Consider the following 71,315-nt stretch of genomic DNA (forward strand, 5'->3'; position numbering starts at 1 on the left):
CCAAAATAAACCTTATATTGGTCTAAGGGCTTTTAAGAGTAGCCTGATCATTAGTAAATGACAAATATATCAAACAAAAGTCAGTGGTTAGACTTTGGGATTTATAGATGAGTGGTGTGACGTCTAAGTCGATCCACTTACATAAGCAGAGAGGCACATGGCATTATGGAAAATGACATTTAACCTCAACCATTACACATATATATAGTATGGCAGTACCACTGAAATGAAAATATTCATACCTTTTTAAACTTTTGGACGACACATGTATATCGAATAGTAATACTATTATGTGATAACTCCAAATTTCCAGTCCATTTAAGTGACTAATTCAACCTTTCAAAAAAAAAGTGACTAATTCAATTGAGACGCACATGCATGTTATTTTCCACTAAAGGATACTCGGGAAGGTTCTCGGAGATTGTACGTGTTAGATCACTTATTATCATATATATATATATATATATACACACCTTCATCAAATGGGAGAAAATGATTAAGGAGATATGTTATATATATACATTCAAACTTAAAATTAAGATCGATGGACAAGAAAATGAGCATGTTGATCAAGAATCAAGTTAGGTAACAACATCGAACTGGAAACAAAAATCAACTAGGATTAAAAAACATAACTATATAACATTAACTAGCTCGCAACATGCATGCAGGAACCCTAATATTTCCCAGAACTTCAAGAAGTAGTAAGTTGAGGGAGTACTCGAATTCGTCGGATTTTTGATACTAATATTGAGCTATTCTTTTAAGATAAAAGCCATGTAGTGGAGGCAAATGGGGAAACAAGTAGATCAACTAGATGTTTTTCTGAGACTTGTGTGTTGCATGCTATATATTTAGTGCAGCATGCACCCAGAAAGAAGCACATTGTTAATTTGACGCGGCATATTGATATTGTCAAATGGACACGAACTTCATGCTCCAGAACTCGATCCGCTACTACTTCCTCTACAATAGCTAGCTGCTAGATCATTATTATACAATTCTACTCCACCATAACTAGTTATTGCATGTGATGCGATCACTTAATATTTTGGTGTCTGTGGCTCGGTTTGCATCATGATAGCGATATGATTATCGAACTTTAAGTTTTAACAAGTCCTTTTCCAGGCTTTGAAGAAGCACTACTGTAGTGATGTTAACGCCAAACAGGTTTGAAAAGATTGTAAACAGAAACACTTTTTAAAGGTTAGTCATTGATAACCCTAGTTAATTAAACAGATCAACTGCTAGCTAGCTTAAAGAGCATTATCTACAACGAGACTGAAAAGCATGCACCGGGATAAATTGGAACACTAGCTTGGTTGTAGAAAGAAAGATGATCAAGCTTAGAGGTTGCGTGAGCTCCGTAATTTTGCTTATTTAGGGACTAGCTAGTTGGATTAGATAATTTTTTTTTTTTTTGATAGATAGATTAGATACTATTTAACTGTGCGTGACTCAACAATACTGTAGTATTTGCATTGTGCGCCTCATAGCATGTTTGAATCTAAAAATCGCGCGTACACGCTAGGTTGACTAGTGACTTACAACATAATCTCTAGAAAAGTAATCAAATTACAAATTCTTGCTACAAATGGTCTAATTTGGTGTGACTTGGTAACACCATTTATTTTTTACTTTTGTAATTATAGAGATTACTTGGATCTCCGGTTTTCACTTTTGTTAGGTGATGTTTAGAGGAGTTTTGATTTGGTCCTTCTCTTTGTATCACTTCTTTTATTTTTGTTGAATAAACTTCCTTTTTGAAGGTTAACCAAAGCCCACGTCATGTTTGAAAAAAAAAAATGGGACATGAGTTTAAGAAAAAAAAAATTACACGCCATTTGAAAAAAAATCAAACACAACTTTGGAGTCAACCTCAAACCAAAAGTGTTTATCTTCACCAACATTTAGTGACACCCATGCACTACCACATGCAAAGACTTCAAAATTAGAAGAAAAGTCATAGGAACATGACCATAATCTAATCACATCTTAATAACGCGTTCAGCCTCATACTTCATACATATAATAAAAGGAGATAGAGAAGAAATGAGAACGCCTGTTAACCTCAAATTTTTTGAACGCCTGTTTGTAATAAACACCAAAGCAATTATGATATGAAAACCAATAAGACCATATACATATACAAATATAAAAGAAGAAAATAAAACATATGAAAGCAAATTAAGGTGTTCCTTGGGCATGCAAGAATTAAACTTAATTCCTTTCTCTAAATTCCTTGATTATACAATTTGTGGGGAGGAGACGAAGACGAAGACCAAGCAGACTGCATCATTCTCTACAGTCTTGGTCGTCTATGGAGGCACGACCAGCTTATACCAAAAGGTCACGGAATTACCAAACCCACCTTTAGATTTGAGCCAAGCTTTGTCCAAAAAAATAATTTGCAGTTGGGTTTGGATACTAAACGACGACGTCAAAGTCGTTATTTGCAAAATATTAAACGACGACGACACACGGTACAGATCTTCTGTCCTTTGCCAACTCGCGCGTATGACAAACGCGTAGACTGGGCTCACATGATGGCAGTGTCAGATGCATCGTCACCTTCACTATCCGAGGCGCATGGGAGGCGCGTAATTTACCACACCTTTCAGATTAGACTACAGTAACTCAAAAATCAACAAATAAATTAAACCACACAAATATATATAAAAGGAGAAATTATTAAGAAATCTACAAATATCAGTAGCACTGAGATTCTAGATCTTGTAGACCCTTTGGATTATTCTTCTGATCGAGTCCTGCTAATTATAGAATAAATTAAAGCTTTTTAAATGGCTGATCATTTTTTTTTTTTTTGAAACGTCTTATGTCAAAGAATTTTAGTACCACCTTTGGTGGCTTGAATACATAATATTGATTTCTGAAATCTCATGCATAAATCCAAAGGGTCTGTGATAAACTAGAATGTAGGTATGCACTTTGGATTTGAAGAACAAATTACCAAATCAGAAAATGTCCCAATTCTATTTGCAAGTATGCAAAGTGTCATTTTGTTATTTAAATAAAAAAAACGTACAATTTAACAAGAGTTTGACAAGTTCTTTTTGTCCAACTACGATAAATAAAGATAACTTAGTTTTTAGACCGATCTGTTGTATTATTTGATATATATATATATATATATATATATATATATATATATATATATTTTTATCGAGATCACATAGTTCCTCAAAGGATTCCTAGTCCCGTAGACTAATCTGTGCTAAAGGGATCATGTCAGAACGCTTCCTCCTTCCTGGCCACCAAGAATAAATTGGGATTTAACTTCAATTAGCGTCGGTGAGATTTGAACCCGGGTGTGGGGGTTCCACACTTGGAGGCTCTTACCAACTATCATGATCAAGTTGATTTGTGTGAGCAATTTTTACGTTAAGATTCTAACTAGTTTAACATAAAATACCTTAATTCAAGTAATGAAAAAACAATTATCAAATTGGTGATACATTGCATCACAATTTTTTTTTCTCTGAGAATAAGAATTATTTACTGAAAATAACCAAAATTACATAATACAGGAATGACCAGTGGGGGACATGAACTCCCCACTCTCCTCCCTAAAAACCGAACTAGTTACGGGTCCATCATCAAGAATGACTTCTATGAGCCAAAAGAGCCTAACCCCCTAACAAACTATGTCGCTTAACCTCATAAGCTACAGATAATCCCGAACTAATAGAGCCCAAATTGAACCGTTTCACTTTCACTACAACAATTTGATTTGGTCTGGGTGAAAGTGAAACGGTTCAATTTGATTCATAGGGTATTTTTATTTTTCAGAACCAAGCCGAACTATGAGTTGTGTGTGGTGAAGAATCCAATAGAGATAAAATCATTCTATTTTTAGTTTGAAGGTATTTATACTTTCAAAATCAAACCACACTATGTACTATACTTGGTAAAATAATGTTAGTGCTGAGACATGTTTGAGAATCACCTTTTCTCTCAAAGACTCCTACTTAGCAAACCATGGAATTTTTTACTTTCAGCCATTGGTAACCAATGAGGCCACATTAGAATGGAATTTGGTCAAAATCTCCAGAGTTCTTTTACCTGAGTTGTAGCAAGTCTTCTCATTCATTTTGAATGGTACCGAACATCTAAGTGCTTATATAACCTCTTTCATCCTTGTAGTACGTAACAAATTCAAGCATCTAAAAAGCCTACTTAAATTAGTCCCGGCCTCCGCTACTACTGGCACGTTTACTTACTGGGAATGGAAAATAATCATGAATCGGAAACAACTGGAATGGGAGAATAAAGGAATCGGTATTGATTCCGGAGGAGTTGATTCCTAAACTCATCTCCCCCCTTCGTAATCAAATTCCTGAATATTCAGGAATCGATTCCTTATAAGGATGTGGGACTTACACCCACTCCAATTCCTTCATGTGTTAGTAAACGCGGAAATACTTTTACCCGGAATCATTCCGATTCCTTTATGTGTTAGTAAATGCAGGAATAAATTTACCCCATAATCATTCCCTCCCATTCCAAGTAAGTAAACATGCACATGTAGACCGAAAATGAATATCAAGTGCAGAGTTCTGTCTGATTTAAGCTCATTTATCCTTGCAAACCGTACTAGCACATATGTAAGCGCTCATTTACAAAAGTCTTGGCCTTCGGCAACAAATATAGGCCGAGATTCCATGTCCAGGACAACATTAATTTCTCGGAAATAGACAAATAGTAAACAAATTACACAACGAACTTTATTTCACAAGCTATGTGAATCAACTTGGATTAAACACGAGTGTAGGTCGATGTTGATTCATTTTAACACACTCAGAAACAAAATAAATTGAAACCGACCAAACACCGTTCGTCACAGATACAAAATGACACGAGATAAGCACTCCAATCATTATTATTATTAGGCCAACAAACACGTTGATTAACACATAATACAGTATGGTCAATTTTTATCTTCAAAATTTGTACCGGCCATATTTATCAATGATGCCGTACGTTCACTGCACCATCCCCCACCTGTACGACTACATCCGGTATCCTTTTGCCGTGGATTCGCAAATTTGCAACACACCCTGATCTAAAGTCTAAACCACGTGAATCACACCCCCCCCCCCCCCCTTTCTTCCCCACATTCCCTGTATAAATCGATGAGACACATCCCCTGTTTCCTCTCAGTCTTCCACAGACTTCACAGTGACGTGAGTAGCCAAACCGAATCTGTGCACCAAGGCGCGTGCCGCACACTCTCCCACCCTCCAATATTAAAAACCATTAAAAGCTGACAGGTAGGTTTCCCGGTAAAACCACCCCCACAATATTTATACCTCAGCTCCTCAACTCTCTCGCACTCCCAACTCTTCTTCTCTTCTCTTCTCCACCGTGGACTTTCTGTTCAAAAACCCAGAGACCATTTTGAGGCCTAGCAATTCTTCTTCCTCATCACGAATGGAGGTTCAGACCCAGAGCCTCTCGGGTTTCGACCATCTCCAGTCGAAGCCATTCTCCTACTCCCCCAACGGCGTCCTCGATTCCCGCGACTTTCCCAGCTCCGAAATGTCTCCCAAATGCGAGGCCGCGAGTCCCAAGGCGAGTGAGGTGGACGCCAAAGCGGCGGTGAAGCTGCAGAAGGTGTACAGGAGTTACCGGACCCGGCGCAGGTTGGCTGACTCCGCCGTCGTGGCTGAAGAGCTCTGGTCAGTGCTTCTTGAATCATCATGGTTTTAGCCAATTTTTGGATCTTGGATTTTATTTAATTTACTGAGAAGTGAGGGGTTTTTACTACTACAGGTGGCAAGCGATAGACTATGCGAGACTGAATCACAGTACCATTTCTTTCTTTAATTTCTTGAAGCCCGAATCTGCGGCTTCACGCTGGAAACGTTATAGCTTGAATGCTTCTAAGGTATGCTTTTCTCTCTTGCTCTATTTGATAAAGAACTAATTTTTAATTTCTGGGTTAAATTTGCTCGTAAAAATCTGAAAAGACTGTTTGGGGTTAAATTATGAGGTAAAAGTTTTGGTCTTTTTGGCAGGTGGGCAAGGGACTGTCTAAAGACGCCAAAGCTCAGAAACTGGCTTTTCAGCACTGGATTGAAGCGGTAATTTTTTTGTCTATTTGTTTCATTTTTATTTTCAGTTTTTTTCCACTATCATTTGGTTTTTCTATGTATTTTTCTGAATGAGATTTTGGGTTTTGTAGATTGATCCAAGGCACAGGTATGGGCATAGCTTGCATGTGTATTATGAAGAATGGTGTAAAGCAGACGCTGGTCAGCCATTTTTTTACTGGTAAGCAAAAATTACCATTTCTTTTTTCTGCCTGTGAGCTAAATTTAGCCAAAGCCCTTGAAGTTGCTTTTGAAAGTTATAGCCTATATAGAGGCTCTTCTTAATTATTTATTTTGGAATAAGAAGCTTTCACTCTATGCATAATAACCTTTAGCTGAAGATTTAAAGCACTGAATGAACAAAAAAGTTAAAGACTTCAAGTACATATATAAAGGAAGAAAGTAGCTTTATCTGTTTCTTGGATTGTTAATAGTGGCTTGTTATTTAGTCATAGAACTTTAAAGAAGGAAAAGAAATAGGTCGAGGCAATTGCTGAATGTTCCTTCCTTTATTTGCAGGTTGGATATAGGAGATGGCAAAGAGCTTGATCTCAAGAAGTGCCCAAGATCAGAGCTTCGACAGCAATGCATTAGATATCTTGGACCTGTAGGTGCTTTTGTGATCAGTTCGTCATAGTTTTTGATTGTTGAGTTTTCCATGCAATGCATTTGTTTTCTTTCATGACTTCAAAATTTTACCCCATTTATGCTTATCCTGCTATGCATCTTTTTCTTTTTTTATTTCTTTATTTGAATTTCCTTTTGGCTGCTTGTGTCTGTGGTTGCTGAGTTTAGCACGAGAGAATACATTACGAGTATGTTGTTGCTGATGGGCAAATTATTCACTCACAAACTGGAGAGCTACTTGATACAAATGAGGGATCGAAAGCTAAGTGGATCTTTGTTATGAGCACCACTAAGAAACTCTATGCTGGTGAAGTAAGTGTTACATTAGGAATATTTCCTTTTTTTTTATGACCATATTTAAACAAGTCCTTAGTTTCTTCCAAAACAACTGATACATATTTTATTATTTCCAGAAAAAGAAAGGAGTTTTCCATCATTCTAGCTTCTTGGCTGGAGGAGCAACAATAGCTGCCGGAAGGCTAGCAGCAACGCATGGAATTCTGAAGGTACAGTATTTCAGCAGCTATCTTCCATCTCTATACAAACAGAAGAAAGTTAGCATGCACAAGTAATATTTTGGTCTATAGTATCTGATCCTTGTGGCATTGTATTCGCAGTCCATTTCTGCGTATAGTGGACACTATCGACCAACTGATGACCGTCTTGATAGCTTCTTATCCTTTCTCAAGGAAAATGGTGTGAACCTTGATGAAGTTGAGGTAAAATGAGTTGTTCTAAAACCCTATTCTGCTAATTTGTCAACCTGGGTGAATATGGAGAATGTTGTTTTATTTTTCATACTCATTAACCTGCATTTGGCTGATGGTATCTTTCAACTTTCTTTTACAAGATACGCAAGGCAAATGAAGATTCAGATAAGTATGATGATGGCAAGTCTATTAAAAGGGGGACTACATTTGAATTTCCAACCAACTCTGAAGCTCCTAGTGAACCTGCGATACCAGAAGAAGTTGAGAAAACCGAAGTCTTAGAATCCACTGAAGTCCCCAAGACAGACACCAAAACTAATTACCAAAGGACTTTATCTGGCGGTCTTCAGAGTCCAAGAGCTGAAGTGCCTCAGAACAAGATACTGCAGAGGATCAACTCCAAGAAGCAAGCCAAATCATACCAACTTGGGCATCAACTCTCCCTCAAGTGGTCAACGGGAGCTGGACCAAGAATTGGTTGTGTTGCTGATTATCCAGTAGAACTGAGAACGCAGGCCTTGGAGTTCGTCAATCTATCTCCAAGATCACCCCAAACACCATCCTATAGGAGGTTTGCTGGTCTTGCTTCACCTACATCTGGTCTCGCATCACCTACATCTGGTCTCGCACCTACATCTAGTCCCGCATCGCCTACATCCATTTCCACCTCAGATATCAACCATGGTGATTTGACCTCTGGTGATTGAACATATCATCACTAGTTTTGTGCACTTTGCCTAATGAATGTTTCAGCGAATGTAGAATAATGATATATCTCATCAGTTTACTGTCACTTTTAGAAAATGGTATTTGCGTTATGTTGGTTACATCTTGTCGTCAATATCATGTTTCATGGTCACTACTGGTTCTGGTTCTGTTTGGTCCACTATGGTGAAAAGTCAGCCTTGGTGAAGTATGACACCTGTTGGCTTCACAAATGTCAGCATCGACACCAGTTCTTAAGATGTCATGGGTGTATACATTCTTGTGTCTATCTCTTGTTACATCTCATTCCTAGTCGGGAATGTGAAACAAAAGCGACTAATAAAACTATTCATTAAATTTTGCTGATTGCATGTTAAACATAATGTTGTGGAAACGATTATTTGGTTAAACCAGATGTGTCTTTAATGGTGAAATGGTAACTAGGGCTCTAAAGCTTCATCCTGTCATCCTGCTCTCCTTGCATCGATGAAACCATATCTGGAGTAGGAATTATTGGACTCAGGTATTTGGTGTAATAGATGGATACTCTCAAAGACTCAAACCATGAGAGCTACAAACCTCCATCACCAACAAGTCAATATTTAACAAGAAGAGCAACTAGATCATTCAGTCAGATACTCAGATTCCAGAAAAACTTTTAAAAACATGAAATTGGTTTGGTAGTATCACTTGGCCCATTTTAAGAAAAGAAACAAAGAAAAAAGAAAAAAGGAAGCAAATGTCTCGCATGCATGTCTTTAGAAATTATGCAACCAGTGATCCTGTGAGAGTCGAGACCAATGAATGATAATGAAATGGATAATCTCATAAAGGATGGAGATGGATAATTAGAAATTAGAAATTATATGTGCCTCATAAAGGAGATAAATAATTAGATATGTAAAAATGTAGTCACATCTCATATGAGATCTTTGCTGTATACATCTAGTCTAATCTAGAAAGAACTCTCACCATTCAGAACAATAGAAAACTTCATCTGGAAAATTGAATACTGGATACAGTTCTTCATATATCTTTTGTATATGAAGGCCCTGCTGCACAATTTCCATCATGTAATAGTGGTTTGGATTCAATATCATACATCTTGTTCTCCAGCTGCACCACCCAAAAGTTCAAGAACAAGTCATTAATGGCTTATAGTGTATGTATCTCAAGCAAGAACACCCAACAGAATGCAAGCATTTTATAATTCTGCTTAGCTAAACTTTGAGAGCAATTGCTACAAGATTAAGGAAATAAATCAATCTTTTCGTACCATTTAGTAAAGTATAATGTATTACCTGAATAATGGTCTGCAATTTGTACTGTATTCTCAGGTACTCATGTGTGACTTTCTTCAAGGCCTCCAAGGACCTGTAAGGATACAAACCAATCTATTGAAGTAGCACTTATTGTTCATATATGAAAAGGAGAGCATGAAAGTAGAAGAAACATAAATTAAGAAAATTTAGTCCATATTACAAAGGCAGAGAATGAGAAATGCTCATTTCGAGTTCTCACCTTTCCTTGTCCTTTTCATCAACAGCTTTAACAAGGTCAACAGTAGCAAGACGCATTTGATATGCTCCAATGCTGGAGAACCAAATAGAGAAAAATTGAGTAATCCTCCTAGAGTTACATAATGCGCTCAAATTTCTAAGAACATTTATACGATATAAAATGGGAAATGGGGTTTTAATGTTTAATCTGATATCAGCTCAAAGAACACTACTAGAGAATCTAGCAATCTCGGGATTTCGTGTAAGAAAATAAAGGATCATAACTTACCTTGAGCTACTTCCTTTTAAAAGATGGATACTGGTATCTAACTTGTCAAATTCAACTTGTTCTTCACCTCTGCAAGAAGTTGACAACTGAAACAATGAGTAAAGTTCAAGTTGGATAGGGGATAGAGTTCTGCACAAATGGATAACCATATGAAAAAAATAGCATCTGGAGGTTGAGTGATTACAGAAACTTATTCAAATTAGTTATACTTGTCTCTGCGCCATCACAGAAATCGTTGAGGATTTGGGAAACAAAATTAGGATTGTCTGAAGTTTTCAACTCTTGCACTTGAGCAAACTGCTGTTCAACTAAGATACCCTGCATATAGAATTTGAGAAGTCCCTTAAAAGGCTATGTGATTTTTAGTATCTCAGTAGAACCTACACATGCTCTTTCCTATATATCTAATCTAAATAATCTGTATTCTACTGGTGAACATCAAAACTGAATACTACTGCAGTAGAGGATCGATCGTGTAGCTATGTATATAAAAATTTACACAACTAATTTATTTCGTTAATGTTAAACCAGTGGAATCAAAATCGAGACCTACCAAGCCGTCATGTGCAGCCTCATTAATATTATTTAATTCAAAATAGCCCAAAAAATTTAAGTCATCACCCGCGGGGAAAATTCTACGGTATCTATCTATATGTTATACACACATTTATAGATATGACGATAAATTACAACAAGTTTGTTGTCATTGTGGTAACGTACGTGAGTCATTTTTTTTGTGTAGTCTTAGTTCTATTTGAGGTAATTACTTCATTTAGAACATATATTGTTACAAGTTTGAGAACAATTTGTTGTTGATGTTGGAATTTTGGTTCAATTATATGTTTAGAGTGTAAAATGAATGTGGTAACTTTGTCGTCAATGAAGTAATTTTAGTTTAATTAAATTGTTATTTTAGTTCAATTAAATGTAAAACAAATGTACAACAAATATCACAGTACCATAGACAGATGTGAAGACATAAACAAAGATATACTATAAACGATAACTTATGCACTAATTCGAGATTCATAAACTTAATCTCTCATGTGAAAAATTATTTCAGTAAGTAACAAAATTATAGATTATAGATAGGGAACTGTACTACCGACCTACCTAATTTTATTGTAGAAAGGATAAATGATTGAACCATGCAAACTAAGAATACCTTTTTGTCGATAAAGAAAGAGGTTACTCGATCCATTTTCCTATCGCTCATGATATATATAATAACCCAAGCACCTATTTCAAATGCCTATCCCATTTTTGCACAGGAGAGTTATGAAAATCCATGAGAAGCGACGGCTGTGTACTTCCGGATACTGTATTTGAAGCAGTTGTTCGAATTTCCTACGATCTGCAAGTGAAACAAGTTCATGCTAATGGTAAAAAGGCGCTTTGAATGTGGGGGCTGTTCTTATTTTACCTAAGGTGTTTGAACTAGCCTCATTCTTCTTTAGTTGGGGGAAGAATCCGTACGAATCAGATTTTTGAGGAACATATCGAGAGAGAATTGGTTAGACAACGTGTGGTTGGTAAACAAGGATCAGTTTTTAGCAAGGTATGGAATGTATCATCAAATATTCAATATGATTCCACAAGATCTAGTTTTGTTCAGGTAACGGATTCTAGCCAATTGAAAGGATCCTCTGATCAATCTAGAAATCGTTTTGATTCCATTAGTAATGAGGATTCAGAATATCAGACATTGATCAGTCAAAGAGAGATTCAACAACTAAAAGAAAGATCAATTATTTGGATCATTCTTTTCTTCAAACGGAACGAACAGAGATAGAATCAGACCGATTCCTTAAATGCCTTTCTAGATAATATTCCTCAATGTCCCAACTATTCATGAAATGTGAGAAGCAGATGAATAAGCATTTGCTTTCGGAAGAAATCGAAGAATTTCTTGGGAATCCTACAAGATCCCTTTGTTCTTTTTTCTTTGACAGATGGTTAGAACTTCATTTGGGTCCGAATCCTACTGAGAGGTCCACTAGGGATAAGAAATTGTTAAAGAAAGAACAAGATGTTTCTTTTGTCCCTTCCAGCTGGCGATGGGAAAAAAAAAAGGTTAATATATTCAGGATATTTCTTTGACAAAATACCGTCTCAATTCATCCTATTTCATCAGATCCAAGATGTCTCAATTGGCACGTGAAATCATAAACAAAGATATATTTAAATGATGAGACATACTATCATCAATAATTTATTTCTTCAATCTAAACTCACAAACTTATATCTTACGTTATGCAATCTCATTTTACACGTGGAGACATAATTAGAGACATCTATAAATGATTGAGATTTCATACGAATGATAATCAATTCATCCAAATCTCTACCCAAAAACTTAAATCGTCAATATGATCTCATCATCCACGTAGAAACATAAACAAATTAAAATGTTTATAAATGATAATCAATAATGATAAGTTAAATTTTTAGATGATGTTGGAGATTTTCAGATTAAGAGTTTTTGAAACCAGAGCTCTCATGATCATATTAGACAACCAAAAACATATCATGCATGCTTGACAACTGAAAAGTTGACAGAGCTTAAGCAGCTTAATATATATCAATTCAAATCAATGGCATGTTCTGGTCAATTACTCAGATAAGAATAAGAAGGGTTGTTTACCTCGTTCACCATGGATTCGATTAGGTGCTGGAGCTGCTGCTTAAGTCCAGGTAAAGCCATTGTTAATTATCTCAACTAATCTTACAATTGCAGAGAAGGAAACCAAAATCAAATCCTATATATTCTATAGATGGAGAAAGGGGCTGTCCAAGAAGACGACCATTAACTTGTTACTTTGTTAAGCATTTCTTACTTTGTCAAGTCCAAGGCAAATAAGGTTGCTTTTGTACGTGTCAGTGTTTTGGTGCTCAATTCTACCGCCACATATTAATCACCAGGTTGGCTGAGGTTATTGTGTCAGTGAGTAACAGTACTGTGGAATTGATTGAACCTAATAAATACAGAAAATTAAAAACTTTTTCCTAATTTTATCATTTTATGGTTATTAATTTGGTTGGGTACATTGGATTTAATTAAACTAACTCTATTTTTGTATTTTCAGTTATTTTTCTCAAGATTAAGTCATTTTCCTAATAGAGCGTAGTAAACTTACTCTCAATGATAAGTAAGGAAAATTATTAAGAACAGATTGCAAATTATTCAGTATTTTTTAATTTCATCATTATGATGATAATTACAATGATTGACATTATTAATTACTTTTTTTTTTTTTTGGAAGAATGAGAGAATTTTCGTTTAGTCAATTGAAAAACATACATTGAGGGAGACATAAGACCCATCCCAAAACAGTTATAGATATCATGAGCCAAATGAGCAAACCATACTAATTGCCTCTTTCCACATGCTACTCATTATAGATAATCCTGAGAGTCTTGATAACACCTCATAGATACAAACCAAAAAGATAAACTTCATTTGTTTACTGCATTTCAGAAGTTATGTGAATATGGAATAAATTTAACACATCTATTTCTCAAATAATGTGACACTTGTTAGTCATGATGTATTATTTTCACAATCGACCACAATGTTGCGACGTCACACCAAATGCGTAATTCACAATATGAAATGAGAAATTTAACACATCTAAAAGGACCTAATATAATTTCCCAGATAATGAAACACTTGTTACTTCATGATATATTATTTTTTTCGAATCACAATTGTTTTGGCTTTACTTTTAGGCAATAAACACGAATTCCGAATTTGAGATTTACGTTTGGGCTTTGACCAGAGTTGGGCTATTGAATCCCCAAATGACTGTTTACCAAAATTGACCGAAGGAAGAAAAACTAAAACGAGAGAAAGGTGGGTTAAACAAGGACAAAAGTACAGGGCAGGCAAAACAGTGATATAAAGTACCAAGTGGTAACAGCTGTAACCCAGCTTTCACTTCAGTTGTCAAAGTACTCAGGTCCCACCCTTTTTTCACCCGTACAGTAAAAAAAAAACACTCACCTCCCCGCTCCACTGCCCTCCACGTATCCACCCAGGCACACCACCCGAAGCCCAAAAGTATACCCAGATCCACCTGGTCACCCCGTACCTCGCCACGTGTCCTCCGCCTCAATTCCCCTCCCCTCGCACGCGTGAACCCCCTCGCACGCTCGCAACCGGCTAAGCGAAACGTGGCGAGCGGAGATATAGGGGTTCGATTCCGCGAAGACGTCGTGGCCTGAGGTGGCTTGACAAGTGGCACGCTCTCACATTCTGTGGGCTTTGCCTGCGAGCCAGTAATAAACCCCTCTCTCTCTCTCTCTCTCTGCTTCACTTAGCTTACCGCGTCCTGAAGAAACAGCACACAACAACTCCATAAGCTTCTTATTCTCTCTCGATCTCTTTTGGTGAAATGGTTTGTTCCGAGACGACGACGCGGTCTTTTGCGAGCTCTTCTTCCGAGGCCGGAGCGGCGGAGGCGGCGTCGTCAGCGTCGTCGTCGGTTTCGGCGGGCGGCGGAGGGGAGGCGGATCCGATGATGGTGAAGGAGGAGCTGGAGGCGGCGGAGGCGCTGGCGGATTTGGCGCATTTGGCGATGAGGGAGAATAGCGGCGCTGAATCCGCTGGAAATTGGGGGCTGAAGGGGAAGAGAGCCAAGAAGCGAGTCAAGAGCGAGTCTCCGCCTACGCTGTCCGGTTCGAACCCGGTTCCCGCCTGCCCGGATCTTCCTCAGGTTCGTTTGTGTTAAGCTTTCACTCGTTGTTATCCATTATATTATATTGTGTGTATTCGTTTCTAACTTTCTATTTCTATTTTTTTTTTTTTTTTTAAGAGAAGAAAAGGAAAATGGCTGTTTGTCCAGAATTAGTAAATTCCAAGATTCTGGAGTAAGTAATTGTACGAAAAGGGAACAATTTTGTTCCTAAATTAAGCTTAGATTTTAAGAAAAACCCATGGCTGGACAAAAATGGTGAGTATTTGGTAATTCTGACCAATGAGCCTAGAAACCAGACAATAAAATTTTAACATTAATATGAACCTACGCCTTTTGAGTGTAATTGATCAGATAAGAGGCCAAAATTTAGTGATATTAGCTCTGAAAATGGAGCGAATGATGTACATTGTATTGGGGTTTTGTCCATTGTCAATTTGGAAACATTCATTTTCACGTATGCGGACTACACCATCGTCTGGATTTTCCTACTTGTGATTAGTCAGTATGATAATGGAATGAAACTATGTGAAAATTGTACTACCCGAATCTATATGGCTCTATCACCAAATTGCATTATTTTCTGCAGGACTTGAGAAATATTTTTGTCTATAGCAGGATCAAGCAGTAATAGGTCCAGCGCAATGTGAAAGGGTGTGCACAAATGTGGTTGGAGAACCGGTGAAGACTGAGCTGGTTATGAACAAAAAGATTGCAAAGTCCGAGCACGATGTAGAATTGACCACTTCAACTCCTATCTGCACTACAAGTTATCCATCATTTAGCTGCACTAAGTCAAGGCGAAATCTCACTGAGGTACAACAAACTTTTGATCCTTCATTTCCAGTGAGATTATGTGACTACCTTTTCTTTTATAGGTTTAATTAATCTTTTCATATGTTCAGGAGGAAAAAGAAGAACGGAGAATACGCAGAATCTTGGCTAACAGAGAGTCAGCTAGGCAGACAATTCGCCGAAGGCAGGTAAGCTGTTGGTACTCTGCTATTTCCATATCTTAAGCACATCTTTTTGGATCATTTCTGTTCAGACCTCCGAGTAACAAAAGAAAGCTTATAATAAATTAGTTTCCTCTACACAATATTAAACTTGTGCTGATGATAAAATAACAAGTGACTATTTTTTATTTTTATTTTTTTTTTTACAATTGGGATATGTTGAAGATGTTCCTAAGTGTAGCCTTGCTGGCAGCTGACATTTGTGTACCAAAATTGTCAACTGTATTCTTATAAATTAGTAAAATTACAACTGCAGCAATCAACCAAATAGCCATTTGAGTTTAGGTTGAAGTATCTACAGAAGTACGAAAGTTGAGGAAACCTTTGCGTCATAATTGGTGTCTTTTTTAGTATCCAATACGAGTACTTTGATAATATTTTTTTCATTTTATGCATGGAGAATTCTAAGCGTATGTAAACCCTTGGTAAGACAGGAGTATAGGTGCTGGACAAATTATATTCTTGATACAAATTTCTGAAGAGTTTTTTTAATCTGTCCCTTTGTATGCACTGTTTTTTCAAGTTTAGTGTTCCTCAGTATTTAGGTTCCACAACTTCTGCTACACAGAACTATTAAACTATGAGGTGGCTATGAAGTAATATCAAAGATACCTGTGGTCCTGGCGTAAGATCTAGCAATTATAATTGGTCTGTTTGGGCTTAGCAATGATAAGTAATTTTCTGTTGGTAAATCCCAAAATTTTGTGGTTTTTCTTCCCTCTGGTTAAACAATCATATATTACAAATAAAAAATACAGGCTGCATTTATTAGTCTCAGGTATAACTGCATGATATGGATGCATTTATATGTGGCTGTGTTGGAAAGTTTGGATTTCATTGCTGTTCAAGTAATGTCTCTGCTAATTGTAATATGACAGTACACCATGTGCCACTTATCTAAATTAAATGAGTCACAAAAAAACATGTATATTGTCACCTTTTTTCTTTTCCTTTGTTTGTTAATCAAATTCCGCTATATATCTAAAGCAGATTGCTTTCTTTGCTATTATTGATACTTTTACAAATAGTGCATCTTTGCTTGTCCACAGGCTTTATGTGAGGATTTGACTAAAAAGGCTGCAGATTTAGCATTGGAGAATGAAAGTCTAAAAAGGGTATGTCTTGGTCCCACATAACTATATTTATCCTCTCACTATTATTTATAACCACCAGTTACTATCTTCATTTTCCGAATATGATTTTCTTGAGCTTATCTAACATCATTTTACTAACTTTATGCACATTTTTGGTGACTTCTTTTACTGAGAAGAAAAAGGATTTGGCCTTAAAACAATATCAGTCTTTGGAAGAAACAAATAGGCTCTTAAAAGTTCAGGTAAGTATGTCTGACTCGGAAGAGATTTATAAAATTAATAAACTTCACATGCTTGACATGCTCTTCCATTTGGCAGATGGCTAAGGCGAGAAAAGCAGAGGCTGAGGAAACTCCGGATGAAAATATGTCGGCCTATGTCCAGATACCTTCGTCTTCACCTACGAATCCCCCTTTGTTCTTGTTTAACCGTCCACCATTTGCACCTGTTTTCTGGCCTTCTATCATTCAATCTTCAAATTCCATTCAGTTGCAACAGGTACCACAAAACCCGATGGCCACTCCATCAAACATCTCTTTACCCAGTAATGGTACAGCTGATTCTTCTCATGAACTAGGAAACCCCATAAATGTTAATGGATCAAGAACCCCCTTATATGTATTTCCGTGTCCTTGGTTCTTTCCTCATTTTGATAATGGGAATGGACTCCAACCTCAGTCATCATGCCTGGAAAATAAAAAAGAAGGAGCTTTCTTTAATAATCAGTGCAGTGCTAGTTCATCTTCAAGAACTGCTGCACAGTTGGACAACAACCAGTCCACTTTCCCTGTTAGATTAGACACAGAAGCTTCTGGCTCAATGGAAGCCGGACCAAGAACTGATCTGAATGAAAACCCAGCTCAGTTTCCTCTCGATGGAGGTGATCAACATACAGGCTTTCACCCTAAAGAAAATGGATCTAGAGAGATATTTCTTTCTCCTTTGCTGAACCATGGAGGAGTTGCATCCACTATTATAAAGCATGAGAATGGACTGGAGTCAGATTTCAGTGCAAATACTGAAAAGTCTTTGACAGCGTGCCATCCGTTTTCTTCCTTGCCTGAGAAGAATAGTGAGCCAATCATCTACCCCAGTAGGAAAATAGCGGATGCCATTGCAGCCGCTGAGGCACGAAAGAGGAGGAAGAAACTTACAAAGCTAAAGAACCTTCATGGCCGTCAGTGTCGAATGCAATGTTAAGCTTTAAGACCAGATGTTGGGCAAGTGAAGTCTCCTGATTTTCATGCGAGTCTTTTTATTTTTTAAGGGCTCCTTGGAGATGGAGAGCAGATCACGTAACCTTAATTATAGAAAGCTTTTGAGTCAATGGAAGAAAAGATGTCAGCCTGTAACTTGGGTACATCTTTGAGGCTTTTGCTTTTACTTCATATGTTGTTTCAGAGATGTTGAAGAACACTGGAAATTTTGGTAACCCATCCAATATGTATGGGTAACTTTTCATTATCAAATCATTTAGAACCAAGCAATAGAGGTGGTTTAATGTTGCGATTTTTTTTTCAAAGAGGTTTTATTCCCCGGACTTCAGTGAGTGTGCCTTGACAAAGCAGTGCGTTAGTTTGTAAACATAGATTGATCTTGACATGATTGATTACTGTTGTTTTGGAAGCTAGGCTTGAATTGAATCCAGGAGCTAAAACCCTAGACTGTAACCCATATTAAAAGACACTGAGAAAATCAGCTGGATGTAGTCAGCATGATTGGCCAATCAATAAGGGATTCCACAGGTGAACTGACTCTCTCTAAGCTCCTGAGAAACAATTTTTGATGATGAAATGCTTATTTACAGGATCAAATGGTAAAACTAACCGAAAAATGGCTTAGGCTTGTCTAGTGAAGTTTATCAAATGATTGTGCTAGTAGCAAAGGTTATGATGTGGTATGCCTGTAGACTACGATGGGGCTCCTAACCCTATGCCTACCATCATCCCACTCTAGTAGAGCAGACAGACTCTCTGCCTTTCCTTTCATCGTGCCACCCTTCACCACAACCGTGAAGGATCGCTTCTGATGCTTCTTAGTGAATGTCAAGGTACTCGGGGTGACTCTAATGGAAAGGCCCTTTGGCGAAGTCACCTTTGCCTTGTACACCGACTTACCGTACCCTACATGCTTCACCGATCTAAGGAAAACAGCTGAAATGCTAGAATTCGGATTTCGCACCAGGTAGGACATTGAAGGATAGTTGAGGCCATCGGTGCCGGGTGCGGGTTTAAAAGCTGAGCAGTTGTACTTCTTTTTACCACCAATAAGCTTTCCAATGCTGGTGCTGTTGTAGCCTTCCTTGCACAAGAAGCTGATGTAGTCGTTCATGGAAATGTCGTAGACTAGGCCAGGATGCACTGCCTTTATTGGCTGTATTTGTCCTGCTCCGAAGGCTAACTCGCCTTCCAGGGGTTTGATTTTCAATGGTGTGGCTGAAGAAAGGAGTTAAAAAATACTGGTCAGAGAACTTGGTTATGATAAAATTTACTCAGTTGTCTCATGATGTGGTTTGGGAATCTAACCGGTTGTCATGAGAGCCGACTTGATGGCAGCCGGGGACCAGTCTGGGTGGAAGGACTTGACATAGGCTGCTGAGGCAGTTGCATGAGGGCAAGACATGGATGTACCTGAGAGTATGTTGAACGAATAGTGGCGCATATCTTCTAGGCTACCTGTTAAAGATGGCAGCTTCGAATATGCAGCTAGTATGTTTATCCCTGGTGCAGCAAGATCAGGCTGTACATGGAAATTTATTAATTGAAGACTTAATGCTTGAGAAACACCGGGAGAGTTTCGTTACAATCATTTCATACCTTGAGGATGTTGGGGGTTATGAGTTGAGGTCCTCTCGAAGAGAAAGAAGCAATGAAGGGGGCATCCATATGAACAGTTCTTGTCCGCTGTATTACAGCCGTAGGGTTCCTGGAATTGGTTCATCCCAACACATAAAGCCAAGTGCTCAAATATTTAAGAGGAGACAGCATAAAGTACAATTGAGCTGCAAAAAGATGTGAATGATATGTATGGAGCCTGAAAATCTTACTTGGTAGTGTTTATATACCGCTCAATCTTAATTCCATCATTAACAAGCACATAGGTAGCTGGGATGATAGGGGTGTAACCGTAATCAAGCATTTCATCTTCTGTCATTATAGTTCCTGCCCCATTTAAGTCTTTAATAGTTGGATCCTGATTACTTTGCCCTTTGCACAACACAATCCTTCCCTTCACCTTCTGAGGGTTTAAAGTCCCAATGTCACAAGCACTGCCATCATTTTGCATATTAGTTCATCATTAGGATCATTGTTGAAATGGCCCTGTTAAAAGAAAACAATTTGTAGAATTCTTATCTAGTTTGACTTGTATGACTCATCTCTCACAACATGTTTACGGATGTCAGTGCAAAACAGTGAGCCTTACATGCATGTTGTGAGAGAAAAGTTATACATGTCGGGTTCATTAAAATCTTTCTTCCAGAATTTCAGACCTTGCATTTCCGTAGAGGTCTGAAGTAACGTTGGAAGCACGGGCTCCACTTGTAAGGGGATACATCTGTTTCTTGGGGGTGAAGGTATTGATTGAATTTCCCTACCAATAAATGAACAATTAATCAATTAGCTCAGAATCCATGGTGCTTCACTTGTCTGTGAAAGATAAGAGAGACTTACAGAAATTTTCTTGCCATTGCCCAACTTAACTAGAGTCTTTAACCGCCTATCAAGGCCAGTAGCAGCCACAGTCATTATCCATGGTGCAACATTCTGAACAGAGGATGCATAAGGTCCATCATTCCCAGCTGAGGCTGAAACCAAAATCCCTCTCTTCATGGCATGAAACGATCCGAGAGCAATGGAATCCTGGAGGAAATTCCGTGAAGGACCGCCAACGGAGATTGATATCAAGTCCACACCATCAGCAATGGCTTCATCAAACGCGGCCAAGATGTTCATGTCACCGCAGCCACCAGTCCAGCATGCTTTGTACGTGGCTATACGTGACGATGGCACTCCCCCACGAGCAGTCCCTTTTGCAATGCCATATAGGCTAGCGCCTCGGACGGGTACACCACCAACAATGGAGGCTGTGTGAGTGCCATGGCCATCAGTGTCAACTGGACTAGCGTTGTCCTCGTAACCAGGGCCGGGCATGTCGTCCACCATGAAGTATTTGGCACCAATTACCTTGCTGCTCAAGTTAGAGATTGTACAGAATAGAAAGATTCGTCAACACATTTCAATGGACTGTTAATTTTGCAACATATTTGGTCAAGAGACTTCATATTCATTTTTGACTCATTCTTTTAGAGTTACTGGAACAATGACAATCCAACGAGCTCTGTTGTAATGCCGAAGCAGATATCATTAGTGTGAATGCATGCATGTTAGGTTTTTTTACGGAATCATAGCCAAATATTACTTGTTTGCTAGTGGTCGTCTAATTTAATATTTACGGTATTGTAGATATCAAACTTTTACCCTCAATTTTATATAGTCCAGCTGATTAGGCGAACCAGGCTTAGTTTGAGCTTCTAGGGTTCATTGATTGTCTAATAAGGTACAAAATCGAAACTTACAATGAAATGATCTGGTGTGAGAGAGAGAAATATACTTGTTACAGCCGGTGAAGTTACCGCCCTTCATACATTTTCCTTTCCATTTTCTTGGGGGTGGTCCGAAGCCTGAATCGTTCATACTGGGACAAGCCGGCCAAATTCCTAACTCTCAGAATAAATAAATGAAGTTCATACAGCGAAACAAAACTGTCACATAATTTGCGATCTGAAAAGTTATTGCAAGTCTGTGGACCAACCTGTATCTATCACACCCACTACGATCTTGCTCTCTATTGGCAAGTTTCGTTTCTTCGTATTTCCTGGCAATCCTAGGAAATCCCATGACCTTGTTGTATGTAATTTGAGCTTGGTGTTTGGAAACACTGAAACAACCCGATCATCATCTACAAAGGACAGAAAGAGTTTAAAATTCTCAGCCTTGAAGTGTTCAGAGTATTATGAACTACTAGCATATATCAGATAGTTCAGTAATATTACACCTGATAGTTTCTTTGCTTCATGCGGCAACAATCTGGCTACGAAGCCGTTGAAGCTCCTTCCATAAGTATAAATTTTGGATACTCTGGCTAAGTCGGCACTGAGATTTTAGAGAAAAGGGTTTGTCAACTACAATAAGATTTGTATCACTGGAATGTACTGTTTGTTAACTGCATTCGCTGAAATATTGATAGATACTGGTAGGAAGAAACCGGTCATTACTCTCCAATTGCTGTCTTGAGCAAGTTATCATGGCCGGCTGTGGTCATGACCATGGTGGAGGATCCGGGTTCCGGCAGTTCTCCCATGTACACAATGTAAGGCTGTAGTTGTACAATGTCATATCACTCTTGTCAATAACAATTAACATAGTGTAAGATGGATAACAACAATCTATTGCAAACTAATCTAACATATTATATTGTTAGACCGTCAATTAAAACTACTTGAATGTCATATGATCTCAATCGACAGTCTTGACAATAGAACATTATCTTATTTGCACAAAAAAATGGTGAACGTGCGAAAGGAACATAAAATTTATGGTATTGAGCATCGGACGTACCTTCCTAACGCCAGAACCATCCTCGTTTGTTCCTTGAGCCAATGTAGCTACAACACAAGTACTGGATACCAATACTAGCACTAGATATTGTAAGATCCACATTGTATTGCAATATACAAAAAACAGAAGTGAATGGCTTGTTGCACTGATATAAATAAAGGAAAGAGCTAGCTACGCATATAACCGATAGTGATGATACTTTCTTCGACTGTTTTAAGTCTTTAGTCCAAGTCAAGGCTGAGAGTCTGGTGGCCAAGATTTTGGATCTTCCAATCTATTACGTAACTAGCGACCCGTTCATAACTGCTGCCGTGTTTTCAAAATGACTCATAACTTTCAAAATAAATCATAAGTTTTTGTTATTTCAATATCCAAGTTGAATATTGAAATGACTAAAACTTATGATTTGAATGACTAAAACTTATGATTTATGTGTGGGAAGCTTATTTTAAAGACCACAACGTGACACGTTTCTTTGTAATATTGTAGGTCCGAAATAATGTAGTGTTCTCGTTTTTGCTGTAAAAAAAAAAAATTTAATTAATTAAAAAAAAAACCCCGAGTTGAATATGTCGATAGTACTAACTTAGAGACAAGAGAAGACGTGTATTAGAATCGTTTCTTTTATTTCTATTTTGGAAACAAAAAGAAGATCAAAGAGTCATGAAGTGATAAAACTACCTTACCTTTAGTTTCATACCGCCAGTGGTAGGCCTTTGATATCACATGTGGCCGCTAAAATCCTAAAAATGAGCATAGCTTTCCAACAAGACAGAATTACAAATCTACATTCATTTACAGACATGCAGGAAGTTAATATCAACCCACAATTCTAATCTATATACATCCCCAATTAACTCTGTCGTCGTGGTGTCATCTCCTTCTGCAAAACAGGCTCAGAAGAATCAAGAAGCTACAGAAAACATGGTTTCTCATTTCTTCCTTGCCCATTTCATATCAATGTCAGACAAAACAATCTCTTGACAACGTACTATTCCAGCTGCCCCTCCATAGCATAACCATCTCTCACTACCCTTGTTCATGTTCCATCTCACTCGGTGCATTGCTACTTGCTTGGAAGGAAAAACTTCATACTCAGTCCCAGTTTTTTGTCTCTGCGTATTAATCAGCTCTTCATCTCTGCCTTCCAGTTCTTGTTCATCCTCTGTATTTTTCTTACTAGACTTGGATTTCTGTTTTACAATGCCTTTAAGAGATGTACCCTTTTCTCCAATTTCTTCGTCTTGGGTATTAAATGGCTCTTGATCCATGCATACTAATGCTTGGTCATCCCCAGATTTGAGCGTTTTGCTTCTAAGAGATGCTGCTTCTTTCCCAGATTCTAATTCAATACCCGGATCATCACCATAACAAAGAGCTGCAACAAGAGACAATTTAATGAACATTGTTAAAGAAAGATAAGAAAGAACATATGGCGGCTAAAGGAAATGTCTGGGCTCAGCTCACTAACAAAGCTTTACCTAAAACTTGATCTTGTGATGTAGTTGTCATCTTATCATGTTCTCTCTTCACTTTGTTTGGCTCAGCTTTACGAGATGTTTTCAATGGGAAAGGATTATGTGGTACTGGGGTATTGATGGTCACAACAGAGTCCTCTTCAGTTAGTGACACGCACAGAAAATGTGGGGCCCGGTTTCGTGTAGCATCTTTCTCCACAGCATTGGACGTAAGCTGAGTATCAACGCATCAAAATTAAAACATAAACAGCATGCAGTTCTTGTGTATCATATCCAAATGAGTCTCATTTATAAAGGAGGCCTCAAGTTATGAATGCCTGCTTAATTCATTGTTAATGTGACTCACTAGTAAGATCCAAGGAAATATCATGACCACATCAATGGAAAAGCTCCATTCATATATTCCAAAAATATCCCCACTCTCCACAACAAAATTTTAGTAAACCTTTTGGTTGAAAAACCTAGAAAAATTGCTTGATGGCCCTATCCTCCAACCATAATGCCTATTGGTGTTACTATATATCTAGAAATCAAAATTTCTTACTGGGCAATGAAAAGTAACTTTAAAAGTGTATCAACAACCAATATGAAAAGAAGAAATCTGATATAGTGATATCAGTAAATGAAGTTAAAAACTCACTTGGAAGCGCAGAACAGTTCCATCTGCACCACAATATGCAACCATACCTACAATTTGATGGTGGAGTTTTTCATTTAGTGTATATTGAAAATGTGGTCTGAGATGTTATACAGGTATATCACCCAAGTACAGAAATTTAAGGTCATAATTTATAATTCTTCGTTGACAGGTGGCTGGATTATCAATTGAAAGAGGAAACTTCATAATACCCAATTTCAGAAACAAAGTAACAATTTGCATTCCTATACAGTTTAAAGCACAAGATGAATAAGTCAAAGCAAGGAGATGCAGAACAAAGGACCACACAGTACCTCATAAGACCAATGAGGGGGATTAGCAGGTAGCGTTTCCATGTGGTTTACGGTTCAGACCCCTCATAGAACCTACCTAGCTATTTGCTAGAGTTTCCTGACTCCTAAAGATTGTAGGGTTTGGCAAGAGGCCAATTAATTGAGGAAATTTTTAGGTATTCAAAAATAGAACCACACTACTCCATATATACAGCTATGTTATGTGAAACAGCAGTCAAGAGACTGAAGCCCTTAAATACTATAACCTATTCAGATACTATTCTATCTCATTTTTCTTTTCTTTTTTTTTGGAAAAAAAAAAAGGAGGTAGTATGTTTCGAGATGGAAAAGCCAAGTCTACTAGGTAGTGTTTCATAGTCGCCTCTTTCAACTGATCTTAGCACCAGGTATGAGATGGTAAAGCCATTTGCCATTAGGCTAGAATGATATTTACACTCAAATGTTAACTCTGATTTAAGCCAATATATGTGCACACATGTTTGATTAGCTGAATTACCACAGCACATAACTAAGCAGAAGTAAGACCTGTTAGTCTTGATACTTGAACACTCCAGATAGCAAAAGGCAAACAACCAAGATTGTGCAGGCCCTGTTGTTTTGTTCCAGCAAAGAGTTTTCCTATTACAGGGGCATCAGAGGCAGCCTTTGTCAAGCTGAGAAGTCTCATTGTTCCATCATCAAAGGAGAGAAGAACACACCTGAAGAAAACACAAACTTTCACTAAGTTGACACTTGACACACACACAAAACCAACAAGATTTATGCCAACAACACTAAGATCACGGAGTACCTTGGATCTGGAATCCAATCCAGACTATATATGAACCTTGGTATATGATCGATGTCCCACAAGGGACGGAATGGATCACTGCAACACCAAGAGTTATAGTTCTTAGTATGAAATGCAATTTTAATGGCCTATTGTTTGAAAATATCAAAACAAATGAGGAATGCCTTATTTTTATGATGCTTCTCACGAGGGGGAAAAAAAAGCGCACACACACACACACACACACTAAGAAACTGAGGTACTTTTCTCTCCTCAACTGTCAATTGAACCCCATTAAGCAGTTTGCATAACCTAATGATTCAAGCTTTTTCTTTTGGTAGAAATATTCAGACATTTTAGTGTGGAACATCTTCCAACTTTAATTATGTGTTTACTCAAACCCTAGTAAGCCAAAAGTAAAGGAGCAGAATGTAGAAAATAATGGAAGCAAAAACAAACCATAATACTTACCGTAGGTCCCAAAATTTTAGGCCTCCATGTCCAGCAGTAGCTATAACATTTGCATTGTCTGAATTGCTGAAAGTTACAGATAGTTGCTTTAAATGAATCAGAAAATTAATAAAACCAATGAGAACATCTCAAGTAGTCATATCTTTGACTGCATGATAAATCTGTGCCCCAATCTAAAAAACCAGAGAGTATAATGGGCCGACCATAGGAAGAAAGACAAATTTGACTTTTAACATAGCTAACCTTTGAGCTGGGGCCCAAGAAAGCGCCCTAATAGGATTTGTATCTGCGCTGAAACAAAGTAAAGGCCTTGTATCTGCAGAAGAAGAAAGCTGCCTTCTTTATTTACTTGTTTATCACTTTTATAGCATAACTCCTAGCCATCTATATTATTTTTTGTTTTCATATTCAAAAAAAAAGAAAAAAAAAAGGTGCCACGTTAGCATTACCTTGAGATACATTACTAGCAGAAAACTTCCACATAGCAACCTGAATTAATGGCAGACTTCTTTAGCTATGATACCACAAATGAAAATAAGGAAATAAAATAATTGGGAAAACAAAAAGAAACAAGAATAATTCTTCCAACTTAATGGGCTGAAGCAGAGACTGCATAGTATAGAAATTTGTTGAACATTGAGTCTATCTTTCTATCAAAACCCTTTATGAATTCAACTTAAATCATTATTGGAAACTGTACAAAAGCATGTTAAATATTCGAGCAGAACATTAAACAACAATGACAAGGAGCAGGAAGAGTTACAGTTCCATCATGGCATCCGGCAATTAAGTAATCGTGAGGTGGTGAAGCTGACCATTCCACAGTAAGAGGGATGCTGTTCAACAAAACAATGGAATTTTAATTGACCAATGAAAGATATAAAGTACATTACATGGTCAGAAGAGAGACCAGTGCAATGACAATTCAACAAGATTGGCCGTATGAATTCATCCTACAAATCAAATGAAAAAGATCTCCATTATATTATGCCTTTCGGAACCCCTTTTCATGAGGGGAGTGAAATTCACACTCCTCATTTACAATCCACACTGCATTTTTTTATTAACTTAAAATTTTGTGTTTTTGTAAGAACTTCAACCAAAAAAGGAAAGGAATGTGGATTGCAAATTAGGGAGTGTGAATTTCATTCTCCTATTATGATGTTAAGGAAGCTCTTGTATGATATCAAAAACTTGTAAATGATGCTTTTAATTGCAGGTCAACCCTTTTTTTTTTTTTTTTTTCCCATATCAGTATGCTTCCAAATTATTGTCAAAAAGTAGAATATATCCAGTAATCCTGTGTACCTTTTTTTGTCACCAGACTTCAACATTGAGCATCTAAATACTGGTGCCAATTTTACAAAGCGAGGATCAGTGCCCTCTCCAGATGAAGAAGAATAAATAACTTCAATTGCACGAGGAACAGGAACCTCCCACCTGCAGTTGATCAGTTCAAGATCAGTATCACCAGATAGTAGAACACAAAAACAATTGTCAGTATAGCAGCTTAAAGTGTGAACCCCACAAACGATGAATATCAACCACATTTTATACTACATATGTATAGCATACTTCATCCTGCAAGTAGATTTATATAAGTGCTCCAGATTTACTATATCTTGATAATAAGTACTATAGCTCATATTGCCCAATTTGCCTGCTCCTTATCACAATCCACTATTCAAACGTCTCATTCATACTACCGTAACTCGGTGTTCATCTATTTCAGCATTTTCTTTTTCAAATAGAGAAAGAAGGAATGTCGATAAGTATGTTTCACACATTAACCATATATATTATTTCAAGGAAATCCTGAGTTTTGGCTCTCACTTTGAAGAGTTGACTGTAAAAGAAACTTGAAACTTGGCTTAGTACCCCAGATGCTTACCTAATCCCTTCCATGTCAATCACATAATACACTTACCAAACAAATCATTAATCACAATTTATTTGAAGATGCAAGAAAATCATGTCCATAATGCATTTTCAAGCATTTAAACCCATGTTATCAACTCAAATTTTCTCTAAGAAAAGAAATGAACTGCAAACTCATCTGAGACGAGAATCTGATAGACATAGGCCAAAGGGTCTAAAGAGAGAGTAGATAAAGGAACCTAAGGTCTGGAAAACAAAGGAAATCATGTCTGAAGAAGTAATCATATGTCTTACACTTCCAGTGACCCGTTCCCCAACAGAACAGCTAGATAGCCCATTCGATGCTTGCATCTGGAATCATGTTCATTAAGAGGACGCCATTTCACATCCCAAGCAACCTTTCCATGGTGAGCTAGGCAGAATATGATTCTTGGCAATGCTACATCCTTTGGAACTGAACACCTAATTGAGCCAATTTCAGCATAACCATTATTTGAAACATTATTATTTGTTTGAGGACCCGGTCCGGAACTTTCAAGTTTTTCATTAAGAGCTTCTTGTACATCATGCGCCTGAGTAAATGCAGGAACACAATCTATAGCATGCAACTCTGATGTTTCCTTGAGATATTGGACTCCAAGAGCCTCCGCATAATGGCTGCTCCCATGCAAGTTATCAACAGAATATTCTACTGGCTTCTCTCCAGGTTTTTCTCTAGGAATCTTTGCTCGAGTCTTTCTGTACGTTTTTCTTTTCTTACCACTATCATCTTGTACCTTATCTCCTTGAGTACTTTCAGGAGCGCAATCCATGCCCTCCAACTCCAATAGTTCCTTTGGATATTGATCATCAAGAGCCTCACCCGTACTGCTGCTGTCATCCAAGTTTTCAACGTACAGATTCTTCTATTGGCTTCTTTCCATGTATTCCTCTAGGCCTCTTTGACCGAGTCTGCTTGTAACTTGTTTCTTCTTGTACAGCGTCCACTTGAGTATTTGCAAGAAGACAATCCGTAGAATGCAACTTCAGTGATTCCTTTTGGTATTCAATTGCAAGAACCTCAAAATTATTGTTGCTGCCCCCATCTAAATTGTCAACAGGCTCTTTTATTGGCTTCTTTCTGGGTCTTCCTCTAGGCTTCTTCGGTTGACTCTGCCCATAACTTAGTTGCTTTTTGTCATGATCTTCTTGTACAAAATTTTCTTGAGTATTTGCAGGAAGACAATCCATAGAATGCAACTCAGATGATTCCTTTGGATAATCAATAGCGAGAACCTCATCACAATTGGTTCTCCCATCCAAGTTGTCAACAGATTCTTCTATTGATTTATTTCTAGGTCTTCCTCTAGGCCTCTTTGGTTGAGTTGATTTCTCTTCTTTGGCCTCTTTGTCAATAGATTCTTCTATTGGCTTCTTTCTAGGTCTTCCTCTAGGCCTTTTTGACTCAGACAGTTTTTCTTCTGTGGCCTCTTTGCCAACAGATTCTTCTAATGGCTTCTTTCTGGGTCTTCCCCTTTTTTGTTCAGTGCATTTTTCTGTGGCTCCACTCCTTTTATTTCCTCCTTTTGGTTTGTCTCCTATAGGAACACCTTCATCATTTACACTAGCATTTAGAAGACACCATATCTGAATGGCACCTCTGCCAGTAAGTGGCTCACCTAACTTGTGATAAGAAGATCCAGGGGGATGAGCAGCAATGGCAATAAACTGAAAAGTAGGAGGCAGATACTCTTGTCATAAAACGATGAAATAATTGTAATATGGAAAACTTCTCAAACTAGTACCCACCGCACAAATTTCACAGATCTTACTCAAAATAACAAAAACAATCACTGAAACTTTCAACTATATTGATAAAAGCAAATGCCTCATGTATTATGAAGAGCAAAAAAACAAAGGTCAGCTTATTAATATAGAACATAGTTTCTAGATATGTATTTGACTAGTGAAAATCAACGGTAATCCCACTTATAGACCCAAGATAAAAGAGAGTACCTAAAGTTTCATATATATATATATATATATATATATATTTGGGCCTCTAACTTAGTAGGAAAATATGTGAATCTAGCAAAGTAAAATAAGATATTGAACTGACAAAAGCCACTTGATAAGAAACCATACTAAGATTCATCTTATAATCTTCTCATCCTACAAGAGCAATATTGCCAAGGGAAGCTGGGTGATAACATCAATATATTACTGAAAACCAAAATGCAAAAGGCCAATAAAAACGAGGCACTGAACATTCTCAAGGAATCTGTTATATGTCTCAATTGTGGAAAATTTCATGGAGGACATATATAGAGAATTACTATTTGGAATATGACTCATGATCAAGTATTTTAATGTCATACATAACCTCGTAAACAAGCAAAGCCTATTGAATAAGACTTCCTTTGGTGACAAGTAAACTAAATTAAAAGACATAGCTACTAGCAAAAAAAGGAAGAAGATCAAAAATCACATACCTCACACTTTGCATGATGGTCGTGACTTTCATGAACTCTAGGACACCAATCCAATGCCCAAACAGACCCTCCAACATGCATCACATAGTCTTGGCTGCAGGAAAGCACAGAATAAACATTTCAAGGCACGTATCACCATATTTTTAGGTAATACTGAAAGAAAAAAAATGTATACAAGACTAACAGAGCAACCATCTCCCGAAAAGCAGAAACAATAAACTGAAACATAGAAACGTATAAACTATCCCCGTATGCAATTCATTGTCTCCCTATATCATAATATTAATGATGCCACAAATTACAAGTTAGAATATATCTTTGAAGAAACTACAGGTAAGATGACAGATATTAACAAGTGCCAAATCCACAATCAAAAATTTCTTTGCACAGTCGAGTACCAACATGCAAAAGAATGAATACAATTGAGAAAGCCCTGGATATCAGGAACATAAATAAACTGAAACCTTGCCAAAAAAAAGGGCAAAAACATACTAGGACAGTGAAAATTGGAGGGAATATCAGATAAGTATCAACATAAGAAATGCGAGCAAATTTGGAGAAAGGACGAAGGTCATACAAGTTTTCTAAATGCTTCATCATCCTATCACTGCTTAACTTAGCAATTTTGCTGTTCATTTTAACACTGAAGTTTCCTCCTAGTTGGGTACGAAAATTTTAATGAGGAACTATAAAGAGCATGTTTACAGACCGACTCATGAACCCGGAACATCCCAGATCTAAGCAGGAACATTCTTCAATAGGATCTTTCTAGGACAACTACCATTTGGACTATGTCATATTATATTCTTCCTACATAACATATCACACCACTCAACATCCAAGCCATACAGAACATGCTTAATGCATAAAGTCTCAAACAAAGCATAAGTTTGAGGCATCCTTATAAATGTCATGCGTCACAGTAACCCACATAAAAGCAAATAACTAAATCAGTTCTAACTATAGTACTGAATGCTAAGCTCAATCAAGTACCTCAACTCTGGAGAAGATGTGTGCCCCGCCTCGTTCTGCATTAATATGTGATCAAAAGAGCCATTCCAACACTTCATTCTAAAACTGTGAATAGTCCAATATACAAAGTCACCAAAGATGTAACCTGTGGAACAGTTGCAGAAGAAAACTGCCGCAAGTTTATGCTACTGACAACATCCTCCCCATCCCCATCAGAGCTTTCTGCTTCGCAAGCGAATCGAACATCTCTAGCTTCATACTTAAAATCTGCCCATTCCCTTCAACAATCACACTTAACTTCGTAAGCTCTACTTCCACACGCATTAGCAACATAACAAACTTCACAATGTGATCACAAAAATTCACCAAAAAACGAAGAAAGTCTGTTCTTCTAGTTTACCTCAGGAAAGTGGTGGAGGACGATAAGCGTTGAATGTCGCTCTCCGGGAGTGGCTCATCTTCGGCGTCGCCACAGAGCTCGGAAATCGTGTGCATGACTCTGAAGTGATTCTCCACCGAGTCATCGAACATCGAAACACTAACCCTAGCGCCATTCCTTGAGTCCTCTGGCTCAATTGCAACTGGCTCCGCATCGATTGGGATGGGCTCTGTGCTGTGCGGTGTTGCTTGGCTTGCTCTCTTGGCCGACTTTGTTTTCCCGCGCTTTCGACCCAAGTGGAGGTTCCACTTCCTCTTCATTCATATCTCTCTCAGTTCGCAGAGTTTAGCTTTTACTCTTTGTTTGTTTCAGGGGTTCGGGGTTCGAACCCTAGACCGGTTTGGTTACGGGATCAGTTACTCAGTTAGGACCAAGTACTCGTAGGACTTGTTTTTTCTACCGAAACAAATTTTATTTGGATGATTCTATTCAGACCTAAATAGCTGCAACTGCAGATTGATCGAGATATAACAAATACCAAAATTAGAGGATAACTCAACCAATAGCATAAACCATTAAACTAGCAGAGGCCTAAAAGATTGCAAATTCTAGCTTGATTCAACTAGTAGGCTTTAAGTAGGTCTATCAAAATAAAAAATTCTTTTATTTAATCTATTACTTGTTCTCCAGACTTCATATTCTAGCCAATTGAATATGTTGAATTGTTACAGTTCATATTGAAATGAATCAAAACTCATCAATTCAGTTGCAATGAGACTAAATTGAGCATCAATAGTTTTACTCACTTGTGGAAGCAAATAAGTTTTTTCAGATACACTCTACATAACCAAAATAACATAACGAACGTACACACACACCTGGAAGAGAAGAGACTTTGCTTTGTCTCTCCATCGAACTGCTTTGTTCTACAAATTTTCACTGCAAGTAATCAAAACAAAGATATATTATCAGCTTATGAGTTAACTCTGAATGGATTTTGTATTTATAGCTAGCCCCCTAAAATCCCTCAGGATCCAACATTTAATGAAATCCTTGAGAATTTTTAGAGTTTTGAATACCACTATATTTTTATGGATATTTCAAAATCTTAATTGAATACATCCAGATTTAAAATGACTTTTTAAAATCCTAATTTTTTTTTGAGAATTTTAAAATCCTAATTGAATACACACAGACTTTTAAAATCCAAAAAAATCTTATAAACTCTCAATTGAATACTTTACTATCTACAGACTAGACCTCCCTTAATTTTTGTAAAATTTTATTTCCTACTTTACCCTTTTAAAAAACCATGTTTCTCCTCTCTCTCTCTCAAATTTTCAGACTGAGTGCTACATACACCAAAAAGTTATACAAAAATCTAATACCAAATGATGTGGCATCCTAAGTGGCATTTGTCAAGTCATCAATTACCTTCAATTGAATAATTTCCAACATATCTAATTATTTCATTTTCAAGTAAGCCCGTAAAAAAAAAAAAAAAAAAAAACTTCCTTATCCCCGATCATGCTTGCAGTTCCCCAATATTGGGCTAACGTAAGATTTACAACAATACCAAACAACTTCATTGGTAATGTCGCTACTAATGCATCCCTTTTCTGTAAATCATTTGAATAGCTTAGTTGCAATTGCTCTAGAAAAAAAAAAACAAATATAGATATAGATATAGAGAGAAAGAGAGGAAGAAAGAGGCGTAAAGAAACAAAAAGAAGAAGAGTAGCAAGCAACAAAATCATGATCACGCGGCATGCTTCAGTAATCGATTTGATATCATCATCACAGCCTCGAGATCGAACTCAACCATTTCCAAGATTTGCAACAAAACCATGATCCAATCCCTTAACACAATAAAAGCAAAGGTTTAAGTCATGAAAGTTAACTATACAACCTGATTCACAGTTGTATCCTGCACCTAACTAGCATAGTGCCACTCGGAAGAGATGATGGATATGGGATTAATTAGAACGAAACTAAAAAGATTGATCAAAAGACTCGCTTAATTCTCCAACTTCTAAATATACAAACAAAACAAACACATAAATTGCACCATTGGCTGAATTTCTTTGGTGGGATATTGGAGTTGTCTCAAAGCACGCCATGATTTGCAAACAGTGGCATGAGGCTAACGAGCGAGGTGAAATTGAATCCGATGATCTCCCTGTCAAGATACTATCAATTAAGGATTCCAATGAAAACCCTATAGGCTCTGCCTTGATCTCAGATTCTCATTGTGTTTGCAGAAAATCAAAATAATTTTTTTTATTTTAATTGTTGATTTTTATTTTAAATAAAAAAGAATTTAATAGAAAGATATGCTGGAAATTATTAGGATTAAGATGATGATATGGCATATGCCACATCATTTGGTATATATTTTTTGTATAATTTTTTGGTGTCTTAAGCATTTTCCTTTCAGAATTGCACACATCATGAGAAAATCTCTTTTAATTTAACTACAAACCAAAAAGATTCATCAACCGAGTTAATCGATGTCACTATTACTGAACCTGTACCAGCCGAGAAGAGGGAGTTAATGGGGAGACTACAAACCCTACTTTTTCAAGAGGAGTCATTTTGGAAGCAACGATCCAAAGTTACATGGTTGAAAGAAGGTGATCGAAATACCAGTTATTTTCACAGAAAGGCAGCTAACAGAAGGAGGAAGAACACTCTGACTGGGTTGTTTGATGAAACAGGTGAATGGTGTGAGGATGATGAAGGTATGGAAAGGGTTGTGGTTTCCTACTTTAATGCTATGTTCTCTGCGTCTAATATTGACTTGGATGCTATGCAAACAACGTACGTTGGATGCGATTCAAGCATGTGTGTCTCAGGATATGAATGAACATTTATGTGCCGAGTACACTACGGATGAAGTAAGATGTGCTCTATTTCAAATGTATCCGACTAAATCCCCAGGTCCAGATGGGATGCCTCTGTTGTTTTTTTAACATTATTGGGATATTGTTGGGGAAGATGTTGCTGCAGCAGTACGGAGTTTTTTACAATCAGGACAACTTCTCAGACAAATAAACTTCACTCATATTTGCCTTATTCCAAAGGTATCCAACCCGGAAAATATGTCGGATTTGAGGCCTATTGCGTTGTGTAACATTATCTACAAAATCTGTTCGAAAGTTATTTCTAACAGGTTGAAAGTTATCTTGCCAGAGTTGATTTCCCCTTTTCAAAGTGCTTTTGTTCCAGGCAGATTGATCATGGATAATATTCTGGTTGCAAATGAACTAGCCCATTTTATCCATAACAAAAGGGAGGGAGGTGAAGGTTGGATGGCTCTGAAATTGGATTTAAGTAAAGCTTACGACAGAATGGAATGGACTTTTCTTCGGAAGGTCATGGAGAGATTTGGTTTTGCTTCTTCATGGATTGACATGGTGATGCAATGTGTCTGTTCTGTTAGATATTCTTTCTTGCTACGTGGTAAGCCTCATGGCCTTGTGATTCCTAGTAGAGGGTTGAGGCAGGGGGACCCATTGTCTCCATATCTGTTTCTTATTGGTGCTGAAGGCTTCTCTGCATTACTCCAACAGAAACAACGTTCTGGTCTCTTACCTGGGATAGAGATTTGTAGTGAAGCTCCTTCGGTAAGTCATTTGTTATTTGCTGATGATAGTATGCTCTATGCTTCTGCTTCGTTGGAGTCTGTTTATCAGATACAAGAAGTTATTGAAACTTACGGGCGAGCTTCTGGCCAATTGGTGAACTTTGACAAAAGCTCGGTGGTATTTAGCAAGAATGTTACAGATTATGTGCAAGATGAAATTGCTAGTTTGTTGGGAGTGAAGGTTGTTGCTTCACATGAGAAATATTTAGGGTTACCTACTTATGTGGGTAGAAAGAAAACAACTACATTCCGGTATATCAAGGAGAATCTGGCCAAGAAGGTAGCTAATTGGCAAGGAAAGTTGTTGAGTGGTGCAGGCTGTGATATTCTGATTAGGGTGGTAGCGCAGGCTTTACCCACTTATGCAATGAGTGTGTTTAAACTGACACAAAATTTTTGCGACGAGTTGGAGCAAATGTGCGCTAGATTTTGGTGGGGGAGCACTCTTGATAAAAGAAAAATTCATTGGAAGACATGGAAGGCTCTTTGTAACCCTAAGGAAGAAGGAGGTTTAGGGTTTCAGAGTTTATCTGAATTTAATACAGCTATGTTAGCAAAGCAAGCCTGGCGTGTGGTTAATAATCCGGACTCCTTGTGTGCACGTATTTTTAAAGCTAGATATTTTCCATAAGATTCTTTTTGGAGTGTGGAACCTCACCTTCTCCGTCCTATTCTTGGAGAAGCATATTTGGTACACGCGACCTCTTACAGCAAGGCATACATTGGCAGGTTGGTACTGGAACAACTGTGAAGGTGTGGACTGATTCTTGGATTCCTGGTGTTCCCAATTGTAAACCCCGGGCTGGGACTAGTGCGGCTAGTGCTATCACTTGGGTGAGTGAATTGATGAACCCAACTGGCTTTTAGGATGCTAGCTACTTTGATTCGAGGTATTTTTCCGGTGGCAGAAGCTGAAGCAATTCTTTCTATCCCATTGTCGTCAAGGGAGCTAGGTGGATGATAGAGAGACTTGGAGACTTGAAAAGAATGGTAAGTTTACAGTAAAAACTGCTTATCAATTTTCTTTTTCTACATCATCTTCTAGGAGGCCGTTTGATCTGTCAGTAGGTGTACAATTTTGGAAGAAATTATGGAAGGTTGATATACCTAGCTCTGCCAAGATACACATTTGGAGGGTGTGCCATGATATTCTGCCTTCATTGGAAAGATTGGCTTCGAAAAGGGTTGAATTGGAATCAATGATTTGTCCATTGTGTTCTACGACAGTGGAATCTACTATTCATATTTGTCGTGATTGCTCGTTTACTAAGTAGTTGCTTCATACCAATGCTGTGGTGGCTCAAGTTTGTTACAATCCCCATTTTACTCACCTTAACATTTTGGAGTGGTTAAGTGCTTGTGCTAGTGAACTCTCGTTGAAAAGCTTGGGTGAGTTAGTGTACTTGTTGTGGGGTGTCTGGAAAGAACGTAATTGTCATATTTGGGATGATAAAGCTAACTCGGTTAGTGACGTGCTACTCAAGACAGTTTCTAGACTACAGGCTTTCAGATTTCATAACATGAGATTGGGTAGAATTGGTCCTAGAGAAGTGAGGATGACTCGGTGGTTTGCTCCTCCAATTGGATGGTTCAAGGTTAATATTGATGGTTCTTATAACCATGCAACTATGAAAGGAAGTGGAGGTTTTATTGTAAGAGATTGGCAAGGTACTATGCTTGCCGGTGGTGGGAAGCCATTGCATGGCATAATTTCTCCAGAGCATGCAGAGGTAGAGGCATGTAAGCAGGCAATGGAATTTGTGGTGGAGCAGTCCTTCTTGCCAGCTATTATTGAAACTGATTCTATTTTGGTGCAGCAGCAGTTGGTCAGTAAGAATGGGCCTAATACATCAGTTCTGGGACGTATGTATGATGATTTGGGTGTCATTCTGGTAGCTAATCCAAACATGCAGGTTGTTCATACCAAAAGGACTGCAAATAAGGTGGGCACACCTTATGGCAGCCTCTTGTACCTCAGCTCCACATGAGGTTTTTTATTTTTCAGCACCCTCTGTTTTACAAGCTGCTTTAGCAGCTGAAGTTTGTAATATTTAAACTTTTATATTTCAATAAAAGCTGACCTCCTTTCTCTAAAAAAAAAAAAAAGATTCATCAACCTAAGATTTATCCTTAAACATTGAAAAACTTGTTCTCATCTCTGAGATTGAATTATGACCCCAGCAGCTCAAGTAATTGGCTGGGCTAATGTCCATATGGATGGAAAACATGAAAAATGGTGGGGTTGAGATCCAAATTAAAGGGCTTGCCAGAAATAAAAGAAAAAATATATATATTAGTACTTCCAGAGAAAACCGCCATGACATGTTGGGATGATTGTTTCTTCCATATACAAAAGTATATATATAATTACAAAACGAGAAGAAGGGTGGAAGTTTTCTTTGACATCATTACGCTCTAGGCAAACTCGATTGATCAAGTAATTATGAACTCATTACATCTTAAAATTTGCAAATCCCATGATGTAAGTACAGTTTGAATAAAAGATATAGTCATCAAGAGTAGTGTGGGAGTGGATGTGCAGTTGATATGATAAGAGTGTGGGTCTGCAGTTGATGTGAGAAGAGTTGAAGGATATATTTGAGTTGAAGTTTTCTTTGACATCTTGCGCTCTGGGCACCAATTAGGTCCTAGTTAGTTCCTTATTGATCGAGTTATGTATTTACTGGGTTTTGTAGTGTTGAATCTTTTGATGTCGTTGTTGGTCACTTTGTTGCTGAAATAAAATTTGGGTACTTCAATACGTTGCTGGCTTCTTGTTGTTCTTTCAGATCTCATAGCCAAAATATATGGCATTAGTGTGGGTGAAGCAAAAGTAAAGGTTTAGAAATGGAGGTCTCCTCCGCTGTGCTGTAATTGTATCATTTCTTTTTCTCAATAGAGGGGTAAACCAGGAAATAAATTTTTACAAAAATTAATAGAAGTCTAAATAACAAATTGGGAGGTCTGACTAGAACCACCCATTTTATTTCAATAAATTATAACTATAAATCGATAGCAATCACAACATTTATTAAGAGATTATAATGGCATCAATACGATAAAGTTAATATTTTTTTGAATCAAGCAACATAGTTCTCATTCAACTCAAGCCAAAATGGCACGGATACATACCTTCCCTTGCCACCTATGGGCAAGTCTAGGACGTGGCATGCTAGCACCACTCATTAGACAATCAGTGCTCACAAATGAGAGCAAGCCTACAACTATGAAAAAATTAGAATACAGTACATAGGCATAGTTCAACGAAAAACTAAAATATCTCCTTGCCATCCAAGTTAGGTGTAGGAGGTTTGGTTGGGTCCAGCCTCCTGGATCCCAAATTCGAAACCCCATAGAACCAGATCTCAAAACTTTGAACTTCAAATCAGGATTTAACTTGTCCCCCCAAAATTTGGGCCTCCAAAGTGATTTGGGCACCCAAAAGAATCTGGATACCCAAGGCTTGCTCCATTCAACATAATTGGGCCCCCAATTCGAGTTGGGCCTCAACAATGATCTCGGCTCCCAACTCAGACTGGGTACACCCACGCTTGCACCAATCTCCGTCGCAGCCACCATTGCCGCCGCCCATACAAGAGGCAGGCGCTTCTGCCTCCACCCTGGATCCTGAGCCTTTCCTCTCCACGTTAGCAGAGGCCTTATCCAACTTCTCGAGTCACCAAAAACTCTGAGTTTGAGACGCCCCCGACGCGGTCGAGTCTGACCAAGCTCGTCTTCCACTATAGGCTTGCTTCGGCGATGAATCACCGATTTCACCCACTTCCTCAGATTCTAGAATTTGAGCAATGTAGGGTGAGACCGAGAGAAGCCTCCTACCGACCACCCACAAGAAGTAGATCAGAGACCCGACTCAAGAAAAGCAATGGATGAAGGATCTCCACACAGTCGATTGCTAGAGACTCTAATCGCTCCTAAGAGCAAGCCGCCACCGCCTCTTGGAGGAAAGCGCATGAAGCTCGCCCTTGGAGGTCTTCCACAGTTTGGATCGAAATCGATTCGGCAAGGATCAGAGACCCTGAAAGTTTCAGAACCTTGGTTTTGTTGGGTGGTCACAGGGAAAAGCCAGCGTTGGAGGGATGAGATTGGATTGTGGGGGGGGGGGGGGTGGAGCAGGTTTCTCCACTTAGAATGGAGACCGGCAGCGGTCGCCATGTTTGGAGAACAGAGAACATGCGGCTAGGTTTTGGGAGCAACATTCTCTTTGGCCAAAATTATATGTTTGTATACAAACATCTTTCAAATCTACGATAAAGTTAATATGAGAGAATGTCATGCTAATTAATTTAACGACGAGAACAAGTTTGAGTTGCTTAGCTAAATTGACCAAAATAGTCAACAGTAATTAGAACAGGTTACCACAATAAAGAACTATTGGATGAGCTATCTTAGGATCTCCCGATCACATTAATGCATACTAGTAATGAAACACGCGGCTTAAGTCAATAGGAAACTGGATCCTATTGATTATCGATTAGTTCCTGTTGAGGGAGAATTAGTAACATCCACTAAAGAGCAGCCGACATAATCTGATCTAGGACTAGGACCTCCTTATGTGTGCATTTAGTAGAATATTTCCTAGCGCTTTTTTCTGATCTCTAGAAACATACAGATTTTTGGATCTTCTATATCATATAGGTTGAATCGAGTCTGAGACTTAGCCTGATATTGCCAACCACTTCAGCCCAGATGAGATGCTGTAGATGCTGGTTGAGCCTTATACTTAGAACCACCAGAAGCTAATTTAGCAGGGCCCCTAGCAACCTTAGAAGAACTTGCCAGATTGGTGGGGGTTGGGGATGTTCTTCAGATATTTCCTTGTATTCTTAGCTTTAGCCTTGTCAGAATTAACTGATTGCTTCGCCTTCTCAACAGACTCAATTTGAGCTTCAGAGTGAGTAGGAGCCTCAATAATTACATCATCATTTGACAAGGCATTGAAACGAGACCCTGAGACACTAGCTTTGTTTTCAAATCCATTCATTACCTGTCTTTACTTTGTAACCTCCATGGCCCCTGCACAGCTACAATCTTGGCACCTACCGAAATTCATGATGACAACTTAAATCGAAAAAGTATTGACTTATTTAAGATACAAACACAGATTTGAAAACCTCAAACAAACGATAACTATAAACTAAAAAGAAGACACTAATTAACTTTTATGTTTGCCACCAGATTGGAACAAGCTGCTCATAACAATATGTAGATTCAATCACTCATCACCGCGCCGATCTACACCGCATGGATCATAATCTACACTTATTGATCCATCGATCACCACAGGTTGATCGAACTACTTCATACAGATCGTGAATTCCCTCTCTGACATCCCACTTTTCATTTGCAAATCACCTCCGACTTCTACCAAGTGGAGGTTCCACTTCCCCCCCCCCCCCTCTTTCTCTCTCTCTCTCTGACGCAAAGTTTCGCTTTTATTCTTTGTTTCAGGGATCGGGATTCGAACCCTAGACCAGTTTGGTTACGGGGATCAATTAGGAACTTACGATATAGTAGATGAAAGGATCATGTCTCTCTCTCTGATGCCAAGTTTCGCTTTTATTCTTTGGTTCAGGGATCGGGATTCGAACCCTAAACCAGTTTGGTTACGGGGATTAATTAGAAACTTACGATATACTAGATGAAAGGACCATGTATTTATATCGAAGGATAAAAAGTACTTGTGCAAATAAAATCATTCAAACTTCTCCATTGTTGGATTTAAGTACAACAAAGTTGTGTAACTAAAAGTACAGAATTAATTAAATAGGTGAACAACAACATTATTTATTTTATTTTAGGGGAAATGATCATTTACCCAATTTCAGCTTAAAAATTGCCCACTTGCACAACGAAGAGTTTAAAAACCCCATTTACCCAAAACACTCTAAGGGATTATTTCCCTATTACCCAATTAATTCTTTTTTTATTATTTTTATTTATTTTTGGGACTTTTTTGCCCTCTCCTTCTTTCTCACTTAGAGAGAGAAGTCGTTGGTTACCTTGCTTGACTCCGGTGACTAGTGGTCGGCCGCGGACTCCGGTGACCGGAATCCGGCGACCTGTGACTGGAGTCCGGCGACCGGTGACCGGAATCCGACGACCGGTTACCGGTTTTCGGCGACCGGTCCCTAATAATACCCAGTAACCATATTATTGTCCCCCAGTAATCATATTATTGCCCCCCAATAATCATATTACTGCCTCCCAAAAATCATATTATTGCCTCCAATACTCCTATTATTGTCGTCCAGTGAATTGTATGAACTCCCATAACCAAAATGAATACACTACAGACACAATTGATCAATTTATAATCATATTATTGGCTCCCAATAATCATATTAGTGCCTCCCAATAATCATATTATTGCCCCACAATACAAAGTCCAATGTCTCTACTGCCTCCCAATAGACCACCAAAAATGCACCATTTTGTAGGATTCACAGATAATTTGACTTTAATACATAGAAAACAACAGGTAATTTATCAAAACACCACACTATAGTGATCCCTGTCCCTCGTATCAAAGTCTACTGGGGGCCAATAATGTGTCTACTGCCCCCCAGTAGACCATCAAACAAACCACACAGTTACATTGCAATCTCAGGATACCGAAAAAAAAAAAAATGCTATGGGCACCCATCAACGTGTGAGGCCGGCTGAGAGGTTTTGGCGTCTGAAATTATTGAATATGGGTTTCCGGTGCAGTGAGGAACTTGGACATAAACCAAGTACCATTGGCACAAAGACCAGATCAAGAAGAAATACTGGAGGACGAAGAAGATAGCAGCAACGGGTCGGGCGGCCCGTCCCCGAAGAAGCTCCGTCTCACCAAGGAACAGTTCCGTCTTCTCGAAGAGAGCTTCAGACAACACCACACCTTAAACCCCGTAACAAACCCCCCCTCTCTGTGATTGGTAGAGGTCGACGAAGATGGGGCTTGGGATGTGCTAGCCGGCGTCGAGATCGAGGTCAACGAAGAAGAGAGAGACTGAGAGGATATGGAGAGAGGAGGTGGAGATCGGGTTGAGAGCGAGAGAGTTTGGGAAGGAGAGAGAGACTGAGAGGATATGGATGAGTTTAAATTTAATTAATAGAGGCAAAACTGTCACTAGAGGTTAGATTGGGTAAATGGGGTTAAAAAACTGGTGCGGGAGTAAGTGGGCAATGTTTAGTCTAAAATTGGGTAAGTGGTCACGGCCCCTATATTTTATTTGGGAGAACATCTATTAAATTGATAAGTATAAAAAATACAGGCCAAAACCTAGCTAAGGCGAAAGTGGTAACAAAAGTGAATTTCTACTAATTAGGTCTGATGCGTGTAACTATCGTTGAAAAGAACAAACCAATAACCAAGTAAAAAGAAGTGGAAAAATATCTTACACTTCTTTACAAAAATAAATATAAACTAAAACTGTAAACTCTACGGGTCCAAACACATCAATTTCTGCAAAACTATAAAAACACGTCCATTTTTAGAATTTGGCACAGTGCACTGTCAATCTAACACTTCAGATCTATTCACAATACTGACTACTTTGGATCCTAATAATAAATGATGAATTAAATTCTAGACCACAAACCATACATAGATTTTTGTATCGGGACCTTGATCCCCATATCCACACTCCGAACTTGGACTTCTAAATCTAATTTAAACTCAGACCCTAAACATCAACCCTTAATCTCGAATTCTAACCCCCAAATCTAACCCGTCTTTTAATCTATGATCTGAGCTTAAGGCCCTATAGCTTGAGACTTCAAATCTTTTAGAGGAAGATAACTCGACTGATAGATTCCCACCTAAAAAAGACAGATTTAACTTAAGAACCGCTCATTTTAGCTTCTCATTTCACTTCTATCTATTTTCAAGTTTCAACATATTTTCAGAGATGCTAACTTAAATATTTGTGGCTAATCATCTTGCCTCTTTAGGTCATGACACTTAGAAGTTAGGACCCTGCTGTTTGGTTTTTTTTATCTCCCCCTTACTGTGTCCCCAACATTCCAACTGGATCACTCGATCAGGTGAGAATGGGTGTTAGTAGAGATTTGTTTTGTAATTTTCTTTATGTCATCAAAAACTGCTCATATACTTTATATGACAAAGCAACTTCCTAGTGCCGGCCGAACAGGCCACAGAACAGAAATGGTTCACCATATATACGCACTAATGGCTGTGAATGGACACCATGAAATACTACTGCCATTGAACCAATCATGTTGGTCTTAATCATCCATGAGACGAACACTTGATTGTGGGTTAGGTTGCGCACTAATGGTATGGACATGATTGAGTATTGAGAAATAGCCAACATGGGAATTCTTTCTCCAGATTGTCATGCATTCAATTAAGGTGCAGTACTTGGAGAATTGTTTTTTTAGTGCCGACACTGAATTTTAGTGAACGGAATTTGGGCCATTTTGGCATAATCGAAATGCAAAGAACCACGTGAAAATCATGAGGTGGAAAATGATGTACGAAATTGAAGTGGAGAGGACTGGAGGAGGTAGTACACACAACACACTACTGGTTGTTGATTGTGTGGTATCCAGCGTGCCTTGAGATGAATACAGGAAACTGGGGGCCCTCGTCGTGGTACAACTAGAAACTAGGACACATGCTGCTGTGGGAGCCATGGCCACGATGCAAACGCGTGAAAATAGAAACCGCACTGAGCTGGGTAGGGGCTGGGAATCAAAATATCATCCTCGTATCCGAAATCATTTTCTAGCCCCATCCCGCCGCAATTTCGGTCAAAATATAGGGTCTTTGACTCATAAGGACTAAATACAAAAATTTGTTCCTCATCTATATGCAAAAAGAAAAACATCCCCATCATACCATTTTAATTGATATACAGAGCTATTTGTGATGCACATCTATTCAATTTATTTCAAAATAAATATATGTTTGCGGCTGACCCTTTTAGAACATTTTTAACAATACTAGCCATTTTGAGTCAAATTTTAACTAAAGTAGCTAAAAAGTCATTTTAGCAAGCTACTTTAGAAATACGTCTGTCTCAGTGCTCCCTATTTTAGTTAATTTTAAATTTATATTATTTTTTAAATGAAGTTTAAATAGTTTAAATGTATTTATAAATTACATAAAATAACACAAAATGAATGTTTTGTTTAAGGAAAACTGAAATTGGGAGAGAATTGAGTTATGCTTTCATTGATAATACTTGAATACACATTTACGCAAGCGTACGTATCATTGTCAAGATAGGGAAGTATAATGCCCAAAGTTATAGTACCACGGGGATTAGTGGCTAACCCACAATCCTTGGGTGGTCGGAACTAAAGTCACTAAGCAAACAAAAGCAAAAGGAAAAGAAAATAAATAAAAATGCTAATCTAAGGCACCAAGCCTTAGCAATGCTCGGCTTTGGTTTGCACCAAAAGCCTAATCAAAACTAAGAGCCTAGTGATGGCTATTTACAATGAGGTAGAAATTGTCATTTAAAATTGTGATTTTAATTTATCTAAAAGACTACGTCAAAAACTAAATTAACAACGACAATTAAAAATGAAGAAAAATAAAAATAAAAGAGAGATAGGTTTGGGTACTAGGGATCACTCTCTAGTAATTTCAATGCAACAAACACATTTCAAGAAAACAAACATATCTTCATGAGAACCAAATCCCGTACTTAATGCCGGTCAAGGCCACTAAACCGAATTTCCTTAAGTGTATTCACATTTTCGGTTAGGACAAATATGAACTCTCTAACTCATGAATTAGTACCTTACTAGGGCTACCAAAACATGAACTAAAGGCGTAGAGCTCTAGAAATTAGGGATTTAAGCATGCAATAGTTGCAACCTACAATGTAACGATTACTTAGTTCTCTACCTAATGCCAGTTAAGGCCACTAAGTCAATTTCTTCTCTCTTTTAAAAACCCGCCTCTTTATATAGAGGATTACAAGACATAAAATCAGAGTTGTACAAGGAAAGATAATCGTACAATTAATCGGATATCTATGAATATTTCCCAGAATATCTCTAATTCAAAACCCTATTACAACTAGGTCAAGTAACCTAAGAGTTTGGGCCAGACACATATTCTGGATTTACTTGAACACTCCCCCTTGTGTCGCCCAAACGTGGTGCTCTTCTCATTACCTCTTTAAAAACATTGCCGAGTAACAAAAACCCAGTGGGACAAAAATAACCTCGATCGAAGGGGAAAAAGAGCACAACACACCCTTCACATTTCGAGACCATACATGTAGACATCTCCCCCTGATGTCTGCATCTCCCCCTGATGACAACGGTCATGAGAGTTCGGATAACTTCCGCAAACGATGCTACCAACATGTTTCTCGAAAGTGGAATTTAGGCAATGACTTAGTGAGCAAGTTTGCCACACTGTCCTCAGATCGAACCTAGTTCACTTTGATCTTGAGGAGAGTCTGTTGTTGCTGATTATGCTTGGTGTTGTCACTTTTGATGTAGCCTTGCTTCATTTGTTCAAAACAAGCAGCATTATCCTAAATTCTCGTAGGCTCATCTGTGGTAGACTTCAAACAACAGTTGTTCGAACATGCGGAACTATGGATCCAATCTATATACATTCACGAACCACTTTGTGAAGAGCAATAATCTCTGCATTGTTCGAAGATATAGCAATTAGGGTCTGTTCTGTAGACCTCCAAGATATCATGGTCTTTACCCATGGTGAAGACTTAACTAGTTTGGGAATAACCTTTGTGTGGGTCAGAGAGATACCCAACATCAGCAAAACCTTTCAAAACGCTTATCGTTTTGGGATGGGGATAGTGGACGCAGGCCAGTGTTGGCGACATTCCTGGTGTGTGATGGGTCCGAATCCATCGTCTCTCTGTAGGGATAGAACAAGCCCATATCAATCATACATCTCAAGTACCAAAAGATATCCTTTACACCAATCTAATGGCGTCGCGTTGGCGCAAATCTATACCTTAGCTAACAAGTTCACTGCAAATGAGATGTCCGGTCTTATGCATTGAGCTAAGTACAATAATGCGCCTATTGTACTCAAGTAAGGCACTTCTGCCCCTAACACATCTCCGTCATCATCCTTCAGACGAAAAGGATCCTTTTCAGGATCAAGACTACGGACGATCATGGGGGTGCTTGAAGGTTTGACCTTGTCAAAATTCCTAAGCATCTATCAACACGATGCTCAAGTTCCAAACCTAGACATAATCGTGTTCTCCCAAAATCCTTCATCTCAAACTCGGATTTCAAATGTTCAGCGGTTTCCCTTAACTCTTTAAGGGATTCTAATGAAGATCATGTCCAACATGAACCGCAATAAAATCTGAAACTTGTTATGGAAACGCGCGGGCATATCCCTTCCCAATCAAGTAGTCACTTTAGTGAGCGTTTCAATCTTATTGCAAACGCGCTCCGTGGTCTAGAGCCACTTGACTTGGGTAAATGAAGTCCACCATGAACCTTCATGTATATTTCGTATCTAGATCCCCATAGAGATACGTAGTGACCACATTCGTAAGCTGCATGATCAGTTATTTGGAAACTACCAAACTGACAGGGTAGTGGAGTGCAATGACATCCATTACGAGAGAATATATCTCATCGTAGTCGATTCCAGGGCGTTTTGTGAGAAGCCTTGCGCCATAAGGCGAGATTGCCATATCTTTTTCTCATCACGCTTTCTAACGAAGTCCCATTAGTCAATAGGTTTTATGTTACGAGGTGTTGGCATCACTGGCTCAAAAACCTTCATCTTCGTTAGAGAATCCAACTTAACCTGGATCGCATCTTTTCATTTAAGCCAAATTTCTCTACGTTGACATTCATTCATCAACGGAGCGTGGTTCGATATCATCGGACTCAACAACTCATGCGCAACGAAATGCGTGACTACATCATCAATTATGATGGAGTTTCTATCACACGTCTCATGTACACTAGTGTAATTTTCAAAGAGCTCTATATTCTCAGGAATAGGTTCTGACGTTGAGGCGTCCCCCAATGATAACCATAATCCGGAAGATACTCATGAGACGGATTTTGAGTGTCAATGATCCAAGGATTGGTTGTGCCAAAGTATCCTTCGAATCCACGGGCCTCCCACGCATCCTAGCTGGGGCCATGGCCTGTAACGCCAGAGTGCCACTCTCTATGGGGTTGGCGCCATGCCTACATCCGCGTAGGGTGGCGCTTACGTCCTCTCGTAGGGAAGTCCATCCTTGCAGGCATATTTGCAGCAGATATGTGTGATCTCATCACTTTAACAGGGATCGAGATGAGACATAGTGGGGACAGACCACGACAATTCGTGTCGTTCCTGCTGAACATCTGTGTTCTTATCTCCCCCTAATGACGGGAAGACTGTCTCATCAAAGTGACAACCCGCAAATCTAGCGGTAAGGAGATCGCCTTGCAAGGGCATTAAGTGGCAGACAATTGTTGGAGTCTCAAATCCAACTGAGTTGCCCATTCATCTGTAAGGACCTATCATAGGGCGTTGTGGCGGCGCAATTGGCACATAAATGGCTCACTCAAATGTGCGTAAGTACGATACTTGTACCCAGTCACTAGCTGTAAAGCAAAGATAGATTGAGTGGCGGTAGGTCGTAGACGAAGTAGCATAGCTGTATGCGATATTGCATCACCCCAAGCTGATATAAGGAGATTGGTGCGCATTACCAATATCCGGGTTACCATCGTAGTCATTTCCGCTAGACCATTTGGGTGTATTCATGGGAATATGATGTCCAACATCAGTCCCAGTGATATGTAATAACCATAGAAAGTCTTCGATGTAAACTCTCTAGCATTGTCAAATCCAATTGACTGAATAGGATGATCCGGGGAGTGAGCTCATTGTCATATGATATGTGCTAGGAGTGTAGTATAAGCAGTATTTACAGGTGGACAATGGCACAACACGTGACCAGCGTGTTTGCTTGTCAACCAACATCATGAGATATTTAAACGTCGGCAGGTTGGTTGAATCAGTCCACAGAATCCCCATGGATTCTAGAATAGAATGAGTATTTTCATATCCTTTGCATAGGACGGTCTCAGTCCTAATTTTCCTAAGGAACGGGCTTTGTAAAACGAGCGAGAGGCTTTAGAAGCAACCAATGAGGATTTTGGTTAGGCCTAAGCGTCTGAAAAGCTATTTGAAGCAAAGTTGGTGATTGCAGCATCACCTAGGGTGCCATCATCATGATGGACGCCATCCATGGCATCAAGGATAGGGACTGTGCCAGCCCTAGGCTGGTGGTGGACGGCGGCGGCGCCATGGGCAGCGGCGATGGTCACACTTAGTCCAAGAATTAACTTTTGATTCATGCTTTGTTTCGCTCGAGAGAATGGATATCCGTGTGAAGTCTTTAGTAGACGGATCATCATATCATGACTAGGATGACCTATCATGTCGTGACAAAGCCAATATGTGTCTAAATCCAAGAGATCTTCTCTCATAACTTTATTGGATGTAATAGCTCGAATAGTGACATAGAGTCCATTAGAGAGACACATAAACTTCTCTAAGATGCAATCATTAAAGGTATTGCAAAGGAACTCATTTTCGTTCTCTACATGCGTTTCTGCATGAAATCCGTTGGCTACTCATAGGTGCGATTTGCCCTAGGAGCATAGAGAGTTTCTGTGAAAATAATCAATGTGCCATTTGGCAGGGGGACCATGGGCTATTCCATGTCCTTGAATTAATACTGATGGCCCAGCCATCGTAGTCACAAAGTAATATGCTCATAATCAAAATGGAGTCATGAAAAGAACTCGAAATTTTATTCATAAGCCAACAGAGTACATCATTGTCTCTTAACCATTAGGAGAATCTAATCCAAATGCAAGCTAATGCAAAACAAAGGTAGTCGTTTGACTTCTTTCGGTAACTCCAAAATAAATATGACCAGGTGAGTAGAGAGATGTCGGTGGAGCAAAGCTCGCTTAAGTACCACTTATCTCAAAACCTTCCTAGACATCATACTCATTTTGGATGAGCCTATGTGAAGAAAAACTAAACCAATGGCATTTACTACAAAGTGTATGGCAATTGCCTATTACATATCTTGGAAAAAATAAAGACTTAAACAGAATTAGCGATCTATTGATCCCAACCAGATTTGTAGTCTTCAACCCTTCACTCTAGATCATCTTCTTGATCTTCTTGTTTCACATAGTGAGCTTCTCTTGCTTCACAATATGCTTTGTAGGCGGTGATAATTTCTTCACGAGCTCTACAAATGTGTGCCCAATGACCGGATACTCCACATCGAGAACATACATCTCTTTGCTCAGACTCCATTTATTGAGGCACTTTTGAAAGCGTCATTTAGATGGCTCCTAGTGTTGGTGGAGCCACCAACATGGCCAGAGGCGTTGCCTCCCACTCTTTTTCCACGTTGACCTCTTCGGTTCCGTGTTCGCATATTTTGGCGGTTACCTTCCCAAGTAGAGCGATTATATGGACCAGAACGTCCAGAAGCATCCCTAAGATTAGGGTTTCGCTCTTGACGCCCTCTCCTAGGGGCGCGACTATAGTTGGATTTCGGAATATGCTTTGTTTCCACAGATCTCGAATTATAGTTCTCCACAAGGATGTTGTCATGCTTTTCAGCGACATTCATAGCTCCAATGAGCTCATGAAACCTTGTGATCCGTCTTGCAGTAACATCGATTCGATAGTTCTTAGCAACCATCAATGCAGAGACAGGGAAGGTAGAGAGAGTCTTCTTAATCAACATCGCATATGTGATCTCTTTACCACAGAATTCCATTAAAGATTTAATGCGAAGTGTTTCCTAGTTGTAGTCAAGAACTAACTTGAAATCACAGAAGCGGAGGCTATGCCATCTCACTTCTAGGTCAGGAAGCCGGGAGTCACGGACGTTGCCAAATCTTTCTTTGAGTGAGACCTACAACCTTCTGGGGTCTTTTTCATTCATACACTTGTACTGGAGCGAATCATCCATATGACGAGTCATTAGGATGATGGCTTTTGCCTTATTTGCCTTTAAGGCTGCTTTATTTGCTTCCAAAGCTTGAGTTTGCTCAACAGTTAGCACGTCCTGACTAGGCTTGAGAATCATATCCAGGATTCCATCGGCCTTGAGATGCTGGCGGACATCACGAACCCACTTGTGATATCCAGAGCCAGTTGTTTCTAATGGAGCAAAGTCCATTTTGTTCAGGTTACTCATCCTGAAAGAGAACAAGAAAAATGGTTAGTTTCGGAGCGGAAAAACTACCACGAAAACATATAAAATTCCTTAGCGTAATCGCTTCCAAGAAAATTAGGAATTTTTTAGCGTAATCGTTTCCAAGAAATTCAATTCCAAGAGGTATTGGATTAGATCGAAACAATGATGTAAGTGGTCGATCATAAATTCTCTACAAACTCTAAGTTTGGAGATCTCAACAAGGTCCAAGCTTGGAGTGAGCACGAATCCCCACAGTTCGGCTTAATTAGGTCTCCCCTATGATGAAGAAATGGGGGTAGAAGAAGGGAGTTTGCAAGTCCCCGAGGAAAAAGAAGAGAAAAACAATATAAAAAAAACTTCAAAAATGGGAACTAAAAGAACCTTTAAAACATACCTAGAAAAGTGTAGAAAATTGCCGGAAAAAGTCGCCGGAAAATTCACCGGAATTTGATCGCCAGAGGTGGCCGTAAATCGTCACCGGAGGTGGTCGCAGGAATTGTTTGGCGATGGTCTGCTTCCCTTTTTTTTTCTTTTGCAATGTGGGCCTGCTCCTCTTTCTTTCTCTCTGGGCTTCCCCCTTTTTTCTCTTTTTTTTTTTTTTTTGACTTGGGCCGCGTCAACCTTTTTTGTTTTTTTTTTTTGCTGACGTGGGCCGAGTCACCTGTATGGGCCGCCTCTCCTCCTCTGGTGTCACACCCCCAAACTTGAGACCAATATTGTACTGAAATATGGTACCCGAATTTGGGATATGAGCCAAACTAAATAAAACTTCCTTTTTGAAAGAAAGTAAAAGACTATATATAGATATATCTGAATAGTACTTTTATTAGAAAACGACATCATTATTTGTACAATACCAAAGTTTAGCAAAATATATTACAGTACTCATTCTCTTGAAATAGTAGTAGGAAAAACTTTCTTTTATTTAGTAGGTTCATCCCCTTTTTCCCCATGCATCTACTCGTTACCTGAAAACATGAAGGTGTAGCATCATGAGTAACACAGACCCAGTAAGTACAGCTTACATTCTTATACTAATGTGTCTTATAAGAAATCAAAACTGAACAACCAAGTAAAAATGTACCGAGAACCATTTATATGTTCACACCAAATCTTAAGTATGTATTTGTATACACACAACAGACACATAAATCAATATTTGTAAAACTCATAATAATATCACATAGTCACATCTCTTTTATCGAATCAACAAATACTGCAGCAATAATAGGTGCAAATAACCTCAAAACAATGCATGCTCGATTCTCTTTTCACTTAACACCATAACATATTAACAATATATCACAGGTAGATATTTGATCAAAACAATATAAGTACACTTTTCATTTTAGTGAATTTTCGGATTAACTGGTAACAAATCATAAATCCACGTGTTAGGGTCCATAATACCAAAACACGGGAAAGCCAGGTTGACTGGTAACAATTCATAAATCCACGTGCTAGGGTCCATAATACCAAAGCACGGGAAACCACATGCTAGGGTCCATAATACCAAAGCATGGGTAAGCCGCAGCATACCAGGGTCCAACGTACTATACCCAAGTATGTATACTCAAAGTAAGCAACCTTCCTAAGAGTATAATAGTGCACTATCTGAAGGGACTAGGGCCCAGGCTTAACGTCTCATAACACCAAAACACATTTACCAGTAATTCACTTAAGCACGGGGTTGTAGATAACACCCGGCTTCACAATTGTACTTCTCAGACATAATCAAATTCACAAAATACAATCTTTATAAATTATAGATCATAATATATGTATATGTACACACACATATAGAGACATACATATATTCAGGAATAACCTCATCTGAAAACATATGTAGCATAATTATATAACACAAATAAGTAAATTCACTAGCAAACAACATAATTAAAAATAAGCTAATTAAAAATAAGCTTATACATAACTGAAATCAAGTAAAATATGTAATAATAAAGTACAAGCATATAAACAAGCTTACATAAGTAAATATAACTGAAATTGTGTGGACAAATTAATATATATACATAAATATATATATATATATATCTATAATTAAACTTGAAAGTAATTGTGCAATAAAGGTACTGCAAATTAAACTTGAAAGTAAATGTGCAATAAAATAAAGGTACTGCAAATTAAACTTGAAAGTAAATGTGCAATAAAATAAAGGTACTGTAAATTAGAAGTAGTAAAAGAATATTAGTTAGTAGTCAAAGAGTTAGTAGTCCTCTTTTCATAGTATTAGAAATCTTAGTCCGAAGTGTCCATTCATCAATCAAAATAATAGTACCAAGTACTGTCAACTTTCTGTTTTTATAACTTGTTCAATTCATGTCCGAAATAGTCAAGTGAAGACACCAAGTCATAGGATTTTTCATAAGGAATTCAATGGAATAAGTCATGTAGTCCAGATCAGAGTGATATAGTTCAGAAATGGTAAAAGAACCATAACAGTGCTGAAACCGATATTTTTGAAACTGACCTTTGATGTTTAAGTCTTTACGTACTGTGTATTTTACCATTACTTCTCAAACTTTCCAGAATAAAAGTAGAGGTCCTAAGCTTCAAATTGATATAAAGTTTGTAGAAAATGGATAAGAAATGAGGGAGATATGAATTTTTGAAGTTGTAATGGCGGTATGAGATTTCCAGCGAGTTTAAAAGTTGAAAACTTTGATTAGCCATAACTTCTTCATTTCTTAACCTTTTTTAGTGATTCAAAAGCCTAAACTGAAGGATTTTTCATGAAGAAACTGAAAATATAATTATTTTTGACAAGATTAACTTTTATCAAACACGAAAATATATGACTGCAGCAAAACAGATTCTTTTCCATTTTATCATCGGTTATGCATTTTGATAAATCTTAAAGGCAAAAGAATATAGGAATGTAATCATGTACTTACTTAAGAAACTCAGAAGTGAAGTGAAGATTTTGGTCTTGGATCCAAGCTTGGACTTCTTTGAGAAAAACAAAGGGAGTTTCTTGAAAGAAAAGGATGAAGGATTTGTGAGGTGAGTTTTCTCTACAACTAAGACTTCCAAATCAGTTTTGCACTTGATCTTAAGGCTTGAAGGAAAAATGATTCAGCTTCATGTTTATAAAGACTAGAAAGATGCATTAAAAATTAATCTTTAGCATCTTACTTGTAAGTCAAAAGTGAGTTGAAAGTCTACAAAGCATTTACAAGGAAATTTCCAAGAAATTTCCAAGGAATGTTATGGTTGATAGAAAGAAAAATCAGATTAGTTCTTCTAGATGTATTGGCATTTGAATCATGTATACATATATACACATAGATACACATTTTCTCAAACTAATACGAAGATTGATATGTCATTTCGTAAGATTCAAAATATGTGTTAGCAATAACTAGTACTAAAATGACATGCATCACAAAAATAATATAGGTAATAGTATTGGGCTCAATAACAAATATCGAGTGTACACAAGAAATACGAACTAAGGTATTTTAGTAAGTTCCTAGAACTCTATTATAACTTGTAAGTATAGCATGTGGTATCATTGGTTTCTAATCGAGAAAATAAATGCTTAGAAGATACTTGGATTATTTCTAAGTTTAAGGTATCTTAGAGTGCTCTACAGTGATACTAAGTTTCGGGTTATTACATCTGGGTAGGGGTCATCAGGGGCCGGGCTAGGGCCGACCCTACCCTAAATTTTAGGGCTTAGGTTCGGGCCGAGCCGGGCCTAGTCAAAGTCAACAAAATTTAGGGCCGGGTAAGGTCGGGCCGGGGCTTAAATATGCTAACCCTTACCCGTCCGAAAGGCCCAAGTCACTAGGGCCGGCCTTCCGAATAGGGCCAAATAGGGCCGAAATGGGCCTAAAAGGGCATTAATTTGTTTAACAAAAAGAAATATATTATTTTTATTTTTTTATCTCAAAATGTGGCTCAATGGTTATATAGGTAATACAAGACTCATTGTTTTTTGTTGATCATATTTAATATAAATATATATATTGGAATTAACTTATAAGTTATAACATTTATAAATATTAGTTAAGATGGTTATATTCAATTAACTATCTCTCTAAATCTCCCAAAATTAATTGTTGTTTAACAAAGGAAACAAAAATTAAAGAAAATAAAGCTTAGGAAATCAATTACAAAAATGAGATAAGTTGTATGTTATAGACTAAAGAGAAACATATTTAAAAAATAGAAAAAATAGAAAATTATTAGGACTTAATTGGGCGGGCTTAAAGAGCCGGGCTGAGCTTGGCCCTAACGGGCTCAAACGGGTCGGGCCGTAGGGTAGGGCAGGGCTTCATTTGCATGACCCTTACCCTACCCTATTTGAGAAAGAGTAGGGTCGGCCCGCCCTAATGCAAGGGCCGGGTAGGGCTTCGGCCCTACGGGCTGGGCGGGCCTAGGGCGGGCTTAGGGCCGAAGGGCTAAATGATGAGGCCTACCTCTGGGCCGACTTCTTTTTTTTTTTATTTTTTCTTTCTTTTCTTCTGCTTCTGGGCCCGCCCTTTTCTTTTGTTCTTCCAGCAATGGTTTTTTTTTTTCTTCTTGTTTTTTCTGGCAGTGGGCCGACCCCCTTTTTTCTTTTCTTTGACTTTTGGCCCAGAGCATCTTCTTCCTTCTTCTTCTGTTTTTTTTTTCTTTTGACAGCGGGGGTTGCTACTGCTTATGGGAGATAGCAGCAAGCGCCTGAGCGGGTTGGCTTGGTGTGTGAGGCTTCGAGGTGTGCAGCAGAGGTTGCTAGGGTTTGAAGGCTACGATATTAGGGTTTTAGGGTTAGAGCTTTGTGTTGATAACGTGTTTAAGGAAAACTGAAATTGGGAGAGAATTGAGTTATGCTTTCATTGATAATAGGGGTCTCTTTATATAGAAGATTACAAGACATAGAATCAGAGTTGTACAAGGAAAGATAATCGTACAATTAATCGGATATCTATGAATATTTCCCAGAATATCTCTAATTCAAAACCCTATTACAACTAGGTTAAGTAACCTAAGAGTTTGGGCCAGACACATATTCTGGATTTACTTGAACATGTTTTAAATTATAGAGAGTCTCATCTCGCTCTCTATATTTAGGAGTGAGATAGCTAAAAGTTATAATGGAGAGCCACTTAGGAGTCTGATGCAGTTGCTAAAATAGATAAAAGCTAAACATGCTCTCTAAAATAACTAAAGAGCCAAAATAGAGAGTCTGCTAAAGATGCTCTTATATCGGCCACTAGCGTCGCCATCACCATGAGCATCTTTGTACTCATCTCTGCCATCATGCTCGCCACTTACAGAGCCCACAATGGTTATGACAACAACGACTACAATGAGTCCCGTCGCTCCTCCACCATCACCAGCAACTATTCCTCTGAGCTTATGAAAGTCGTGATTTATTGCTAAACATTATGGATGGAGATTTGTTAAAGAACTGAAAAAAATCAGAGAACAGAGAGAATAGAGTTGTTTGGCTGTGTGTGTGTTCGTGAGGAGAGAGATAAGAGATGAGAACCTGAGGAACTCCTTGTGGTCTGCATGATTGTGGTGTTTGTTTGTTTGTTTATTTATTAGTTTTTTTTTTTAATAGGAGTTCATAACAATAGATCAACAGCCAAATCAGTCAGAAACTAACAAAACTTTAACTAGAGAAATTGTGGGGAAACAACCAACTCTCTACCCAATCACTGTAGCTCATTACAAATCACGAACGCTCGCATGAATGCAAGCCTAGTACAGACAAAAATAGCCTCGCCTCCCAAGGAAAAATAGATTATCTACATCTCATCTGTCTGCACTTAATTATGGTACAAATGAAGAATATATAGAAACATCTCAGAAAGCTTCTAGAAGCTATCTCTACGCACACTAGACTTGAGATGCCTGGTCCACGTGGTGCTTTGTTAATAAATGAATGTTGCAGACACGTCGTGGCATAATTGAATTTTGCAAAAGCACAATTAAACGATGGACGTTTGGTTACAATCATATACAATAATATATTATTTATTGCATGATGGTGTTATTGACGGTTAGTAATAAATTTTATTGAGGGTAAATAAAATTTCTATTGAGGATCAGTAATTGATTTGACTGTATTATTGAGAGTCAGTAATAAAACCCTGCATACCAATGACCTCTACTCCATTTACCAAATGCAAAATACCATCATCACTACTAGCCACAACCTTTTCTAGTTCCTCCATTCTCAAACTGAATGCTTAATCAAACATAGTGATTAAGTCCACTCAAAAATGGACTCGTTATCTTCATCTTCTAGCTCTTCAACCTCTGCTCTGAATCTAGCCATGGAGGCCTTAGTAGGCGCCTAGCTCCCTCATGGTTGTCTCCGCCTTCTACATCCATAAACTCAACGTCGACCAATTCATCAACCACCTCATACCAATCATGAAAATATAACTAAATTTCATAGAAAAAGAAAATCAAAATTAAAGCAACATAAGTTTGATTCGATTTCAAAGTAGAAATCAAAGCTTAAAATCAATTTCAAGAAGAATGACCTCAATTCGAATCAAGCACACAAATGTGAAATCAAGAATAAATTCAGAATCAAAATTGAAGCTCATTGAATTCTCTCTCTTCGTGCTGAGATCTCTAAGAAGAAGAAGAAAAAGAAGAGACACAGGTTGCGAATCAGAATACAAAAAGAATAGAGGGGGGCAAAATAATCGAGAACAAATTGGCAAAAAACTCTAAAACAGAAAAAAAAAATACATTTGGGGTATAAAAAAGAAAAATATAGACTCACTGGAAAAATCCTATTACTGAAACTTAGGATAATAGTTGTGGTCAAAATTTTGGAGATATTATCCTACAAATATATTGGGAATTCCCCATTCCTCCATACCCATATACTCGTTGGAAATTAAGTCCCCGTACCCGCCCTGAATTCCCGTTAACATATATTCTTAATTCTATTCTTTTTTAATTAACCCCACCCCATCCCACCATTGATAGGGCTCGAACACATGACTTCACAAATGGGAAGTCACTGTCTTACCACCTCTTTTGGGTGTTCAACCCATTGAAACTCCAAGCAGGTGATCACCCAGCTCAGTCTTTGTTGGACTGGATATTTGATATGATGGATGTGCTTCATGGTGAACAATGTGATTTTTTTCTTCTTGGGTTTGTGGACAATTTGGACTGAAAGGAATAATTTGTTGTGAGAAAAAAAGGGTTTTCAATTTATGCAAATGATTCAGTGGACTATCAAGCAGATGGAGGAGTATCATAGTATTCATCCCAAGTTGGGTATAAAGAAGAAAAGAGAGGTGACGAAGTGGCTGAACCCTTCAACTGGTAGGCTAAAAATTAATTTTGATGGTGCTTTTAAGGTGGAAAGTGGGTGTGGTGGTATTGGTGTAGTAGTTATAGATAGTATGGGGAGGAGTGTCGTAGCAATGGCTAGACCTTTTGTACATGCACATTTAGTTCTAAATATGGAGGCTGAAGCGTGTAGAGCTGGTCTTCTTCTTGGTATTTACCATGGTCGGATGAAATTAGATATTGAGAGTGACTCTGTCCTTTTAATTACTGCACTTCAGAGTGAGGAGAAGAATTCTTGGAGGTAAGTCGGGTTTTAGATGATTGTAAGGACTATTTGTCTGCTTTTCAGTCAGTTAGAATTCGGCATATTTATCATGGAGCCAATGGTATAGTAGACAGGCTTGTTCACCTTGCTAGGTTGTTTCTTTTGGATGATATTTAAGATAAGATTCCTACAATTATTCAGAATGTTCTCTACGAGAATTATTGTAATTGTTCTATTGTAGCATGGAGTTCGGGTTTTATGGTTTCCGTTGCAAAATTCTACTATTAATATAATAAATAGAACCGGGCGTGAGGCTGAGTCTTCCTACTAGGTTAGGTTCCAAACCCTCCCCCCCCAAAAAAAAACCATTGTACAATAATCAAATAATAAAAATATGAAATTAGAAGTAAAACATTATAAGATATTTCTTTAGTCAAATATATTGATAGAGTTATGTCTAATAGTAGTTATCAACATATTTTACTCGGATTCATCCAAAGAATGCGCTCTAGCTCTGCTAGGGTTTTAAGAGCCGTCGTCTGCAGCTCCTACACCTTCTCTATCTTCATGGATAAAACTGCAGGTTTTGGCTTACTGCTTCTCCTCCTCTTCTTGTTCGCCGATATTGGGGTGTCGGTGAACCCAAGGATGGTTTTTGCTGGTGGCTTTGAGCGGGTTGACTGGCTTGTACGATTAGGCTACGGTGGTGATGTCTTTGATGGGCCGCCGTATCTGAGATGTTGGAAGCTGGGGATTGGGGATAAGCAGTTGGATCCCGATCACTTTATTCAGGGTTGCGTTGCTGATGATGGAGTTAGATTGGAACCGTACTGGTTATCGAATGGTGAATCTCCACGGGGGTTTGGTGGAGTTGATTGGGTCCTTTTGGCTGCAATGAAATTCCATCGGATATGGGATGCCGACGGGACCCTTTTTCGAGCTCTTGAGGCGGATTCGGAACAAGGATCAGAAATGGGTACAAGAGCGGGTGGTGCTAGACTTCCATCGGATGTGCTCGCAAGGCCTCGTTGTTGGGCGGACTAGTTTGACGGCGGTCGGAGCAGGTTGTCTTATTCAAGTGTTGGTGGTTGTGATGGGTCTGAAACGACACTTGGCTGCGGTGTTGTTGAAGGTGTGACTAGCTACAATGGGCTGGCTGAGGGCGTCCTCCGTGGGGCGGAGCCAGAGGCTGTGTTCGTAACGGCGGCATTTTGGTCGGCGGCGCGGTGGATTGCATGGAAACTAGGGATTCTAGGGTTTCCTATTCAATTCATGGCTTGGAGTGTTTGGGCCACTTGGGCCTTGAACTGGACTGTGATCCTTAATATTGGGCTTGGTTTGAGGTTATACAAGGCTTGGACTATCTCTTTGCTAGGGGCTTGGATGGATTGGGTCTCTATGGCCCAGAGTATTGCTTAATTTTTTCTTAGGTCCCAAAAACCAGTTGCTCTGAGGATCATTTTAATTTACCTGCTTCGGAGTTTCTAGATTTTTGTTTGAAATAATGGTGCATGGATTTCCTAAAAGTGATAGGTGTATTTTAATTTAATGCGACGTTTTTAATAGCCAATTCCTCATATTTTGCTTCGCTATTTCCTTAACTTAATCCGTTTTTAACTTAGTTTCTATTTTCTAGGTACATTGGAAGAAATGACCTTAAAGACACCTGAGAATGATGTAAGACATTGGAAATGACAAGTAGAAGGCATAGGGGATGTTGAAATGAAGAAATAGAGTATTCCTGGTCCAACCAGGAAATCCTTGTTCGACTAGGAAACCCAGTCAAAGTAGGAATCCTGAGTCAACTAGGAAACATGTTCGGAGAAATGATGAAAAATGAAGAGTCCTAGTTGGAGTACGAAATTACCTACTCCTACCAGGAAAAAGAATTCTAATGACACAAAGAGTCCCAGTTGAACTAGGAAAGCAAAAGAAGATTCTGGAAGGTTCAAGAACATTTCATGTGAAGAGTCCTTGATTGACTAGGAGTCCTGAAGACATAAGGATTTTTGATGGGGCTAGGAAACTTGAGAGCACTAGGAGAAAAAATGCATGAAATGCCAAATCAAGAATCTGCCTGTGCAAATCAGTCAACTTCGATAGAGCATTGAGAGCAACTCAGAAAGAACTAGTTGATGATTTTTATATTGATGGAAAGCCTCGAATGTCTAGTTTCTAGAGCTTTTTACGGCTAATTAATATCATTTTTCTAGAAGAAGTTATGGCCGATTCTAAGCTGCGCGTGAATCGAACTTTTGACGGAAATTTCTGTTTTGAGGCCCAAATCACATCGGGAAGCCTATGGCCGAATTTATGCTTTATATTTCAGATAATACTGCACATGTGACGTCCTAGAGGCTTCCAGAAGAGTTTGGTATCATCCTTGGAGATTTTTAAGGGATTACAACATGCAGAAATGATGGAAACAAGTCCAGATACGTTGTTTGTTGCTCACACCCCTTTTTGGACGAATTTTAGGAGATAAAATTAGAAAATATTCATTTTAATTCAGCAATGATTATCTTCCTAGAATCATGGTGCAATTTTGAAGGCTTCTCATTGGTTGGATGACACAAGAATACTGACGTGGAATTATCTGATTGGTTGGAGCTATGTGGATCAATAAGATAATTCCTAGAAATTAAAAGAATGATCCATAAGGCTTGGACATCCCCTATATATAGATGCATCCTTGGGATGTTTTCATTCACCAATTCTTTCATTCTTTTCACACACCAAAAATCAATTCCATTCTCTAGTCTTCATAGTCTGTGTTATCAACCAAGGAGGAGAAGAAGCCATGCAATATATCAAGATCCTAGCCGCCATCAACCCTTGTGTCGTCCCTAGAAGATTGCTTGCTTTCAAGGATCTTCAAGTTCTTTGTCTCAAGACTTTGTCATTCATCTTTCACGGTATATTTCATCTTTTTCTTTTGTTTTCTTTGTTTGATTTCGAAAACTATGAATTCTAGTTAACATCACGTTATGGGCAAAGTTTAAAGCCCGTCTCTATGTTTTGAAATAAAGTTGCAATTTCTTTGTGTTGATTTTTATGTTGCTTATGTGAGATTGCTTGATTGATTTTGGATTACAGAAAACTTTTGCATGTTTATGTTCTTTGGTGGCCAACTTAGGATATATGCATGTAATTGGAGCTAGATTTAGGTAAACAATTCACCTAATAGTTTTGTGAACCTAAATCATAAGTAGTAAAAGCTTTGGACAAAAGTCGAAATCAATTAAGGAGGATTGCAAACAAATGAACTTTTTCATACTAGGTTGTGCACTTTGGTTAACATCCTTTCTTTGTTCTTCATGCGTTGAATGTGTTCTTGATTAGCTAGCTTTCTAGACTATAATTGCATGTTCAATAGGATTGATTTAGGTGCTTTCACTTAGATCAATTATTCAAGGAAAGTAAAATATGGGAAATCGTTTGCTTATTAATGTTTCACATGGTCAACTTCTTTCTCATGACATAGAAAATCAAGTATAAAGATTTGTAATTGGATTTCATGTATATGGTTGTGGTTTTGATCTTTGTTCCTTGCGTTCCACTCTTGTATATGTGTTTTTACATTTTCTTTATTTTATTTATTTTAATTTTTTATTTTAATTCTAAATCCCGTAGTTTCGATTACTTGTTTCTTTTGTATATAATTTTGTAAATATAATACTTTATACCTATATTAATTCTTTATTTGTTTATGCAATTATAGGTGAACCGCAGGCGCACCAACCTTGGTCGAGTCTTCAGCTGAGATCCTCTCGTTCGGCAGCACTATGGGTCGGTGGGGCTTGCCTCGTCGTCGCTGGGAGGCTGCCGGATGGGTGTTGATGGTCTAGGGTTCCCTGGTTCATAGATCTGCAGTGGCTCGAGGTTTGTGTCTAATCTGGTCTTGCTTGGGTCGAAATTACTCTGTGGCTGGGGGAGTTGTGGATCTGCTTCAAGGGACGGCGCGGACTGGTGTTTGTCTTCAGGCAACGGCTGTAGTGCAGCGGTATCGCCGGGATGCAGTCGGCCGGTGCTCAAGGGGCATAGGGATCCTTTCTTTTTGGATCGGGTCTGGTGTTGTTCGAGTTTTGTTGCCCTCGCAGTGGTGGCGGTGTGGTGCGGATGGTGGTCCTTGAAGTGGCGTCGACGACATGGTGCAGGCGTGGCAACGGCTGGTTTGCGATGTGCGGTGTGTGGCGTCCTTAACACAGAAAGGCGGAAGCTCAACAGGGTTGGGTCAGCTAGTTGGGCTTAGGGTTCTGCTCTTCTTTGGGCCAAATGGGCCGTTAGTTAGCTTTTATTATTTTCTAGTTCATTTAGGCCCTTTTTGAGGCATCTAGTGGTTTTTTTTCCTACCTAGTTTCTAGCATTGGGTTTGGTCTTTGTCGATTTAATTCTCAGTGTCTCTAATTGTACACCAATTGAGGTCTCTAGGCAACTAGGTTTACTGTTTTATGAGTTAGGTTGGGAGGATCGGGCCTTCTAGCGCCTCCGGCATAGTACCAAAAGGGGATCCCGCTTTGTCTACGTACTTGATTGTACAATGAGTAGGTCTATTTTCTATGTACCACTGTGGGTACTACCACTATCTTCTTGTCTGTCTAGATGGCAGCGAAATGGTATGTAACGGCTTATTCTGGCTTCTGATGAATATATTTTCGCCTACTGGCTCTATTTAAAAAAAAAAAAAAAAAAGTAAAAGTGAAGAAAATTTATCATGTATGTCTTTATATGAAAAACGTTTAATTGATCAATACCATATATGAATTTGTATTGAAGGTATCGTAAATCATAAAAGAGAATATCAGGCTGCTTACCAAAAAAAAAACAGAGAATATCAGGCTAGGGTTTCCTCTACACGTCATTCTCAACACCCACGACTATCCACCATGGTTGACGAAGATTCAACCCGTTTAGGGGCTACACTTGCCATCTCCGAGAAGGGGAAAACGTCTTTTGGTCCTGCTGGCGGCGTTGCCATTTCCTATCACCACTACGCGCACAGTCGGTCGTCTTCTCATGGCAACATGGAGGAAGAGGATGGATCCCAAATCCTTTATGGGTACCCTGGCCTCTGTTTGGGAATTCCGAAATTGGTTTTCCATAAGAGAACATAATGGAGGTTTGTCTTCCAGTTTACGGTGGAGGAAGAGCGGATGAAAGTGGTCGACAATAGACCTTGGTTCTGCCTTGACTATTTCGAATTATGCTAGTTACTCGGAACTTAATTTTAGGGTAACGTTATGTTGGATTACTTTAGAATTTTCTAGTCATATTTCAATTTTATCGTAGCCTAACAGTGGATGAGTAATTACATAACGTTTTCTACATTTATTTTTTAATAGATTCACACCTACAATCTTTCAAAAAAAAAGAAAATATCAACCAAACACAGTAGGTCAAAAATCACCAGCTACATTGCATCATTTTGTACACCAAGATATATAAATTATCTTACAGTACCCGACACAAACTGCAGACATTCTGGTTATATATATATATGGTGCACATTCAATTCAGACGAGGTCGGCACATCACTTTCATCTTTGTCACGCAGCACATTTCCCGACATTAATTTGATTGGTTGGCAACACTAACATGCATATTTATGTGTGGCCTGTACATAGCTAAGCAGAGGTGACTTATGAGGATGGTAGTGTTTTCCTTTCTCTCACCCGCACAGGAAGGCCACCACGGAAAGTGGCTGTGAGTCCCGGTGAGAATCGTGGCACATCAAATTGTGTCGTTGTCTGGATGTCGAAGTTTCTAAGCAAAGAAAGAGCCACAACTTTGAGCTCCATTAAGGCCATCTCCTTTCCCAAGCAAACCCTATGTCCTGGTTGGAAAACCGGGTATTTAAATGCGTTTTCCGTGAAGAAAGCACCTTCCTTCAACCATCTTTCCGGCTTGAATTCCATGTAGTCTGGTCCCCAATTCTCTGGGATCCGACCCATCGCGTAGGGATGGTAAGTAACCCTAGTCCCTTTCTTCACAAACGTCCCGTCCGGGAAAACATCGTCTTGGTCACAAAATTTCGAATCAAATTGGACAGGAGGGTAAAGTCTCATGCTCTCATAAATTGCCGCTTGTAAATAATGAAGCTCTTGCATATGTTCGAAGCTTTTCAGGCTCTCATTGCGGCCTAGTACTCTGTCTGCCTCGGCTCGAATTGCTGACTCGACCACCTTGTGGGTCGTCATGAGCCAGAAGAAGCTGGTCAGTGCTGACGCAACTGTGTCGCGACCAGCTAATAGAAAGCTAATGACAATGTCTCTCAAGTACGTCTCATCATCTACGCTCCGCATGAAGCGTGACAAGAGATCCCTCTGAGTAGAAAATCCCATCTGCCGCTTTGTCAAGATAACCTCTCTCGCCAACACATCGATCATGTTAATGGCTTCTTTTAATTGCTTCTCGCTCCCCAAATTCAGCATCCTCTTGATCTTCCAGACGAGAGGAGACGCCGTCATGGCTCTCTCCGCAGACAACCTCGACGCCAGATCAAAAGAAACCGCAAACTCCGATAAGGGCAGGGACAAATCCAAACACATAGGGTCCAACCCAAAAGAGAACTTGCATATGCTATCAAAGGAGAATCTCTTGAACACGTCTTGCAAATCCAAGACATCTTTCGTCTCCGAAAAGGACGATAAAAGCGGGATGAGCCGGTGTTCAATCTCGTGATTGACAATCTCAAAAGCATAAGATCTTACCGAGTGCTTATCCAGCTCCAGACTCGCCATCTTCCTCTGAAACCTCCATGGATGACCATCCACGTTGAAAATACCTTGACCCAGAAAGTCACCCAAGATTGTAGAGAAAGGTTTGCCTTTCGGGAAGTTTTCGAAATTTGTTTTGAGCATGTACTGAACGTTTTCTGGGTTTGCTGTGATGGTGTTTCTGAGAACATGTATGTGGATGGTTTTGGTATGGGACTCTCTCAAAAGATGTGCATACCAATCACAAAGATTGTGGAATTTTAGAGACCAAGAAGAGGTGAGATAAGTGCTACAGATTTCACATTTGCACCATAGCCTTGATCTCAGTAGGTACAAGCTGATGAAAGAGAGCAAAATGAAGGAAATGGGGGTGGAAAGGAACTGAAAGAACCAAGAAACTTCAAGCTCCATTGATTATTGATAAAGAAAAAGAGAAAACCTAAAAGCGAGAAGATATTCGACTCAGAATTTAGAGAATGATGAGAGAGGCCATGAAAGGCATGTTGAAGGGGTATATATGGGGTTGGCGTAAATGTTTTATGTATTGTGTTGTACAATCATTTAGAATTAGATGGTTTTTTTTGTTTCCACTTGCAAAGAGAAATTGACAATTCAATATTAGGAGAGATATGAAGAAACCGTGCGACTGGTGAGGCATATATCTGGGCAGCGTCCACAGCTGTACTACATGAAAAAGCGAAAATTCTTCTATACACTGCGGTGCAAGTCCATATACATTAATTATACAAATCTCGGCCGTCTATATGTAGAGTCTGTTATTTATTATTCAAAATCGTCCGATCTTAACTGTACGTATATTCACCCACGTGTGCTAAAGACTCTATATGAAAAAGGACACAATAAAAAATGTTGATATTCACCCACGTGCTTATATTCTTATTTGTACAAACTGGTGTTTTCTTTTGTTTATGAGAAGCTAACTGACAATTATATTTTATATTGGGTGGATAAAATGCAAGCAGTGGTCAAAAAAGGAGGAATTAGTTTAGAGATTTTATAACTCTAGTGTACTGTAGACAATGACCAACATGTTAGGGTGGGTGGAGTGAAACTACAGATTGATCCACGGATACAGAGACAAAATTACTACTGTGCAATGAAAGAAATAAACGCATGCAATTACTATCTTGAGCGCAAGTCATGTAAATGATGTAATGAAACATCAAGATAGTAATTGCATGCGTTTATTTCTTTCATTGCACAGTGGTATACAATTTATAATAAAGATCAATTACTCTAGTAATGGAGCTAGGAAATATGGTAGGGCCCTGCACATTTTTTAGTTGATATGTCCTTCTACGGTTACTATTTAGAGACATCAAACTATATATACAATCCAACATTTAGAAGTACCGTAAGAATTACAAATTGATGAACGAGATTGCTGATTAGGACCTAATGCTCTTTTCTCATTTTTGGTATGTTGCGGTTATATTTCTTTGTCAGGTGAACTTTAGATATGTGTAACATGTGTTCATCAACACGACACCACACTAGTGGAAAATATCATAAAATCATTGCACAAATAATGTGCTAGTGACGTTGATTGTCATACCGTATGACTCATACGTGTGCAGCATGAGGTTTAATTAAGTTGCATTAAATTTGCAGTCAATTCAACAGGTTTAGAGCATCTCCAACAGAATACTTATTTCAAAAAAAATTTGAAATTTAACTAATTTTAGGCTAAGTTTGATCTCCAGCAGACTAGCTAAATAAAAGCTAAATTTAGCTTTAGCTAAAAGACCTAGCTATATTTAGCTAGAGAAAAGAGAAATTTAATTAAAAGTTAAATTTAACTTAAGATTTAGGTATTCTGCTGGAGCATAACTCAATATTCAACTAGCTATATTCTAATTTTAGCTACTTTTAGCTATGAAGATAGCTATCACTGTTGGAGATGCTCTTAGTGCGAAAATTTAAATGATACCCATTTTAGTTAGAATTTACATTTATATTAAAAGAAATTGTTTTAAAAATAATATCAACTTATTAATTTATCAAAGAAATTACATATAACTACCCACTCCAGTGGGGTTATCAAAATAGTCATTACATAAGTAAATTAACTTTTAAATGAGGCAACGAAGTACGATGAAAACTACTCTACATAACTAATGAGAAATTCAGAAAGAGGAGCATAAAATGCGGGCATTCTAGGTGAGATCCTCAAAAGTGAGTAACTCTAAGCTCATAAGAAGTTCTTTCCCTTTCAAAAAAAAAAAGTTCTTTCAAAATAAAAAAGACAGCCCAAAGCTGAAAACCCAAATGTTGGCCCGATTGCAGATAAATTAAGCTCATCCACCATTCGACCTCCACTTTCCCCACCCAATGCCACCACTAGAGCAACCCACTCCGAAACCATAAGACCACTATTGCAAGTGATAAGAAAGGCCATATGCATCTGCCTCCTTCGCTGCAAAGCATATCGACTGTAATCCAACCCCAGCACTGGCAACAACACCAGGAGTAGCAAATGTGTCACTGACTTTGATCACTTATGCAAATTTTCAATCAAATTGAAAACAGTTAAGGCATTCATGATCGTGGTTTACCATTATGAACATGAATGATTCATCTTGGAGAAATTTTTTTTGTCCATTGCCTTAAGGGATCCTTCCACTAGGGGATCATATTTTTGGCAATTTTAAGGGATAGCTTGTAGGACCTACTTTTCGATCACATTTTGGCATCTTGATTGTTAAGTTTTTAGGTCTCCATAAGTAAATCAATTCTGCAAAATTTTTCTGCGAATTAAAAAGCATTGACTCATTCATGATCGTGATTTACCATTATGAACATGACAACTTCTAAACAAACAAGATTTGGTTTGTCCATTGATTAATTTGAGCTAATTCGATACCTTAACGATTATCAGTTTACCTAAATATTTGCATAAGTGATATACTCTTAGACCTAATAATTGAACGATCGAGATGACAATATGTGATCAAAAGTGGGTTCTACAAGAGACCCATTAAAATAGAACTAAAAAAAAATAAAAAAAAATCCTTGAAGCCTCTCTATATATGTATATTTGCTGGAATGAAGCTCTAATGAAGACTTTTAAAATTATGACTTTTTTATCAACGATTATGAGACCCACTTTTCGATCACATTTCAGCAAATCGACTGTTAGATGTGTAGATTTTCATGAGTTGATCATTTCTACAAATTTTCAACCAAATTGAAAATTGTTAAGGCATTCACAATGAACATAGAAGGTTCAGGTTGGACAAATTTGGTTCATCCATTTATTTGATCTAGTTTGGTACATTTTTTTTTAAATACTGGCAAAGTCACTCGCTAGGTTGGAGTTGTGTTACTCCCACGTACCCATATTAATTATTATTATTCATAGAGGGACAGTACAACGAGAGGGACATAGAGCATAAACCTCGTGAAACATTACAACCATCTTCAATAAGCACATTCTGAATAATATCAGGGGTTTCATTCCCAAAACACATCCAACAAGGATGACCTAGCAAGGTAGTCAAGCCTATTTGCGATACCATTTGCTTCACTAAAGATATGTCTAAAAAGAATAAAATGAAAAGCCTGTAGATAATAACGGCAATAATTTAGAATGTTACTAACCTCAGACACATCTTGCTTCTCATTAGCCAAGGCATTCAATACTATGGCACAATTGCTTTCAACTTCAGTCCAACCTTGATCAATGGCAATAAGCTAGCAAACTGGCACATAATGTCTCTGCCTCCATGTGCAAAGCAGATTGTGCATAAGGCAAATGGCGAGAAAATGCAGACACACAACCTCCATTCTCATTCCTAGCTATCACACCAACACCACCCTTTCCAGATTCCACCAAGAACACCCCATCTACATTGAGCTTGAGCCTTCCACTAGGTCGACAGAAGTCACAGAACCATTTAGCCTTTCCTAGTTTGGTACCTTAACTTTTAGAAGTGATATATAATTATATACTCATGGAGAACTGAACATCTAACAGTTGACTTGCCGATATGTGATTGAAAAGTGAGTTTCACAACTATTGATTTAAAAGTCTCCATAGAGTCCTGATTTTAAAGATTCTGCTTAGGGCCTCTTTCACATATGTACTGTATTGTAATTGACAAATGATGAAATTAATCAGCTGCTAAATAACTAACTACAGTATTTACTATTGTTCGATATCGATCAGTGTTCTACTCTAATCTAGAAACCAATCGATTGAATTTTGTTGGTAGTCGTTTTCCACGATCACATTGAGTTGGACTTGTCGTCCAATTTAAACTTATCAAAACATGGGTTCCATATATATATACGAAAACTTTTGACCTTTCCATAAACAGTAATTCCACACTTCCAGACAAAGTTAATTCTATTATTGCATCCATGATCCATCCATAGTATTCCTTAGTGGGTTTTCTCTATATAAAATTATAATCATTAACCCATTGATTTGTCTATTTTCTTTAGGGTTAGGATTTAGCATAAATCATTTTAATCTTCCTCTAGTGTTGCTATAAATGGAAGATCTGATGGCTATCAATATTTGTGGATCAAATAGATCTGGTATAATGTACTGCTGAATGAGAACTAGTACATCATGTACTACAGGATGAACTGGTGTTTTTGATATCAGCACAGCAGTAAACCATATGGATATGATAATTCTTATCAGTAAGGACAAACTAAGCTGATGGAGATGAAAGTAACTTTTAAGCTGTAAGCTATTGGCGTTAATATTAGAAACTTCAATTATATACTGATGGCCGGAAGGGTTAGGGCATGAAGAAGGGACGCAGAAGCAGTACTGCACCTAATCCCTGAAGTTTAATTGGGAAGGAGTTGCAGGATATAATGTGATTGAACAACTAAAGTAACAGCAACTGCAGCCATACAAATAAAATCAAACACGTAAGACTGTGTGCTTGTGCTACATTTAAGGTTGTATTATATTAACGCCCAAGTCAACATCAATTATATATCTAATGAAGAAGCTTGATCAGTTGGTGGAGTTAATATATACATATATATATATATATGGAAGCAGCTAGAATCAAAGAGATGGCACCAATTGGATGCTCCGTAAATATGTAGTATATCCAGAATAGCGACCCCCGGCCCATCCCCGTTTGCTTTCACTCACTGTAAGACTAATCAGTAATCATCATTACAGGTGATAAGAGACTCTAACACGGCTCTTGTTGGAGGGACATGCATACATCACTATAAAATTTCAGAAGTAATTATATTCAATTTTTAAATTTTTTTTATGAAGAAATACATTATAAGGATAGGATCTTAAGATACAAAGTATCGATCAAATAACAGAACTCCAGAGATATAAGGAGAAAAATTATTCATTCAAATACTATAGTAACCGATGAAACTAATTGACTAGTTTGTCAGCCATGATGCTCCTTGGAAAACATGAGTAAAGGTGATTTGTATAAAATTTAAAGCGAGATACTTGATCTCTTGAAAAGTAGTAGAAATCTGCCAAGAAACTTGATAGGAACCTTTCAGCATCTTGATTAGGAGTTGAGAATCTCCCTCTACTTCAATATGAGTAAGACCAAGACGTTGTGTCCGGAGCAAACCATTTGCTACTTCTTGCAGAACTGATGCAAACCCAATGAGCATAGAACATGCAACCAAAATATTCCTCGAACATCTCAAATTACAAAACCAGTAGTTGTTTATCCTATACAAGTCACTGAACCATCAAAATTTAATTTATATATAGACATTATGATTATGAGGAGACTAACCAATCAAGTATTAGCTGTGTGTTTTTTTTTTTTTTTCCATAAATGTAGTCACGCTACTTTATAAGCATCCTAGTATTTTTGAGGCAATTACGTGCCAACCAATATTAGATAATATTGTATAAATAATACGCATGCCAACTGAGGTAACCAAATCAGGCCACTAATTTAGCTTTCATTTGATGTGTGTGTGTGAGACTTTCTAGTGAAGGGATCCTTTTTATTGGTCATTTCAAGGGATCGCTTATTAGACCACATTTTCGATCACATATTAATATCTCGACCGTTCAGTTTTTAGCTCTATATGAGTAGATCACTTCTGCAAATTTTTAGCCAAATCGGTCATTGTTAAGACATTCAAAACTGTGATTATTTTAAGCATGAACGGTTCAGGTTAGACAAATTTGGTTCATCCATTGATTTAATCTAGTTTGGTACCTTAACAATCATCAATTTGGTTGAAATTTTGCAGACGTGATCTATTCATGGTATCTTAAGAACTAAACGGTCGAGATGCCGATATGTTTAAATTAGCTAAAAAAGATTGGGTATTCATAATCATGATTTACTATTATGGACATGAATGGTTTAGATTGGACAAATTTGGTTCGTCCACTGATTTGATTTAGTTCAATAAGCTAACGGTCATCAATTTAGCTGAAAATTTGCAGAAATGATCTATTCATAGAGACCTAAAAATTG

At 38.2% G+C, this 71,315-nt stretch overlaps 6 protein-coding genes and 1 long non-coding RNA gene across 9 annotated transcripts; 2 read left to right on the forward strand and 5 right to left on the reverse strand.

Moving 5' to 3' along the window:
• Positions 1–5,292: 5,292 nt before the first annotated feature.
• Positions 5,293–8,521, forward strand: LOC133721563 (IQ domain-containing protein IQM3). The gene is made up of 9 exons (XM_062148214.1): positions 5,293–5,699; positions 5,794–5,908; positions 6,039–6,104; positions 6,206–6,294; positions 6,633–6,720; positions 6,909–7,052; positions 7,154–7,246; positions 7,358–7,459; positions 7,591–8,521. Exons 1-9 carry the CDS (start codon positions 5,452–5,454, stop codon positions 8,155–8,157), a joined length of 1,512 nt encoding a protein of 503 aa, XP_062004198.1. The 5' UTR covers positions 5,293–5,451; the 3' UTR covers positions 8,158–8,521.
• A 605-nt stretch (positions 8,522–9,126) lies between these two features.
• Positions 9,127–12,733, reverse strand: LOC133720445 (histidine-containing phosphotransfer protein 2-like). The gene is made up of 6 exons (XM_062146746.1): positions 12,588–12,733; positions 10,128–10,261; positions 9,944–10,012; positions 9,677–9,748; positions 9,457–9,529; positions 9,127–9,271 (listed from the first exon to the last, which is right to left on the reverse strand). The coding sequence occupies exons 1-6, from the start codon at positions 12,645–12,647 to the stop codon at positions 9,182–9,184; spliced, it is 498 nt and encodes a 165-aa protein (XP_062002730.1). The 5' UTR covers positions 12,648–12,733; the 3' UTR covers positions 9,127–9,181.
• A 1,438-nt stretch (positions 12,734–14,171) lies between these two features.
• LOC133720028 (uncharacterized) lies at positions 14,172–18,135 on the forward strand. Of its 2 annotated transcripts, none has more exons than XM_062146227.1 (6): positions 14,172–14,658; positions 15,253–15,453; positions 15,543–15,620; positions 16,703–16,768; positions 16,924–16,989; positions 17,066–18,135. In XM_062146227.1, exons 1-6 carry the CDS (start codon positions 14,338–14,340, stop codon positions 17,945–17,947), a joined length of 1,614 nt encoding a protein of 537 aa, XP_062002211.1. In that variant the 5' UTR covers positions 14,172–14,337; the 3' UTR covers positions 17,948–18,135. The 2 variants fall into 2 exon arrangements, with proteins under 2 accessions (XP_062002211.1, XP_062002212.1); XM_062146228.1 differs by having other exon boundaries at positions 14,174–14,658; positions 15,256–15,453.
• Positions 18,136–18,362: 227 nt separating this feature from the next.
• LOC133720027 (subtilisin-like protease SBT4.15) lies at positions 18,363–23,191 on the reverse strand. 2 transcript variants are annotated; one of them, XM_062146225.1, is made up of 12 exons: positions 23,052–23,191; positions 22,366–22,884; positions 22,023–22,123; positions 21,803–21,900; positions 21,560–21,706; positions 21,359–21,464; positions 20,419–20,935; positions 20,238–20,338; positions 19,794–20,015; positions 19,564–19,672; positions 19,273–19,486; positions 18,363–19,182 (listed from the first exon to the last, which is right to left on the reverse strand). In XM_062146225.1, exons 2-12 carry the CDS (start codon positions 22,465–22,467, stop codon positions 18,635–18,637), a joined length of 2,265 nt encoding a protein of 754 aa, XP_062002209.1. In that variant the 5' UTR covers positions 22,468–22,884; positions 23,052–23,191; the 3' UTR covers positions 18,363–18,634. The 2 variants fall into 2 exon arrangements, with proteins under 2 accessions (XP_062002209.1, XP_062002210.1); XM_062146226.1 differs by lacking the exons at positions 22,023–22,123; positions 22,366–22,884; positions 23,052–23,191 and having other exon boundaries at positions 21,359–21,442.
• On the reverse strand, positions 22,973–32,137 carry LOC133720029 (uncharacterized). The gene is given in 16 exon segments (XM_062146229.1): positions 22,973–23,743; positions 23,847–24,057; positions 24,484–24,530; positions 25,320–25,492; positions 25,585–25,662; positions 26,035–26,100; positions 26,278–26,350; positions 26,484–26,523; positions 26,798–26,870; positions 27,343–27,474; positions 28,207–28,800; positions 28,802–29,619; positions 30,384–30,477; positions 31,377–31,411; positions 31,501–31,633; positions 31,756–32,137. Coding segments are annotated over 16 exon segments (3,312 nt in total). The 5' UTR covers positions 32,055–32,137; the 3' UTR covers positions 22,973–23,297.
• A 19,265-nt stretch (positions 32,138–51,402) lies between these two features.
• LOC133719899 (uncharacterized) lies at positions 51,403–53,774 on the reverse strand. Its single transcript, XR_009851534.1, has 2 exons — positions 53,511–53,774; positions 51,403–51,563 (listed from the first exon to the last, which is right to left on the reverse strand). It is a non-coding gene; the product is annotated as an uncharacterized LOC133719899 (long non-coding RNA).
• A 9,609-nt stretch (positions 53,775–63,383) lies between these two features.
• On the reverse strand, positions 63,384–65,500 carry LOC133720976 (cytochrome P450 94C1-like). The gene has a single exon (XM_062147469.1). The coding sequence runs from the start codon at positions 65,260–65,262 to the stop codon at positions 63,775–63,777; it is 1,488 nt and encodes a 495-aa protein (XP_062003453.1). The 5' UTR covers positions 65,263–65,500; the 3' UTR covers positions 63,384–63,774.
• Between the last annotated feature and the right edge of the window lie 5,815 nt (positions 65,501–71,315).

The sequence above is a fragment of the Rosa rugosa genome, chromosome 7, assembly GCF_958449725.1.
Source record: "Rosa rugosa chromosome 7, drRosRugo1.1, whole genome shotgun sequence".
In the NCBI taxonomy this organism is placed as follows: domain Eukaryota; kingdom Viridiplantae; phylum Streptophyta; class Magnoliopsida; order Rosales; family Rosaceae; genus Rosa; species Rosa rugosa.

Bases quoted from the DNA above. Each gene is read 5' to 3' on its own strand.
- LOC133720027 (XM_062146225.1), bottom strand. From the start codon at position 22,467: ATGTGGATCTTACAATATCTAGTGCTAGTATTGGTATCCAGTACTTGT. The intron at 20,339-20,418 runs GTAAGTCTCTCT...ATTTATTGGTAG, and splicing joins GCAATGGCAAGAAAATTTCT to GGAAATTCAATCAATACCTT. The intron at 19,673-19,793 runs GTAAGATTTTCA...AACCAATTCCAG, and splicing joins CGGTATATAAACACTACCAA to GAACCCTACGGCTGTAATAC.
- LOC133720028 (XM_062146227.1), top strand. From the start codon at position 14,338: ATGGTTTGTTCCGAGACGACGACGCGGTCTTTTGCGAGCTCTTCTTCC. The intron at 14,659-15,252 runs GTTCGTTTGTGT...TTTTGTCTATAG, and splicing joins CCTGCCCGGATCTTCCTCAG to CAGGATCAAGCAGTAATAGG. The intron at 15,454-15,542 runs GTACAACAAACT...TCATATGTTCAG, and splicing joins CAAGGCGAAATCTCACTGAG to GAGGAAAAAGAAGAACGGAG.
- LOC133720976 (XM_062147469.1), bottom strand. From the start codon at position 65,262: ATGGAGCTTGAAGTTTCTTGGTTCTTTCAGTTCCTTTCCACCCCCATT.
- LOC133721563 (XM_062148214.1), top strand. From the start codon at position 5,452: ATGGAGGTTCAGACCCAGAGCCTCTCGGGTTTCGACCATCTCCAGTCG. The intron at 5,700-5,793 runs GTCAGTGCTTCT...TTACTACTACAG, and splicing joins GTCGTGGCTGAAGAGCTCTG to GTGGCAAGCGATAGACTATG. The intron at 6,105-6,205 runs GTAATTTTTTTG...TGGGTTTTGTAG, and splicing joins TTCAGCACTGGATTGAAGCG to ATTGATCCAAGGCACAGGTA.
- LOC133720445 (XM_062146746.1), bottom strand. From the start codon at position 12,647: ATGGCTTTACCTGGACTTAAGCAGCAGCTCCAGCACCTAATCGAATCC. The intron at 9,749-9,943 runs GTAAGTTATGAT...TTGGTTCTCCAG, and splicing joins TTAAAAGGAAGTAGCTCAAG to CATTGGAGCATATCAAATGC. The intron at 9,272-9,456 runs GTAATACATTAT...TGGGTGGTGCAG, and splicing joins AATTGCAGACCATTATTCAG to CTGGAGAACAAGATGTATGA.